Source organism: Limanda limanda, chromosome 14 (genome assembly GCF_963576545.1).
Source record: "Limanda limanda chromosome 14, fLimLim1.1, whole genome shotgun sequence".
Taxonomy (NCBI): domain Eukaryota; kingdom Metazoa; phylum Chordata; class Actinopteri; order Pleuronectiformes; family Pleuronectidae; genus Limanda; species Limanda limanda.
The window spans coordinates 25,803,127-25,865,325 of record NC_083649.1 but is presented as its reverse complement, the minus strand read 5'-3'; the positions used below and the strand labels follow the sequence as shown (position 1 = coordinate 25,865,325).

The window sequence follows — 62,199 nt, the reverse complement described above, 5'->3', positions numbered from 1 at the left end:
CGTCTCAAGTCTTTTGCAGACTGCATCAGATTTTCTTCAAGGATTGCCCTGTATTGAGCTCCATTCTTCTTTCCCTCAATTCTAACCAGTTTCCCTGTACCTGCTGAAGAGAAGCATCTTCAAAGGATGATGCTACCACCACCATGTTTCACTTTTTGGATGGTGTGATCAGGGTGATGTGCAGTGTTGGGTTTCCGCCACAAATAGCGTTTTACGTTGAAGCCAAAAAGTTCAATTTTGGTCTCATCTGACAAGAGCACCCTCTTCCACATGTTTGCTGTGTCTCCCACATGGCTTGTGGCAAACTCCAAATGGGATTTCTCATGGTTTCCTTTCAACAACGGCTTTCTTCTTGCCACTCCTCCATAAAGACCAGATTTGTGGAGTACACGACTCATAGTGAGAGAGGGATCCCTCACATGTGGCTCTCTCTGAGGTTTCTACATATTTTTACCTGTGAAAAGGGTTTTTAGTAGTTTTTCCTTACTCTTGTTGAGGGTTAAGGACAGAGGATGTCACACAATGTTAAAGCCCCATGAGACGAATTGTTATTTGTGAATGTGGGCTATACAAATAAAACTTGATTGATTGATTGATAGTTGTCCTGTGGGCAAATTCTCCCACATCAGCTGGGGATCTTTGCAGCTCCTCCAGAGTTACCATGGGCCTCTTGGTGGCTCCTCTAATAAATGTTCCCCTTTGTCCGGCCTGTCTGTTTGGATGGACAGCCTTGTCTTGGTAGGTTTGCAGCTGTGCCATATTCTTCCCATTTTCTGATGATGGATTTTATGTTGCTCCGTGAGATGTTCAAAGCTTGGGATATTTAAAAAAAAACTGACCCTGCTTCATACTTCTCCACAACTTTATCCCTGACCTGTTTGGCGATCTCCTTGGTATTCATGATGCTGTTTGTTCAGTAATGATCTCTAACAAACTCTGAGGCCTTCACAGAACAGGTGTATCTATACTGAGATTAAATTGTAGAAAAAATAATAATTATTTCTGGTAGTCAAAAAACAAGATATTTAATGAATACCTACAAAATGAAATGATAAAATAAATGTTTCTCAAAGATATAGCAAAGAAATACTCATTGTACATTCGAAGAGGTTGGCATAACGTGTGGATCAAAGGGTTAAGGCCTCTTCCTATAGTCTATCTGGTTCAACCGAGACATTTCCCCCGCTTGTGTGTATGAAAGTTTATGGTTAAAATACGCTGTTCAGATTAGATTAGTTTGAAGAATCTAATAAACGTGATCTAATCAGCATAAAGCGCAAAGAAGCATGAAGATCAGATTCAGATTCAATCTGTATATCTGCTCCTGAGTCTCTAGTGAACCACACACTATAGCACATTGTTGCATCATGTCTCCATGGTTACACCCAGTGTTGTGTAGACTACTGACAAGAGAGACAGCAAGCTCAAATCGTGGCAGCGGCAGCTCACAAAGGCACTTACCGTGGCAACAGAAACTGCCTCTGATTTGTAAAGGCAAATGCCGCGATTTTAGGCAGCTGTCAGTTGCCACAGCTGTTTGAGGGCAACTACTGCTGTTTGTGCCTTATGCCCCTAAGATTTAGATGTAGTCTATGCATGTTTATCAGTGTGTTACTGTTCGGAGCACCACTTGTATTGTGAAACATGCTCGTTTAGTTGGCTCATTTCTTTGTCGTATTTGTACCGATTCTCCTTAAATGCTGTTAATGCTTTGCCTGTGTTTTGTGGCATTGAACTGAAGCTTGAAATCCTACTGCTGCGAGGCTGCATTAAGTGAAATTACTGTTGAATACGTATAGGCTATATTCTGCTGTCAAAAACTTTTGAGAACATTATTACTTTGCACTGTAACAATGTGCAACAAATGACAAGACTACACTTCACGGCATTACCATCTGTACATTCCTGTATTTCCATATGTATGTATTAATGTATTGTTAGTTTTCATTTATCTGCTAAATTAGTAGAACATGTCTTCCTTCACTTGTCTTTATTCAAGCAGCTTTAGGTATTGTATTGCGGTAGAGACAATTTCAAGGTGTGGTAGCTTATAGTGTTTTATATACATAGTTCAAAAGTGACAGTGAGTAAAGACCTGACTGATGAATCCAACAGGAAACTGCAGGTGACAGCTGTTAATCAGAGGCGAGGGATCACTCTGGAAAGTATAAGGGGAGTTCCAACAGAGAAGTGGAAACAGCGGCGGGCAGGCAGAGCTATTGTGTGAATTGGCCAGAGTGCGGAGAGTCAAACAGATAATCAATCAATCAATCAAATCATTTGTATAGCCCATAATCACAAATCACAGTTTGTCTCATAGGACTTTAACAAGGTGTGACATCCTCTGCACTTGACCCTCAACAAGAGTAAGGAAAACTAAAAAAACAACTTTTAACAGGGTAAAAAGCACGTAGAAACCTCAGAGAGAGCCAAATGTGAGGAGTACCTCTCCCAGGATAGACAGAAGTGCAATAGATGTCAAGTGTAAAGGAGAACATCAGCAAGATAAAGGTTTAAGAAGCATTGATAAGGGTAAACATTTTGAAGCATAACTGAAAGTCAAGGAATTGAAATACTATCAAGCAGTCCTGCTGCAATCATAGTCTATGGTCAGGAGACAGCAAGATCATGATCCACCATCAAGATCGGATGCCATAATAGTCCACAGTCATTGTCCACTGCCGCCAATTAGGAACCATCATCAGCTGCCACTTTGGTCGTGGTTCACCACAATGGCAGCTGCCTCCAAACAGTGTGGCATTGCAACCTTTATATACAGTCTATGATTGCAACAAGGGCAGCTGCCAAACAGTGTAACATGGAAACAAGGGCAGCTGGCTCTAAACAATGTTGCATGGCAACAAGGGCAGCTGCCAAACAGTGTGACATGGCACAAAGGCAGCTGCCTATAAACAGTGTGGCATCAAAGGTAGCTGCCTGTACATAGTGGCAGTTTCTGTTGACACCGGAAGTGCCTCTACGAGCTGCCGCTGGTGAGTACCGGGTATTTAAACTTACTTTACTTCATGAAAGCACCGTTAACACGATCGTTTAGCGCGGTCTTAAAAGACATAATAAACACAAACACCGTAGTATGCAGCACCTAAGCCTGGAACCAGGTCGGGTGTACGGTTCGTTTGGTGAAACAGGATGCTAAGCTAACTCACGGGTACCTACAGGTTATCTTCCAATGTTCGGCAAAGCAACAGGTGACAACGTAACTAAGCCCTACGTCTGGTGTTACACACGTAGTTGTGGTTTCTGTTGTTGATTGTTATCTCTGACAGGAGTCGTTGAGGTTCCCAGCACGCGTACACCGATTTTAATTGAACTCAGTTCATATTCAGTGTGAATATTATATTACATTCCTGATCAGTTTTGCTCACAGTATTCTACCTACAAACAACACATATAAAGATACTTCAATATTGCACGAAATGTAATACAAGTGTATTACTTTCATTCTCAACCCTATATGAGCCTGTTTAATATCAGAAGTTTTGACCTGTCGAATCCAGGTATACACTGTGTGCACAATTATTAGGCAAGTGGTAATTTTGATGATTCCTTTTATTATTGAACAACTACAGTGCTCTCGGGCCAATCCAAAATGTTAATAAAACTCAAACCTGAAAATTTAAAATTTAAAAGTGAGGTTTGAGCTTTCTTAGTAGAATATATGTGTGTGCACTGCACACACATATATTCTATATATATGCACACTGTGCAGAATTATTGGGCAACTATTAGTGTGCAGAATTATTATGCAACTAAATGAAAAACGAAAATCTTCCCATCTCACATGATTATATTCATCTGTTCAAGTGAGAATAATAAACAAACAAATCAAAATGTACAAATAAACATTTCAGTCATTTAAAAAAATCAGTGACCAATATAGCCACCCTTCTTTTCAATAACAGTAATAAGCCTTCCATTCATGGATTCTGTCAGTTTCTTGATCTGTTAACGATCGACTTTTTGTGCAGCAGCAACTACAGCCTCCCAGACACTGTTCAGAGAGGTGTACTGTTTTCCTTCACCGTAAATCTCTTGTTTAAGAAGGGACCACAAGGTGATTTTAGCAAGGGCCCATGTCATTATTCTTTTATCTTTAAGGCCTTTACTGGCTAGCCACGCAGTGGAGTACTTTGATGCATGCGATGGAGCATTGTCCTGCATAAAAATATTGGTCTTCTTGAATGATGCAGACTTTTTCCTGTACCACTGCTTGAAGAAACTGTCTTCTAAAAACTGTCAGTAGGGTTTGGAATTGATTTATAGTCCACCTTCAACTTGAAAAGGTCCAACTAGCTCATCTTTAATAATACCAGCCCATTAGTACCCCACCCCCACCTTGCTGGCGTCTGAGTCGAAGTGGAGCTCTGTGCCCGTTACTGATCCAGCCACAGGCCCATCCATTTGGTCCGTCAAGAGTCACTCTCATCTCATCAGTCCATAAAACCTTTAAAAATCTGTCTTCAGATATTTCTTGGCCCAGTCTTGACGTTTCAACTTATGTTTCTTGTTCAGTGGTGGTCGGGTTTCAGCCTTCCTTACCTTGGCCATGTCTCTGAGCACTGAACACCTTGTACTTCTGGGCACTCCAGGTAGGTTGCAGTTCTGGAATATGAAAGTTCTGGAGGATAATGGGTTCCTGGTAGCTTGATGTTGGATTCTTCTCAATTTTTTGGCAATTCATTTGCATAACATGTTTCTTGCAACCAGGGGTGTTTCTAGGATTGAAAGAAAGGGGGGGCTTAGCCCCTAAGGAAGCTGAATGTTTGCGCGCGCGGCAATTTTTTTTGGGCTTATTTGGGGCTGAGGATATCCATTGTTTCAGACAGTTCATAGATTGGTTCAATCAGAAAGAGTGTGTATTTCTGTGTATCTTTGCTTGCATTCATTCAGTATAAGTTAACAGAAGAGACAGAATTTCAGGGTCATTGTGAAATTTGACAACACAAATATGAACTTTTCTCAAATAGAGAGAAATATTTTTCCTGCTTGTAAAGGAAAGACGAATATACTTGTTTTGACTAGGGCGGAGCTGTCACCTCTGCTAAAGTATCTTCTTATATACATCTGGTCAATGAATTGGATGATATACCGGTACAATAGCGTTATGAGGGACACTATGACATTTAGTTTCCACTAGCATTAACTGATTATAAACAACAACATTCTAAAGGCACTGATATTATTGTTTTAAAATACTAGAGATAGATATTAATGCAAAGAATAGAAAGCTGTTGATAGTTATTTCTTACATTTCAAATTTGCTCGTTCACACTCTTGCTCACTGGAGACCTTTTCTAACAAAATAGCTAGCTAGCTAGCTTAGTGTTAACATAGCTCATTACAATATTCCCTTTCATTTGCCTCAAGTAAACCTAAATTTAAGCAGGTAACAATTGTTAACAACTACAGATAGCCACATTCTGTAACTACCTGTACTTACAATTTCACTTTGTGCATCATTTACTATGAGCTAAACTCCTTGGCTGTAATCCTGCTGTCTTGATGAGAGACGTTACTTGGCAGAGTGAGAAAGCCAGCGCAGCAGCGATGCAGAGTCCCAAAGGTCCTAGTGCCCGGTCTTTTTTTGTTAAGTATTATGAGAGGCTATTGGATTGTAATTTGAAGGGGGAGAAAACATACAAACCAGAAACGCACTCACATATGTAGAATGTTAGAGTTATAAATAACTTGTCCATGTGTAAAACAATAGTTTAATTTAAAAAAAAAAATTAAAAAAAAAAAAAAAAAAAATCCCAATAATTATTTGGGGGGGATGAAAAACATTTTAGGGGGGCTTCAGCCCCCCTAAAACAGGCCTAACGACGCCCCTGCTTGCAACCCTGTTGACTATTTGCAACAAAACGTTTGATGGTTCTGTGATCACGTCCCAATATCTCAGCAATTTCAAGAGTGCTACATCCCTCTGAAATACTTTTTACAATTTTTGACTTTTCAGAGTCCATTAAATCTTGGAGTTGAATAAATATGCATAAAACTGATGATATGGTCAAAATACTCACTTGCCTAATAATTGTGCACACAGTGTAATTCATATCATTGAATGATGGGATGTGTATATTCCAAAGCCCCAGCTATCAAACTCTTGTTGGCCCTGCTCTTGATATTTTCTTTACTGCTGCGAGCCTGCGACACACAACACATTGGTCTCATTAAGCTCATAATCCAGTTATGGCCCTGTCAGACCAACATTTGCTTCCCCTCATGTCTCTGTAGAAAGTTGCAAAGATATGTATTCCCAGCAGAACTCAGAGGGTGAAAATAAGGAGTTGACATTTTAGCAGGTCCTATGGGATACGAACCTGCCTCGCTTCACAATTTATCATTAGTCATACATTTCAATGCCTCAGCCAGACTACTTAGATAAGATTTCTGTTTGGATCACATGGCCATTGTTAAACAACCTTCTTGCATGCTTGAGCATGACTTAAGTTCTCAAGGGGCATGTCTTCTATTGAAGGGGTTATTGAAAAGATGGCAGGTATCACAGACGCTTCCTTCACTATAAACACAGTGTGTGTTTAAACTGAGGAGGAAAGGTAGTGACATTAGTAATGGAGCCAACAGAGAAGCTGCAATAGAAAACAACGAGGAGACCAACACAAAGCAGACAAAACATAAAACGACTTTCTGAATGAAGTGTGCAAGGAAAATGCAGGTACAAGAAGACAATGCAAATACAAGAGAGATCATGAACAAAGTTGAGTCCAAACTATGAAACACTTGACACAGTTAATCACAAGATTTGCAAGAGTTTAAAGGACCTGTCATTTGAGGAGAACATGGTTGTTATTGTGCATTCTAATTTCTGATATCTTTAAAATATTGTTAAATGTACAGCTGTTTTTTGACTATACAACTCTTTATCGTATGTACTCAGTACATGTTTTACTTGATTGCGTCATCCTCAATTTTAAGGAACTGATATTTCAAGTAAGGATTTATTATCAGTCAAATCGTGTTGGATCATATGTTTTTGAAAGACAAAGCAATAATCACAAAAGCCTCTATTTTCTCCAAGGCATTAGGTTCAAGTTTTTTTGCGATTTTGACATTTCAAGTTTAATTTTAAGTTGTCAGAATGTCATTAACAAATACTGCAATATTGGAAGGTAGATGTTGTTCCATAATTTTACATGTGGCTCCACCTTGTGGAACAATGGAACAACTACAATAAATAATTAAACCTTACAGGAAACCTTATTTACAAATTGTCTTGATTACTATATTGACACATTGCTAACCCTAACCCTAACCCCAACCCCTCATCATCTTCATCCCCTTCTAAATACAGAAGGTGACATACTAAAACAAATTAATCATGATAATAATAATAATAATAATAATGAAGTAAAAATAAGTGTAATCTGTTCGGGTTCGTGGGGCTCTTTACAGGATAGGTGCGGTATTTTGTTCTGTTCATTCAAGAATACACAGTAAGAGTCTTACTTTGACGTTTTTGGTGTCCTAGATCAGTGATTTATTTCGAGCCCATAATGAACTTGAAGTTACATACAGCAAAATGACCTGCTATACAGTGAGGATTTAGATGTTACCCATCTCAGACCTGCATGGTCACACTTTTAGGCATGTGTAGCTCAATTCCATGAGATGAATACATAAAGGCTCAATATACTAAGGATGCTCACGCAGTGGCCTGTTGCTGATCTTGTATTTTTTTCACAACCACATAGATAATCAGATCTTCATGAAGCAGACTCTCCATCTGCAACGTACACATGGACAAAGGACTGTTACAGGGAAGGATGTGTGCAGAGACAAAGACTGAGCAGAGGGGGCAAGCTGCTCCTGCCAACCAGTGGGAATCTGGGGAGTCCAACACAGAGCGCCTGGCCCAGGAGAGAGCCTACCAACAGCAGCTACAAATGCACATTGGCCACCATGATCAAAACAAGTACGCTCTGCCTGAAAAGGAGAATGCTGAGAGCTTACTGCATGGAGAGGAGGAGGATGAGGATGACACTGAAGATCCTCATGTTTATGATAGCCTAGACGTAGCATCCAACCTCCATACCAAGAGGAGCCCAGCTCTCCAACAGACTGAATATTTGGATACCCAGATGGATGAAAAAGGAGGAAGGTGAGTTCACTCTCTCTGGTTTGTCCAGCAAATAGAAACTCATGAGGTGTTGTAACATCTGTACACACTCAACATCAGTTAATTATGGTCGGACGTGTGTTCTGTTATTTTGTAACAGTCTGCCAGACAGTCTGCCTTACTGCCCTGTCTGTGGCTCTCAGCTCTAAATCTATTTGCTCCTACTGAGGAGGTTAATCTAAAACAACAAACAATGGAGCTCTTTGTCACGAGGGATTAACACATATTGTTGAGTTTATTTGACTTGTGATAGAAATGTGTGATAATATGGTATATAAATAGACCTGTCTTTTAAGTGTCACTGTAATACAGATGACTTAATCTCATATGTGGTCCTGCACTTTGCCCAGTAGGTGGCAGTAACTCAGTTGTTAAAGCCTGCCTGTTGATATAGAACCTGCACTCTTTAATTCTTGGTTTTGTCTAGAATCATAATTAAAATGTAATTTCACTTTACACAGTTGACACAGTTTTACACATCATTGGCTTTGTAGAGGATAATTCTGCAAATGTATATAACACAATTAAAGCTATTAACTATGTTGAGATCTGTGCCCGGCCTTGTTCGGTTTGCCTATTGAACTGGACTGTCACTTTCACTGTCTGTGACAAATTAATTAAAATTAAGCAGATAATAGTGCTGCTTAGATGGAATACTAAAAGGAGTGTATGGCAGCAATCAAGCCCTTTACTTTTACACAGCACATGGATGATGAAAGAGGAATAGCCTTCATTCATCTCATAACAATGTAACCTTGTCGGCCATTTAATGAGATGCAGGCACTGATCGTACGTTGTGGTGAGAATGGCCTAATTCAGCTGTTTTGAGAATAACAGCTTTCATTTGAGGGAAATTAGATTTTTGTTTTGTTTGGGTGGATCACAATAAGTGGTCACTCGTGGTCCATTACCAGGGATCATTGTTGCAGTAAAGGAGATCTCTCTTTCACTCTTTTGAGGGAGCAGAGGGAGGCCTCTGTGGTGAGGACAACACCTCATCTGTTTTGCCAATCTCGTCGACTCGTACTGTGTCTCCTCTTCTCTTTCCTTCACACCCCGGCTGATAGTCCTCTCGCTGCAAAACTGAAAAGGGGAACTCTCCATTTTCCCGTCATTAACCTGTGCGGATTGATGCCCACCAAGTGTGGGTCTGCATCCCAAAGTACATTGTTTCAGAGGAAAATGAACATGGCATATTCTCACAAAGGGCTCCATTTCATAGGACTGAGGAAGTGGACACAGTCCCATTCCCATTATCATGATCTCATGGTCCTCTCTGCTCCCTCCTCAAAGTGTGTAAGCCTTTTCACACAATGCATAGTTTACAAATCCAATGGACATTCCTCATTCAAGCAAAAGATTCCTATTAAAGCAAGTCTATTCATCCCTCCTCGCTATGTTTTACACCTATCTCTCTCCGAAGGATATTTGAATATGGTCTGTATGATGAATTTCTGTATTTTCCCATTCAGTGATTGTCACTATATTTCACTGGCTTTTGTATTTATGTATCTGTATCTTGCGCTAGAAATAATGGTCTGTGGGGTTCTGCCAGTGTTGGAGGCATCACGCCTAGCTGCATGTTGTCTATAATGCATTCTCCAACTTGTTTGAGTCTCAGTCATTAGAGAGACATCCCTTACCCTTTTGGCCTCATCGAAGTGAAGGGCCCTACACCTAGACACCCCCCAACGCCGCCCCCACATGCACAACATCACAGCAGGAGAATTAGGCTCCCCTCGTCCTCCCAGTAAGCACAACAAAGAGGCTCTCTGCTATTTATTTTAATGAGATCTTTTCATCACCATCAGAAAGAGCATTTTAGCCTGCAATTTTCAACCCATTTCATAAGCTGAAAATTGCCGTTTGTGAACCATTCCCCCGCTAGTAGCTCTCAAATACACTCTCATTAGTGAGCCTGGAGGTGAAAATACGAAAATTATCTGTAAATACAGGCTCATAGCCCCCTCATCTGTTTCAATTTCAGAAGTCTGTGATAAGGCCTAATACTTTGTTTGAGGACATCATCATTCTAATAATGGTCTAATGCCTCTTGTTCATTTGACCCCTCACCACAGGACTATGTGGCATTCAGGTGTCTGTAAACCTTCAATATGAAAATCTCATTAATAAAGCTGCTAACCAAAAATGCATTCAATTAAATTACTAATAATATCATTAACACTATACTATACATACTGTATGTGAACATGTTCTTGTATAATTATATCCAGATACATAGAGCTATGACACACGTTCAGTCTAAGGCTTGTTCTGGACAAATTATGTTTATTCTGTTTATCTTTAACCTAACAGTCGGCTGCTGCCTGATGACACCTATTCTGACCTGCGATATGACCCCAGCTGGAGGACCAACTTGAAGGGAAATGGGCTATTCATTGAGAGTCCACAGAATTCTGTTGAGGGATACCCCCAAGTCCCTGAAGAGAAACCTGCTAATTCATACGATGACGCACAAGCACTGGGGAAAAAAGGAGGATACAGATGCATTGTTGACACAAGTCCACCTGTTGTGACTCCACATAAAGCTGGCAATAAGTCAGACCAGCCGTATCGCCTACACCCAGAAGATGGTTTTACAAGCACTGCAGCATCTCACCAAGGTCATCAGCACGCTTGTCAGAGTAGGTCACCAGAAGCTCACCTTTCCGAAGCTTCCACTAAAAAGGAAAATGTCAGCAGTTTGCAGAGAGGAATCAGAGAGAACTATGAGAGAAGCTTTGACAGTGAACATTTTATTGGGTCTCCTAATATGAGCGAGGACCTACATGGAACAGAATTTAGGATGCATTACCAACAATCGAGATTTACACAAGAAGGACCCATCCAGAAAATGAGCACCTCTGCATTGCCAAACCCAAATGTTTCATCAAACAACAAGCTACAAAGCCTGGTGGAGGACAAAGTGAAACTTAACAAAATAACCCTTGGGTGCAGCAGATATAAAAATGGCTCTTATGTGAGGGTGCATGCACGCAAACAGATGCCCAATGTGAATGATGTGAGTACAGAATCTATTTTTTTTCAGCAAGTAGCATTTACGCATTGTTAAAATGACATAATGAGAATTAGATGTTTGAAACATCAAAACAAACTCGCGTAGAAAACTGTAATGATCACCCTCAGGCAGACATTCTCATGAAAACAGGTTGCAATTACAGAAACAGACACCAGGAGCTGCACTAGTATAGATAATGAATCTTGGATGGCAGAGCTATTGTTGCACATGATTATAGGATGAAGTTTGACTGGAGGCAGACAATGGGGAAAAAATAGGTCGAAGTGATTTGACTTCCCCTTCCAGTTTGAAATGCAGTTTATGTTTGTGATCTGCTTGGTAGTATCGTGTGACTCTACACCTTCCTAATGGATAGATGAACTTTATCTATTGAATTTATTGTAAGTTGTTTGTTTTGAAAATTTATGGAAACACACAATATTCAAATTTTTTGTCCCAAACAGCTACTGGTAAGTTTGTCTTATTGTGGGTTAAAGGCAGTGACTACAGTGCTTGTAGTGTCAGTGAATGATAGTGAGATTATAGAAGTGGGGTATGTTTAACAGTCTCACGAGAATTAAATCGAACAAGCTTCCTGTTTCCCTGCCCCACCACAGCATCTACTAATATAAATGGTATCTGTATGCCATATATAGTCATCTCGGACAACCATTAGAAAATATCCTATGAGGTTTCCTCTGACCCAGTCTGGGAAATTAATTTGGCAAAGGAGCATATCTGTTTTCATCTGCCTTCTCCTCCACCATATGAAAGGAGCCATGTCTGGCTATGCAGTGCTTATTATGAGTTGATGTGTACAACAAGAACATCAGAGACGCATGGTTACCAATAGGCTCTTAGATATCCCTGCACCTGGCACAGTGGCATAATTGGTCGGGATGGCCCGCATTCCCCATTTGTTGGGCCACAAGACTGTTTGCTGGCTATAATACCCCCAACCTTGTTCACCCATCTGAGCCCCAGCCCTCTACAATGTCTTGTATCATTACCATTTACATAGTCAAGAGCCGTTAGCTTTGTGCAATAGTAAACAGAGCCGGAGCCTTTGCCTCTCCTGAGCCCTTGTGTTTTGTCATTTTCCCTCTGAATTCGCTTGTTAGTTTTCCATTGCTCTGTCTCCCCAAAGACGTGTCTTACTTAATGAGAGACACAGGGCATAAAAGAAGGGGGCACCAATTTGCATGTAGTCTGTGTTTTTTTTGTTTCATTACAGGATTAATCTATGAATTGGATGTGCTAAGGCAACAGTGTTACATATCAACAAAGCTTTACAGAAACAGGCAGAAACCAGAGTAATTTTGAAATGATATTTTAGAATCAAATATAATCGTTGTAATAACGGTGGCTCTGTGGTAAGTCTAGAGGTCAAACTTGAATGAAATAGGATAATTTTATTTTCACACAAACATGATATTGACATTTTATGATCTCCTACATATTTTTTGAAAAAATCTAGTACTGAAGGTTAGACACACACAAAGACACAAATATAGTGCAAAGTGTAGTAATCTCACAATCAGGGCCCTCAAATTGTGAGATGATTAAAATCCTCTACTGCAAAGCTCACTCTTCTTCCTACTCTACTTTCTATTCTGTTGCTCATTGCAAAAGATAGCAACACTCTATGTACAAATATCCTCAGTTTCCAAAAATCAATATGAGCGCAAACAAGCCAGTTGTGAGCAGACCCATTTAAAATAACCCATTTGGTCTTTTGATGGGAGTGGCCATCTGAAGGCAGCTTGTTATAATTAGACGTGTCATTAAATGTACACAATTTCCTAATGCAGCAAATGTTTAGCCCGGCCAAGTGGCAGAGAGGCTGCAGGCAGTGATTGGCTTCATCGGGGCTCGGGCCTCCTTTGATAAAGACAGAAGTAGCAGATCAATCTTCTGCTATTGCACTCAGCCCTCAGAGTCCCTTCTCCTCTCGCAGGCCCTCACTTCAAAGCCATGGGAACATAATGTACAATCTTTTAATAGCTTTAGACCAAAGCTCTGGGGAGCTCTCTGCCACTGTATACCCTGCCCCAGTCTAAACACCTAATCAAGATTACCTGGGCCGGCCACAATAGCAGCTAAATGCAATTCAAGATCCACAGCCCCTTTGAAGTCCTTATTGCGAAAAGCAGATGTTTCCCGGGTACAGGAGGTAATACAGCTAGCTGCAATTGCCCGACTTTGTTGTGACATCGTCTCGCAGAGAAGCAATTGCAGGCCCAATTTAGTAGAAAAGATATTACACAGCTTACCATGCTCAAAATGCAATACAGGCTTGATCATTTGCTCCAACTGATTGGGATTTTTATAATGGGTCACAAAAGGCAATAGCAGGGGGAATGGGTAAAGGTGAGAGGTGCAAAGTGTTTGTGTGTGAGTGTGTACATTGCCGGACACACAGGATTCACTGACGCCTGCTAATGATCTTCAAACAACTTCTCTGCCCTCGTTCATCTGTAACACCACCCAAATGTCTCAAAGTCTCTGCCATTTGAAAATACATGCGCCTGCTTGGTTAGTGAGATAATGTGAGGTTGAGTTAATCACCAAAATGATCAAACTCAGCTTGAAAGACAAAGACAGAGGAGCGTATACAGGGTTTCCCCCAGTGCTGTATAGGCCTGCAGGCCGCCAGGCTTTACTCCCCCCCCCGCCAGGCTAAGCGTTGAATGTTTTTTTTATTTAAAAAAAATAAATAAATCCGTCACTCGCGCACATCAACAACACTTCACTTCCTCATTGAGCCCCGATCCCCAAGCAACCATCCTATTGGTCCAAACAGTCACATGTCCCACCCAGACGCCTTCACTGACCCTCGGACATCAGAACGCTCCTTCAACACAGTGTTTTACTGAACATACGTCGCCTTCACTGACCCTCAGACATCAGAACGCTCCTTCAACACAGTGTTTTACTGAACATAAGTCAAAACCGAACATAAACATAAACCTAGTCCGTTACACGATTAGGCTGCAGCTATTTGGTTTTATTTATTTAAAAATAGGGTACTTCTTATTTCATACATTTTCCACAAATATGAGGAGGACTCAAATAGCCCTACAAAGTTCTGTGTTTAATTTATTTCAAAGTAGGCCGACACTTGCCTGTGTATTTTGTTTGTTTGTTATTTTGTTGCTTGTCTGTTTGAGTAGCTGGCTGAAAGCAAAGAAGTAGTATGCTTATCTTTTATTGGTAACCAAACTGTTACGGTTCATTGTTTCTGAAATAAGAGGACTGACTGCTATGTTCACAGCAAACTTGAATTTTTTTTTAATATTAAGTAGGGCTGCCACTAACGACTATTTTTCTATCGATTAATCTGACGACTATTTTATCGATTAGTCGATTAATCTAAACGATTAATTTTCCTCCAAAAAAATCAAATTGACCATTTCAATTCAGTTAATTTTATTTTGATAACAACAAACTGTATGTCACCATATAATGCAGCACAAAACAAAATGTAAACAAAGGCTCAAATATTAAAGTGCAAAACTGTAGGTTTAAACTAGCAACTCCAACGTGATATTGTATTGTATTTTATTGTATTCAATTATACCGGCTGCTATGACAACTTAATTTCCCTTCGGGGATGAATAAAGTACTCTATCTATCTATCTATCTAAAAATAAATAAAAAAGAGGGCTTATAAGTTAAGTCAGCAGTGCAACTCAAAAAGATATCAAAGTATCTATTTAACCCCTTATCAAAATAAAAAAGTTAGGTGTGCATATTAAACAAAGTGCAACATGTTTAGAGTATAAGAAACAATGGTGTCCAGCTCAAAATCCGACTCAACACCCCCCCCCCCCGCGGGTGCCTTCTAGCAGCCCTACCACCAGGCTTAGCAAGTTTTCTGGGGGAAACCCTGGTATAGCTTACATGCTGGTTTGCCCAACAGTACCCTGAAATTGTCTGGGTTCTCTCAGCATAACTGTAGCATTTCATGCTATTAGATGCAATGACAAACACACTAATCGATAGATATGTTACACCTGGATCCGCATTCGCTGTGACCTTCTCCAACTCAACCTCTCAGAATTACTGGTGTTCCATGAAAAAGTCTTCTGCCTGTCAATACCATCGATTCACTCAGGTGGTCCTCTGCCACTGGGGGAGTCCTGAAGTTTAATTATTTTCATTACAGCATTAATAGGACACATTTCCACACTGCATTAGGACCTGAAATAGTAAATTGATGTAATATGATACCTGATAATAATGGATGATATAATAGCCTTATATTTGTGTGTAGTTTTTAATGGTCAGGCACTGGTCTCAATGAGAGTGTGCTCCAGTTTTACTGTATCGACAGAAAATATATTAAATACTTTTTTGTATCAGTGTAATGCTTTTCTCTGCTATTTCTGTTTAAAGGTGCAGGAAACTCTTAAGAAGCTAGCTCCAGCAGAGAATCAGCAGGACAGCTCGGACCCTGAGTTGAGGTTGCTCCAAAAAACACAACAGTTGCGGGTAGGACCCCCCCCCCCCCCGCAGTATTTGTCTTTGTTTTGCACTATTGGGGCTGTGGAAACTGGATCAGGGCTATTTATCTTCTACACCATGGGGTCAGTATCACCCTGGCTGTTTGTTTCATTTTGGGAGCATGGTCACTAATGATGTTGTTTCACTGGGGCTTACTAGATACGATTAATGCCGTAATGAAAAACATAAAACCGAGGAGTATAAATATTTTCCCACTGGAATGGTAAAAGCTGGTGTTTTGCCAAATCAACGACATTAGATGCATGAGACACACGCTCACAGGCCTCTTGCTAAATAATTTGGTCCGATCATGTTAAGAGGTGTACCAGCCCTTATTCTTGAGAAAGAATTGTCCCTCTTACTCAGAGCTAATGTTTGTCTGGTACTTTGTGCTTCACACTGCATTTATATACAGTTAGTATATCTCACAGAAATGCAGAAGAGTTTAAGCTACAAACATCCACAGCCTTTCAATATGATGGTGAAATGAGACCCATATTTAAAGGTTGTTTGCTGGCATTAAAACACATTATTTCAGGTGGATATGGACATACAGATCATACATCAATGATAATATTCTTATCCTTGCTGTTAATCCTTCTCCAATCTCAGGTCACCCAGATCAGCAAGGGGAAGAAAGGCCAGTGTAAAGAGTACCCCAACCCCTCTCGACGGCAGCCCCCAGCTGTGGCGGTCAAAGCTGAGCCGGGAGATTGTTTGAGTGTCCCATTAGCTCAAGCAGCTGCTGTAACTCAGCCTGAACCTCAGAAGACGACTTCCTCACAGCCTTTGCCCCAGACCATCCACCTCAACATCAAGCTCAACACGTCATCCCATCTTCTTTCATTACTTCAGCAGAGGGATGGCCAGGATGATATCATCAACCTAGCTTCTCTGCATGGTCATCCTCACTGGAGCTCCAAGTCTGAACTTCAACTTGCCTTGTCCACAGGATACCAACAAAAAAACTTCTATTCTAGAAAGTCCTTTTTGTCTCGGGAAGTGCTGAATACACAACTTCTCCACCGTAACCTGGAGAGTAGTCCTGAACAATGGCAAAGGTAAAGCATTTATATTGTCTTTTATTTAATCAACATGAGAAAGAAATTACACATGTGTATGGCATCAAATAATGGAACATAGAAAAAATATAGAATATCTTTAACACGTCACAACAATCACAACACAGCTGATGACAAATGATAGTATGCAGCATTATGAAAATGAATGAAAGATATAGACATATACATTTTTACAATACAATAATGATAATAATAATAATTATGATAATATAACACATGTCACATTTGTTTGTGCCTCGTCGAAATTATGGCCTCACTGTAGTATTTCTGTAATGACCATAATAATAATAATAAAACATTAAGATGTAAATCGGATGTACTAATCTAATATTATTGGACCATTCAATATCCACTAATAATTTTGTGTTTCAGGACAAGGGCATCACAGTTGCCGTTATCCTGTGAAAAAGAGGAGCAGACTCGAAGCCCCCTCAGGACTCCTACTACTGCCTCGTCACAGGGCACTGGCTCTTACACAGTTCTTCCAGCTATAGGAAAGCCCCTGACAGCAGAAGAGCTGAGCCCTTGTCAGAGTGAGAACACAGCCTTCCACATCCATAGCAGTAACTCTGACAGCTACCTGGTTCAGATGGAGAAACAGAAGCAGCTGAGAGCGAGAGTTAATTGCAAGGTCAGTGTTATTTGTGAGCTTCATGAGTGTCTTGCAGTGGTAACACTTTTCATCTTTTACTGCAGAGGAATTATTGGAGTCTCATCAATGTAATTTGTCTGTCACACAGCTTAAAAGCAAAAATACCTCTACTGAGTATTCTGAGATCATACCTGCTCACAAATGCACTACTAGATATGCTCACAGTTATCATAGGCTTTGTATACATTGTCTATAGAATCAGAATTAGTTTCATCATGAAGCCCTTCTTCGTGGGTAGAGGCTTCTGTCTGTCTGTCCCCATAGGTTTTTAAACTGTTCTGCACTCAAGAATCACTAAACTCACTCAACATATACAGGAAAAACATATACAAGTTCGAAAAATTAGAACAAATTATGCAGTTTCACCTAACAAAAGTGACACATTAGTTCTTTAGTTGAATGCCTCTCCCCTTTAATCCCCACATACATGAGGAGTTACACAAATAAATGCCTCTTTGAAGTCCCAAATAATCCCCTCAGCTGTCTTCATGCTGGGACTGCTTAATCCAGCATGAGTGTTCCAATGACAGTGGGAATAAAACGTCAGGTTAATTGTCTAGCTCCACTAAGATACACTTAATTGCTATAAGATGATGACTGCATAAAGCAGGCTCTGAAAAGCCATTTGAAGATGTGTTAGAGGCTAAGGTGATTAGAAGGGGGAGAGTCTGTGAGGCGCAGGGCCACTAAACACGGCCATTTGCATTTAATTATTTGGCTGTAGTTGTTTTACGCTCACCTTTTCTTTTTTCAGTCTACATCCATACTAACACATTTTAGAGTTTTAAAACACATCACCTCCACTCCATATACAACTGGCATCCAGGAGTTTTTGAGCCCCTAAAGTTTTTGAGCCCCTAAAGTGTAGACTTTTGGAAATGTTGCTGGTTGTAAAGTGAAATGTGGAGGTTGTGTTATAGTGTGGATGTGCAGAAACAGACTCAAAAACAATCCTGCATATTCCCTTATTGTTCTTACTAGGCAAGGATATTTGGTGAGGGTACTAACACTTACTTCCAGTAACACCTCCACGTTGTTGTCCTTCCAAAAAAACAAATCCCTTCTCTTACTTTTCAACATTGTTGTTCAAATTCTAGTAGACAATCTACTTCCTGTTCACCCCTTCACGCACATGACCATTGTTCATGAATTTTCATGTGATGCATGTTGATGTGGGTTTGTATGTATGGATGGAGATTTTTTCCTGGTATGACGCTGTAACTCGTCTTGACAGAGATTGTTTTTTAATTTAAGAATATCGTGTGGATGTAGTCTGAGCTGTTAGATTCTGAGTGGAAAGGAACTCAGCACTACTGTGTAGATGTGTAGACTAGTTCAAAGCTTAGTCGTTTAAGGATTCATGCCATGGCTTTGGAAATATTTTTTTGACAAGACACAAATTGTTTTGACTGACAGTTATTAAATCAAGTTAACTCTAGTTGATGAAACCATTAACTGAAACAAACATTGCAATATTGATATTTTAAACCAACTTATTCTACAACCACGCTATAATTGCATAAAAAACCCGGATTCTATGATCTTTGTTTGCTTAATGTTTAGACTAATACTTTTCATACCACCCAACAACTAACAGTTGAGTGATGGACACAAGACAGGCTAGAAGGTATGATTACATGCTTTGGGTTGTATTCACTCTGGAGCCTTCACATAGTCCACCTGCGGTGCCCACCCCTTGACCTCCCATCGTTCCCACCATGTTAGCCATCATGTCTGACAAGATTACAGGCTCAATTTGTAAAGCAGTCTGGCTGCAGTGCCGCGGCATGAAAGCAGATGAGCGCGACTTAGGAGTTTGGGGGGAGAGGGGAGAATTCTTAGAAAGAAAGGTGCCCTGTTGTGTCCATGGCTAAAGCAAACTGAAATCCTCCTCCCAAAAAGGAGCCAGTGCAATCTGGAATGATTGGCTCCCTTTTGTCTGCGGCAGCTTAAGGATTGTATGCACCCTTATACACACGGTCACACACACAAATTGCCACCAGCAACTGAGAAGAGACAGTATCTACATATTTTTCTGTCTTTTCCCGTATTACTTGTATCACTCAGTTCAGCTCACCAACAATGTCCCTGAAAAACACCTCAGTATCATATCAGAGCCTGATAAGGAAACACAGTAAGATATTGTGTGAACTGTTTGCACTCTGTTTACTGTCTGTGCCATGTTATTATTGAATTTTGGTCTTCCCTTGAAAGAAAAACAAAAAAAAATAATGTAAATCAGTAAAAGGTTTTAGCTTTGAAGTACATTGGGCATTTAGCATGACATAGACAGGTTGTGTAGAAGGGGAGAAAAAGCGCCACACGGATTCAGATACCATCCAAATCTCCAGAAAAGGTTGTCACTATAGGAAACATGCTGTTTGATTGAGAGGAGCTCTAAATGAACAACAGTGCACAAGCCTGGACCATGAGCATTATTAAATATACAAGCTTTGTCCCAATTCAGGGGCCACCTCCTTATAAGAGGACACTGTCTTTGTGGGCAGAGTAGACCACAAAGGCTGAACCGAAATTAAATGGACTGGTCTACAGAGGATTTCCGTGATCTACGTCAGATCCTTCGTTTTTTTAAACGTGTACTAGCTGTATGGTTGAGTTGACGCCTGGTACTCAAGCAACCGACATCTCGTTACTTGCCAGTGGTAAGCTCAATGAATCCTAGGATAGACTGGCCAGTAAAGGATCCACCCATATGAGCCTTCATTTCTTGGGATGAAAAGAGACATTCGTTTGGACGCATTTGTTGTTCCGCCCCTGTGGCTTAGGAGTAGAGAACTGAACTGTGGTCCAATGGATGAGTGATAACTAAAAAACGTTGACCTGATGGTGGCACTATATATGTAGATCCCTGTTCAGTAGTCATTGCGATATTTCAGAGTGGACCAACACTGCTCTCCCTCGAGCTACGTCACTAGCAGTGTTGCCACAGTTACTTTGAAAAAGTAACTTAGTTACTTTACAGACTACTTGATTTTAAAAGTAGTTTAGTTACTTTACAGACTACTTGATTTTAAAAGTAACTAAGTTAGATTACTAGTTACTTTCTTAGTTACATTCCGCAGCTGCCGACAACACCCCCGCCGGCTCAACATAAAAATGACAACCGGTTTTGCCAACAGTCACTTTATTAGTGGATTTTTAACAGTAATGTACACAACAACAATGTACAATGTAACTTAAAAACTAATTCTTGAAAAAATACATGTTTTTATAAAAACAAAAGTCTTCCTTGAATTAACTTAACTTAAATACTTCTTTTTTTTATAAAACAATAAAAAATTTAATAAAGACAGTCTTTCTTGACTTCACTTGACATAAATACTTGTTTTTCTAAAATAAAATTAAGACAGTCTTTCTTGACCTGACATATTTAACTGTTAACACTGTAATGGCAAAACTTACTATTTATACATTGGTTATAAATGTAACTATTAAATTCTTTTCAACATGTTTATGAACATTGTACCTGTTGTTCACAGCATTAGAGAAGCAAGGAGTGGTTTTACAAAACAAGAGTATAAAACCACCTGTAGGCTGATATCATGTATAAATGTGTAACTTTGGACTAATCTTATGTTGTTATCGCATGTAATGAGTGAAACAGTGGAGTGGGCAGTGTTGCCAACTTGGCGACTTTGTCGCTAAATCTGGCGACTTTCCAAAGCCTCATGGCGACTTTTTTTGTCAAAAGCTACTAGCGACAAATCTAGCGACTTTTTCTGGTGTTATTGGAGACTTTCTGGAGTTTTGGAGACTGACGTGAAAGCACGTATCGTTCTGCAGTTACTGTCCTCAACGAGCAGCGGGTGCTGCCGTAAGCCCCTCCACCGTCCCAGAGCACTCACAGGCGGTCAGTCTCCCAGTAGCCTTGCAGGCAGACAGAGAGAGAGAGAGGAGAGCCAAGCTCTGCGTCCTCCAGACTAAAAATGTTGCCGGTCCCAAGCCCGGATAAAGGAGGAGGGTTGGACGTAGAGCCAGCAATTCCACCCCACTTAACAACCTTTTGATTAAATTTGATATTTTAACATTTAACAATATAGTACAAAATTGATTTTGTATGTGTGTCTAGGACACAGCATTAAGTCATGAAGTTATTTTGAGATGTGATGGCCTATTTCAATGGCAAGATAACAAATAAAAAACATAATCAACAGAAGAATACGGAAGCGTATTGCATTCACTTGAAAAACAAAAGTTGTTTTTTATTTTATTTTATTGAAAACCTATAATTATCTCAAAAAAACATAATTTAGTTTTTTAAGTTAATGCAATACGCTTCCGTAGAAGAAGGCTCATTTGTAGTTCTAAACATATTTAGGATATTTTTTTCTCACTTTTTGTACGTCCTACAGCGACCATTACAATTATGCAAATTAGGCGATGACGTCAGTTAGCGACTTCTAGCGACTTTTCGATCAGCCAATAGCTACTTTCCTTACTGAGGAGTTGGCAACACTGGGAGTGGGGCGAGTGGTCCGCACCAGGGGCCTCATTTATAAAAGAGTGCGTAGGATTCATACTAAAAGTGTACGTACGTACAAAATCCGGAAATGGCGTACGCAAAAGATAATTCCGATTTATAAAACCGTGCGCACGTACAACTGAACGCAATGTTCGCTTTAAAAATCACAGTCCACTTGGAAACGTTCGTACGTGGATCTGCCTCCAAATTCGCCCTCCACACGCCCACTTTCCACCATAAATGATAAACGCAAAGCACGGCGTGAATATTAAATGATGCTGCTGACCAATGGGTTTCCACCGTGAGTCCTGACGGAGTCACGGCATCAAGCGATGTGAAGAGGAAGTGAAACTTTCTGACAGTGACAGCGAGGTGTTTGTTAGTGAGGTGGAGGTGAAGAGCGACTTTATGGGACAGCACCGATGTCACTAATAAAGAAAATACACTGATACTCTGCCGCTGCTGCGGTGGATAACACACTGTGTGAGATCAGAGATCGCTGAACCCTCGCTTACTCCTCGTTCTTCCAGTCACATGCACACATCGAGCAGAACCCCGCACCGGTGTCACGGCAGTATTTATTTATTTAAAGCATCGGATCGATTCCCTCACATCAGTGGATCCTCACCTCCTCTGGGATATTATTTGGAAAGTTTCTTCATTTCTTATAAGTAATCTCCAGTGCGCTCTGTGCTCTGTGCGCTCTGTGGCTCAGTCCTGTTCACTGCAGCGATCTGATGATACACGCACAGTGTTAGAAGATATTATTAAAACCTATTAATGACTCGGCTCTGTAACTCTGCCGTTAAATCGAATCTGAACCTTATTTGCTTAAAGTTGTTTTATATTTTTTTAATTAAAAGGCTCATGTGGAGCAGATACGTCGCGCGAGAAAAACTGTTGGTTTTAATGTAAATGATGAATTGGATCAATAATCTGCTGCAGTTCACCACCTCACGTCTGTGTCGCCGTTTTCTCGTCTCCCCAAAACGCTCGTACGGGAGGGTCTAAGTTTGCGTAGAAATACGCACATTTTCCCGTCAAGTTTGTTTTTATAATTCCCAACGTTGACGTGAGAAGTGGCGTACGCACGTTTCAGGCCCGTTTTGTGCGTACGCAACGGTTATAAATGAGGCCCCAGGTCTCAGTCAGCTGCTAGGCGCCGGCCGAGGTGCATCGGCGGGTGTGGGGGAGGGGGGGGGCGAACGGAGCGGGCGACGTAGCTGAGGTGATCCGCGAGAAGGGCCCGGCACGCGGCCAGAGTCACCGGTCCCCTCCGACGGCCCGCCTTCCGCACCGGCGACGGACACAACCCCTCGGTCCAAGAGACAGGAAGCCACTGCACCAGAGACGCCGTGAGGCGCGGCGGAAGAGGACCCCCCCCCCAAAATACGTTGCGGCGGGCTGCACACCGAGCCTGCGTGGAGCGGAGGGCGGCTGCTCCCCCATCCGCGGCACGAAATCAAATATATATTTTACTATTAATGACAAAATAGTAACGCACAGTGACTTGGACAAGTAACTTTAATCTGATTACTGGTTTGGAAATAGTAACGCGTTAGATTACTCGTTACTGAAAAAAGTAGTCAGATTAGAGTAACGCGTTACTAAGTAGCGCGTTACCGGCATCACTGGTCACTAGCATAGCAAAAGGCATAAAACCAGTCATTGTGTGTGACTGAGAATGAAAGAGAATCAGGCTTTATCATATCTAGGTACACCCCAGATATTCGCACATAAGGTCACTGTGCCCCATTCAATCAGACTTTGTCTCAAGGAATGCCATTTGTGAGTTTTATTTCTTCGTACACAGTTACATACACACTTCTCATATGTATGCTGTTCACAGCATCAGCAATGGTGAAAATCTTCCTCAAATACGTGAGCACTTTCACCCTCTTTAAGTGTAGAGGCGTCAATTTATTGCAGGCTAGTGAGATGGACAAACAAGCAGGAGGGAGTGTTTTTTCTCAATTTGAACTCTATGAATTGCATGAAAATTGATCAAAATTGCTGTCTGAGGTTTACTGTTTGTGCCATGTTTCCATTAAGATAGCCGTCAAAGCAAATGAAGTTCAATCTCACAAAGGTGTGCTTCAAATTAAGTAATCTGTCTGTCTATCTATCTGCCTGTCTATCCATCTATCCATCTATCCATCTATCCATCTATCCATCTATCCATCTATCCATCTATCCATCTATCCATCTATCCATCAATCCGTCAATCCATCTATCCATCTATCCATCTAGGCATACAAGCAGATGAGGACAGACATAAATCATCGAGGCCTGTGTCCTGATTACGCTGCCATTGAAAAGACAGTAAGTACTGACCTGCAGCGTCACAATCTTCTCACCATGAATTGTTACCCTTTGAGCCACACTACCACTTTGTGTTCAGTGGCTTAATTTGTCCATGAACTGCACACATAGATACAAATGTTGTCACATAATGCACAAACAGGTAATTTCCCCCTTTAATGGACCAACAAGGCTGTAAATTGGTGTTCAGAGGGTGGTCATCCTATGGATAGAAGCTGTGTAAAATGAAGTGTGTAAAATATGATCAGAAAACAATATTGGAACAATTCAAACCAGCTTACACAGACATCATGTGTATAATTGATTGCCTTCAGTAAATATAGATCCAATCAAACTGCAGTATCTTGAAGATGGAGGACACTGAGGGGCTGATTTACCATTAAGTATGTGGTCAATATATAGGTAGTAAGACAAAAAAGCACATAATAAGAAATGTGTAAACATCCCTTATGATAAATTGATCCGGACAATTTGGTAAAACTAAGCTACCACAGACAGACCCAACAGAAACAGGCACATTCACACACAGCCTAGGAAAGCTGTTATTCTGTTACAATTATCCTCATCACATATGGGATAGTGTTGGGTAATTTTACGTTTTCAGTTATGAAAAGGACCTCAGTCGGACCTTTGCATTCTCACATACAGCCCCTCTAGAGAATATCTGGAGATTCTCTGGAGTTAAATGCATGTCTGAAAGCAGCATTATAATGTAATAGAACATTAAAACAAAGTGTAGTGTTGATTAAAAGAGAGAAAGTACAAACCAGAGTCACTCATGGCAGAGAGAAACCAATCAGCCATCAGGTCTGGATATTGTTAGTTGCCTTTTCACACATGCAGCGCAGGAGATGTTCAGTGTCAGACATTTTACTGGAAATACTCTTTTGGGGTTAGCACAAGGTTTTGGGGGTTTTGAGTGCACAGTAAAAATGATAGAAACGTCAACAAGTCAAATGGCTCACTGTGAATTCTCACTGACGGACACTTTTCACACATCAACTCAGTCAGACGTTAAACAGACTTTATAGAAAGGCAGCTGACAGCTTAAAGTCAGTTTGATGTCCATTAATACACACAGAGATCTTTCGGGTGATGTCTAGAAAGGTTCAGGGTTGCAGTGCATGCTGTTAAATAAGCTATAATGTTTCCACTGATCCTCCTCCAGGTGTCCCAAGTTCATCATTTAAAGGCCCCATGTTCTTCCACAAATAGAATTTCATATACAAAGCAAATAAAGAGTACCCCTGAGGAGTTAAGTGGTCTTTGTGCTTTGATATATCTCTTGTTAATCCCCAGCAGTAAAAAGTGAGGCTGTTTGGCCAATTTACACTAGATCGAGTCCTGTGCATCTCCAGGGCCAAGCCTATTAGTGAACGATATGTGTAAATGTTGATAGGCCTGCTGAATGGCTAGCTGTGTTTGGTTTTGTAGGGCTGCGTGGAGAGGCTCTGCCAAGGGGACACACAAAGAGAAGGGCCTTAAGGGAGAAATGGCTCAGTTAATTAAACCCCCATTTATAATCTGCTTCTGTCTCTCTCTCCCCCTCTCCTCTTTTACTCCCTCTCTCACTCTTTCACCATCATCGTAAAGAAAATGAAACGGCAGAAGCTGTATTCAAATGTGATCCGCGAACAGAACAAAAAAATTAGCAGGATTCCCTTTCTACCAGCCAAGGACCCGGAAGGCAGCGACAACAAAGTTCCCAGGATAAAGGTGTGTGTGTGTGTGTGTGTGTGTGTGTGTGTGTGTGTGTGTGTGTGTGTGTGTGTGTGTGTGTGTGTGTGTGTGTGTGTGTGTGTGTGTGTGTGTGTGTGTGTGTGTGTGTGTGTGTGTGTGTGTGTGTGTGTGTGTGTGTGTGTGTGTGTGTGTGTGTGTGTGTGTGTGTGTGTGTGTGTGTGTGAGCTTTTTCAGTGTGTATGGACATTTGTGAACCCTGACAAGATGACAAAGAAATATTGCAAATGGAAAGAAAGTCACTGCGTGGTTCCTGACACATAAATATATACAAAGAATGATCACATATTGCCTAGATAAACAAAAATTGGTTGGCCTTTTGGACCCTCACCCTTTTTGGAGATTTACAGCTGTTGTACGTTAACAAATTCTTGCTACAGAATGAATTATTAAGAACAACTTCAAACTGGGTGTGTACAACCTGTGATGAAAAGCTATGAAAAGATTGCATATTCCTTGGTGTGTCTGTGGTGTGGCCTAGAATTTTGATGTTTCGCCATTAAACAGGAAGCTGTACTTTGAGTGTACATAGATCATAACTTAAATCCCACAACCATGTGTGTGGTACACGTGTGTCTAGTACTGTTTATCGAAAAAGTGCATCCATGAGGTTTTGGAAAGACCATGGTGGAATAATGATTTCAGTACAACAAAAGTGATGCTATTAGATGCACTGTATGAATGTGTGTGTGAATGGGTGAATGTAAAACTGTACTGTAAATAGCTTTGACTGGTCATCAAGACTAGAAAAGCGCTATATAAATACAAAACCATTTACCAATTTACCATTTACTTTTTTTTTACTCCAACTGGTAATTCCATTCATACATTAACATACATGTCGCTCTCTTTCTCTCTGTCTCTCTTAGGCCTTAGAATATGCCAAGACAATAGCCAAACCCCCTGTAAAGTCTCAACCAAAACAGAGACAGAAGTTCAAGACTGAAGACTTCACAGAGCTCGCTCCTCAATGGCAAGGCTCAGATGTATCCCTGCTGACCAAACTGGACCTCCTAAGAAAACGGCATGAGGAAGAAAAGCTGGCTGTGGCACCCTTCAGAAAAGGGCATGCTGTCTGAGGCAATTGCAGTTGAAAAAATGAGTGAAACTGAAGTCGGGGACAGCGAAAATAATGCCGAATGTGAGAGCGACATCACTACATCACCCGGAACCGAAGACATTGTCGGAAAAAAGCGTAACGCGACGTCAGTTGTGTGGACGTGGTTTGGATACGGCTAAAAGGACGAGGAGCAGACGAAGCCGGTCTGCAAAATATGCCGGCGGTCGGTACCAGCCAGGACGGGAAACACCACAAACCTTTTCAATCACCTGAGACGGCACCATCCCAGTGATTACAAAGAGAGTTTGACTCTGCGGGCTCAAGTTTGCACGACACCAAACAAAGAGACAGGCAAGACCACTACGTCTCCCGTTAGCATCGCTAACGTTAGCGATGCTATGTTAGCAAAACAACAGTCCATCCAGTCGTGTTTTGCAGCCATTGCCCCATATGAAAACAATCGAAGCGGGGAAAAAATATAACGAGCGCTATTACTTATTGCTTAGCTACAGATATGATGCCCCTGAGCACAGTGGAGAGGGACGGTTTCAGGAAACTGATCAAAAACTACATATCGTGTTAAGAATCGAGATCGATCAATATGGAAAAACATATCGTGATAACATTTTTTCCCATATCGCCCAGCCCTAGCGCACAGTATGAACCGACTTTAAGTTCTCTAGTCCTGGTGTCGCATCAACAAATCACTGTTTCGTAAATAAACCACTGTGTTGTGTTAGTTAAAGGTCACACAATCTTATCACATTTTAAAGTTGCAGTGTGTAGAATTTAGTGACAAAGTGGTGATGTTGCAAGCTGAATACCTCTCCCCTCATCCTCCCCTTCCAAACATGAAGGAGAACCTATGGTAACCTTCAGTTGTCATAAAAATTCAAAGGGTCTTTAGTTTGTACAGTCTTGGCTTCTACAAGAAACATGGCGGCCTCCACAGAGAGGACCCCCCCGATGTAAATGTCAATTTAAAGGGCTCATTCTAGGGTAAATAAAACAATTTGTAAAATTTAGACGAAACACACGTGAAAAATCACTAGGATTATTTTATATTAAATTTATGTCAATAGATCCCTTTCACCTCAACCTTTCACACGGCACCTTTTAAAGGGTATGTATTTATATAGAGCTTTTTATAGTCTTGATGACCACTCAAAGCACTTTACAGAACAGTAGTTTTACATTCACACAGTGCATCTATTAGCAACACTTTTCTCTATAGGCAACTTGGGGTTCAGTATCTTGCCCAAGGACACTTCGACATTCTGAATGGGGAAGATTGGGATCGAACTGCCGACCTGCTGGTCAGAGGACGACCACTCCAACCCCTTAGCCACAGCCGCCCTGTTTATTACCACTGTGCCCTGTGTGCTGTTCTCACATCACAAATACACCTGAAGCTCTCAATAATTATGGTCATAATAAACGGTGAAATGAGTGAAAGCCTGATAATAGAAACACTAACAACATGCGTTTCTAATTCATAAACTAAGAGACCCTTAGTTTTTCTGTTTTGTTTAAAGAAGAGGAAAGGAGCAAGTTTCAGTTGACTGACCAAGCGCCAGCAGCTGAAGGCACTTTGACGCTGGATCACTGCTCAGCTGTAGCTATCAGCCTGAATTACAGTTGTCCTTTGCAGTGTTTCTGTCACCGCTTGGCTTTTCATTGATAATTGTTTAGAGCTCCATTCACCCGACTGAGTTATGTAGCTTTATCCGAGTTGATGCTTTCTGCTTTTACTCCTTCAGTAATTTTGTTCAGGTCGATTTTCTAATTAACTGTGATGCACTGTCTTGATGAAAACTACTGCAATTTTAAAAAGCCATGATACACAATGCTAAAAGATAAAAATAATAATAATATATTAATGTTTTTCTTGTTCATATGAAAATACCAAAACAAAAATTGAAATATATTAAGCAGCCCAAACAAATGCGTCCTACGCTTCAATGCAGCTACTCTACTCTACCCTTATCTACGGTACTTGGCATCTATAGGAATGAAATTATACGAAAGAATATGGACATTCATTTTGATGGCAGTCATCCCTACCTCATCTATTAGATCAAACGTGTAAAGGCCAGAGTTTTTGGAATAAAGGTTAGGTACATTTGATTAATTTCAAAAGTTGCATTTGAAAACAATGTTATTGAGTTTATGATGTGATATAACCATTCTCCTGACTCACACTACTGTCAGCAGTGTCCTAGACGTTGTCACTGACAACCTTTTGGATTTAATGACACTCAATCATCTAGTATGTTAACAGTGACAATGAACAATCAATCACCAACAGCACTTATGCTTTTTATTATCATCATACAGGATAGTCAATAATGCCCACACTCATATAAAAGTGACCGTTTTCATATAGGCCTTGTGACAGGTGATTCCCATGTTCCATGTTATTTCAGTCCCCTTAACTAGCAAATAACTGTTCAACCTGCAATAATCTGAGTTCTCTATGTTCTGGTCAGTTTTCAGTGTCTTTGCTGCTACAGTCGTGTAGCAATGTTCCAAGCAGCTCCTCCCGACACAAGCACTCTAGAGCAACTAATTTTACTAATTGAACCCTCAGATCATTATCAAAGCACTATTTACCTCTGTGCAATATTTTAATTAGATTATAGTCTCTATTTAACCCATCATGGACTCTTTGAAGCTCTGTGTTTTTAGTGTTAAGTCCTCAGATGCGTGGTTGGAAACAAATGACGAAGCCCTTTTTTAATTTAATGAGAACCGCTGCCTATCCACTCTGAGTCTCTTTGCATCTTTTTTTATTTTGGTCCCACCTACTCGTTTTTTGCCATTGAAATCCAGTTAATTGAAGGAGTCTTTCACTGCTATACATGAAGGGGGGCAAATTAGCATCCCTTTCTGTCCATTGGGAAGCTACGGCAGACGTGGATGCTTTGATGTGAGAAGTGCGCTTTCAGTAGACGGCATGCTTCCTGAAAATGAGCTGATGGCCCTGCTATTAGGCTCAAATGCAGATGCGTCCATGTGTTGCAAAACACTTAATCTTTTAATTGATCACCTTCTTCATGGCCTATTCTCTACATTGGGTTTTCACTGCTACCTTATCAGAATCGCAGACAACATGAATTGCTTCTCAAAAGGAAGCAAGGGAGAGTAAATCCAGTGCGAAGGTGAAAAGAAGACAGCAGGTTATTGTGCAAATCTCCAGTGATTCATGCAGCTTGTGGGAAAAAAATATATAATCTATGTAATAAAGCTATCAATATTATGAAATGAGTGTGTCTGTTTCTGTTTGCACATTCTATTATGAAATCTATTTTTCACAATGAATACGTCCTATCCCTTCACCCCTCCATACTTTCATATTACTGTTATGACAACATTACAATGCTCAGAGAACGTTGTATGACATTGTGCTTCTGCAGACTTACGGCAGCTTGAAGTGTGTTGGTGTGGATGTGGTGTATTTGATTTATTAGACATCTGTTGATTTAGATTGTCTTGAATCACTTGAATGAGATTCGTGCTAAATTACTTTATTAGTGGTGAATAAAAATAAGACTGAAATAGCACAAATATATTTTAATGTTTATTTTTTGCATTTACTTTATCAGGACACAGGAAATACTGCAGCACTGCTGTAAATTCCAGCTCCAGATGATGAACTTATAAATGTACACAGCAGAACCAACCCTTACAGAAGAAATGGGCAACAGTTTTCAGAATGTCCACAATCAAAAGACAAAATGTCCTAAAATGACCATTTTAGGACGTTTATTAATTTATTTTTTAATTAAATGGATGAAACGAATTTTAATTTATTCTGTAATGAATATGGTGAAATCCTGTCAAATTAAATTTAACTAAACAAAACTTCGCTTCAAATCGCGATATGAAATATTTTATAATTAGTAAAATGTGAAATATTCTATATGTAATGTTTTAATATTAGCAAATGTAACTTTCTCATCGCTGGGCGTTATGAACGACCATTTTCCTGGGTGTCTGCTGAACGAAAGAGACGGAACGACCCTCAACATTGTGAAGCAGTATATGACATGATGACAGGAGCAGGGGTAGTGTGTGTGTGTGTGTGTGTGTGTGTGTGTGTGTGGGGGGGGGGGGGGGGGGGGGTCCTGTCCTCCTGCCGCGGAGCGCCGGGTCTCTGCTGCGGCCTCCAGGACCTCGCGCCGGGCGGAGACCACAGGCTCCTGGTGCAGGTGGTGACAGAAGCTCACAGGATCACATGTGGCTGAATCATAACACATTAATGCCATGTGATTACATGTGTTCTCCTCCAAATCATCCCCGCTCAGCTGAAGTCCCAACACGTAAACAGCAACGGAAATTGAACCGGGCGTTCCGGTAGTAAAAAAATATAAAAGGTGTGACTGAATAAACAAAGCCGAGTAGCGATTCATTATTTATATAGGCTACTATGAAGTATATACAAATATTTACACACTCTTATAAACTGCGGGTGACTGAGGCACGGAGCCTTCGACCAAAACTTCATTAACGAAACTGAAAATAAAATACCAAACAATAAAAACAAATATATATATATAAAGAAAATACACAACGATTAAATGTAGTACTAAGTGATTATGGAACTGTTCCTATAGGACATAAGTGCAAAAAGGCGGTTGAGCATGATGCGTCAAAGAGCGATTCAATTGTTTTGTTCCTCATGTGAAAATAAAAATGTGTAAATGTACAAATGTCAAGACTTTTTAGTGATAAAAATAATAACAATAATAACAATAAGCCTGAATTTCCTCAGACATAACAACACGACAATTCCCATATAGCCTGTACAAAGAGGTAAATGGGCAGTTCTTAGAAAATAAAAAAAGGAAAGGCTCACTTTGCATGATTGAATAAATATTAACATTGTTATAGACTGACCCCCTGCACACACACACACACACACACACACACACACACACACACACACACACACACACACACACACACACACACACACACACACACACACACACACACACACACACACACACACACACACACACACACACACACACACACACACACACAACGCTCCATGTTAAAACAGCAACATGTGTGTTATGTACAGTAAATGTACAGAGTTAGTCGCTGCCTGTCGAACAAACTGCAGTCTACTATAGTATATGATCCGGGGAGCAAACGTCGTCCTCGATGTCCACGTCGTCTTCGTCGTCGTGCGCCAGCACGTAGTCCGCCTCCAGTCCATGTTTGCGCTCCTCTGCGCTCTTGTCGTTCACGTCGCTCTCGCTCGAGTTCTCCGCGGAGCGCTCCCTCTCCCCGGGAGGCTTCCGCTCGTCCTGTGACTTCCTCAGCTGCTTCTTGTGCTTCATGCGCCGATTCTGGAACCAAGTTTTCACCTGCACCATGATGGGAACATGTGAATTTAAAAAAGTGTCCTAAATATAGTTATAGCCAGTAAGTGTCATTACAAATTCTATGAAGCCAAAATTATATAAGTCAATTCATATGATTGAAAAGGGATGTGTACTTTATGTTTATTAGGGAAATGAACTATAAATATATACTATTTCCTGAATGCACGAGGCCCCTTTATTATCTATGGAATTATAATGCCTAAAATGCAACCTAGCCTATAAAATTAAAGTAGTTCATTTTATTTATCGCTTCTCTCAAACATCACACCACCCTCACCCCTTCAATCTAAAAGTGTTGGGCATTAACTGACGGCATAAAAATAAATATGCATAGTACACAGATGCATGCTACCATTATGTCGTATGTTAAGATCGTATGTTAGTGAGTACACTTGCAAACCTACTGGTGTCCACCACATGCAGACACATCACACGATACACACTGGTTGAAGTATCCTTGAGCAAACTCCCCGTGTGTGTTTGTGTGTGTGTGTGTGTGTCTGTGTGTGTGTGTGTGTGTGTGTGTACCTGTGTCTCGGACAGGCTGAGCGCAGTGGCCAGCTCCACTCTCTCTGGTGTGGACAGGTAGCGCTGGATTTCAAACCTCTTCTCCAGGCCGGACAGCTGTGAGTCGGAAAAAACCGTCCTGGCCTTCCTGCGCCTGCAGTGCTTCCCTGGTAGCTCTGCGTGATGCTGGAACAAGGCCGGCATCTGCATCCCTACAGGTGCAGTGAACCGCTCATGTCAAATAATCAACTGCAGAACCCTACCAAACCGAAAGTTGTAATATTCCAGGTCATATGAGATCACTGGAATTACAGTTTTTTGCACGTAGCCTTTACTTTGGTTTTGACGTGTTTTTTTGTGCTTGATGAAACCGTAAATAATTTGAGGCTCAGTGGAGCAATCAGAAAAGCAATGATTGACTTTTTAAAAGTTGTATCTAAACAAGACAAATTTAAGAGGAATAAAAGTGTATATTTATGTCAATTTTAATATTCGATTAAAGTGCTGTAACGTAAAACACAGATGGTGCAATATGTTTCACTGGTTATTGTCATTTTCTGAACAATTGGACATCAATTCTTTTTTGCTATTTGTCATATTCCAAAACTCATCTTAGTTATGCCACATCACGTAAATCCACATATTGAAAATTATTAATAATTATCAATACATATTTTCATTTGAATCAGAAAATATGTATTTTGATTTGTTTAGATTTTCTATGTCTCATATATAAATCAAAGCTCTGGGTGATCGGGCCAGCAGAAACCCAACCTTCTGTACATCACAGTGTCAGTCTCTGTGTCAGTCTCTTACCAGAAGTGAAGAAGTACTGGTGCTCCGGCTTGTGCAGGGGATGGTGCGGATGGGGCGCCAGGATCGGGGTGGGCATCAGCGGATATCCATACTCCAGGAGGGGCATCCGGGAGGCCAGGGAGCCGCAGAACGGCGAGGGGATGACCTCTCTGAGCGGCTTGGGCTTGTGCAGTAAGATGTCCTCTATGAAGAACGATGTGGACCTCTGCGTGGGCAACGCAGACGCGTAGTTCAAATTCATGGTGTTAGCTTGAGGTGTGTTGTGGATGTTCGGTTCTGACCAGACGTGCATCAGCATCTGTGAGTCCCAGGTTTAAACGCAGCCTGTGTGATCGCTGACACAGAACCAGTGGGAGGGCACATGTCCAACAAGTAGCCCATTTATTCACAGACAGATGCGGATTGGGGAAATTGATTTGGGTTTTGGCCAATTAGAGTAGAGTATGGGCGGTGGGAGGCAGCGAGGGACTTGTTCTTCCCTCTTATTGGCTGACACGCGTTAGACGTTACGTGGGAAACCGGACAGATAAATAAACAGTGCACCTGTGACCGCAGCTCATCTGAGCAGCCACTCAAACCCCCGCTCTGTACGGTGTCCTAGCAACAACGCTGTTGTTTACTCCCCACCAAGATTCTTTATTCAAATATTATCCAAACAAAATAATGTTTAAGGCTTGAATTCGTTAATGAGATGCAGAAAAGCTTTCTTAAATTAATCCAAACAAATGTATCTAATATATATATTTAAGGTCTGTTTGTCTGTTTTTCGTGCAGTGAACATTAGGCTGCATTCCTACAGAAGCCAGTTGATGGCAGACCTGTTAAATGGTGACATAAAAGCGGCTTAAATAATAATATAATAATATAAATAAAAATACTACTAGTACTAATGATAATCCAATAATAAAAACCACAAGAATAAGAATAAGAATAAGAATACAATAACACGAATAATAATACCCTAACTATCAAAGTACTTTTCTCTCTTTTTTCATGCCTTTCATAAGTTATTAAATCCGATGATTGCCTTCGACACCAAACTTTAAATGAACGGACTTGTTTCGTGGACATGCGTCCTCATGCCGGGTTTCATCTCTTTCTTCGTGTTGGCAGTTTTTCAGTCAGGTGCTGTGGCCTGTGCCACAGGAGGACTGGGCTGCTACAGGTCTGACTAGTGGGCTAATTCCTCCCAAATTGACTGTAATTGTCGGTATTAAAATCTGGGAGAGTACAAGAGCCGCTCCTGTGTCCATTTGCGCCAGAAAGCGGTGCGCTGTAATTTGTTGATACGGTGTTGTCATCACATTTCCAATCAGTACCGTTAATGTGAAAGTGTCTTAATGTAGGCAGAATTCACGCTGCAATGCTATTAGGCAATTAGACCGAGGGAGGTGTTTGAGCGGAAGTTGTAATCCTCGGGCTGAAGGACAGGATTTCCATTTGACCAGACCCAGCGAGGACAAATTCATTAGTGGTAGTCAGTTAGGCTGGAAAAGCTCTGTTGCATTAGTTTGCATTTAGGTTTGTATAACACGGGCGTGTGTGCTGAAACTGTAAATGAGCCCAGTCTTGCTGGAGAAGACTGTCCACTATATGACGGATGCTTCCAAGTGCGCACGCTCTTCTGAAAAGTCATTATAGTGGAGTACTAAAAATATGATTCAGAAAAAACAATATCATTAAATTCCTCTGACAGATTTTTCAAAATTAGAAATAAGATTCAAATTAATCTCAGTGCATTTTTTCTAAGGTTGAAGTTAGAGAAAAGAAGAGCTCTCCGCAGCAGATGGAGGAAACCCTGCCGCACATGGCTCTGAGTCAATCCCCTTTATGAAGCGCACCAGGATAACAAGTTGCTTTTAGGGGGAAATTAGAAAGTAAATGAAACAAATGGTGATGAAATCATCTTAAGGAGCTGTTCTTAAGGCGCGGCTAAGCTGCTTTTTGTGGCCATTTCATTAAGTAAAAAATTTGAGCCGGTCAGGCAGTGCGTCACTTCGTTAAGTGGCGCGTTTGGATAAGAGGTTTGCAGCCGTGCACGGGTTTATACCTGGTTTACTCTTTACACAGCAGCCATCCTGCAGCTGGTGGAATAAAATCGATGCGGTGTAGAGGAGCTCAACCACAATGTATTTGCGGTTGAAAATAAATATCAGCATTGTGTGTCTTACATAAATAATTTAAACAACACAAAACCTGTATGGAGCTTTATACTCCTATAATATTTCTGTAAAATAGAAACGGATTAAAACCGATACAATTTGTTTGATTTAAAACTTACTTAAACTTGAATAAATTACTTTTATTTGTGGTATTTTATATGTTCAGTATAATTTTTCATTAATAATCCATTGTAGCCACGTGTTTATATAGGCCCAATATAAAGTTACATCTAAAATGTTTACATCATGACGAGTGAGCGTCTCCTTCACACTCGGGAATATGTATCTACGTGTGTGTGCGTACGTGTGTGTCTCAGCCAGTTTTTAAAAATCTGAATATCAGGATGTTTTCATCAATGCAGACTGATCTGAACTTAATTTTGTCTGACCAATTGTGTCTCTGGTGGACACAGTCGGAGCAGGGCCAAAAACGTAATCAGAAAATGCTGAAAACTCACTGGGCACGAAAAGCAAATAAATCATGAACTCACAAAATAAACAAGAAAAATATACAGTGTCTATAGTGATGAAAACGAAGAGTCACACTTCCCCCAAATGTTTTTATTTCAATCCATGTTAATGATGAGGATCTACACACAGCCTTGATGCAACTCTTAACATCCTAATCCTTTGCTGGTTTCTAGTTTCAGTCTCTAGTGAGAGTTGACGCTCCTGGGGCATTCATGCATCCGATAGGCACACATATAGAATACACCTGAAAAGAAGGAGAAGTCAGGTCTTTATTTTCCACCATGTTAAGATTAATTTTTGAAATGTCTATCAGCTAAAACCATTGTGTGTAATTTAATTAATGTGTGATTATGTGTGACTTGTGTCACTTTTAATTGAACAACAATACCCCCCCACCCCCAAATTCCAAATTGCTCTTTTTGGATCATGTACAGTAAAGTCATTGAACATTCTTACTTTACAAACGTAAATTCAAACCAACCTTACATGTAATTCTGGGACATTGACACAGGAACTGAAATGAGTTATATCCTGTGTGAGTATATGAGCACTCACCAGTCTAACTAATGACTCCTCTGCTGTGTCGCAGAAATGCTTGCAGGGAAAACAACAGCCAAGCAGCAGCACATTATTGTATTGTGTGCTTGGCATCTAGTGAGGGGAATGCCATCGAAATAAATGCACATCATGTTCCCATCTTCCATTATTTCATGTTGCTCATTTTAGGCCAACTAGTTAATTTTTCATTTATTTCTGATCTCAGCAAAACAGTTTAACATCATGATATTATGAGGAAGCTGTTCTTCTCTAACCTATTACCACAGTCAGTGCAGTGGAACACATGTGATCAGTAGAAACTGCACAGCACCGCCGATGATTCACAGAGGAGCACTTAGTGAAAGAATTGCTTATAATATCACACCACTGATAGACAGACAGATAGATAGATAGATAGATAGATAGATAGATAGATAGATAGATAGATAGATAGATAGATAGATAGATAGATAGATAGATAGATAGATAGATAGATAGATAGATAGATAGATAGATAGATAGATAGATAGATAGATAGATAGATAGATAGATAGATAGATAGATAGATAGATAGATAGATAGATAGATAGAGACAGACAGACAGACAGACAGATAGATAGATAGATAGATAGATAGATAGATAGATAGATAGATAGATAGATAGATAGATAGATAGATAGATAGATAGATCGATAGATAGATAGATAGATAGATAGATAGATAGATAGATAGATAGATAGATAGATAGATAGATAGATAGATAGATAGATAGATAGATAGATAGATAGATAGATAGATAGAAAGAATGATAGATAGATAGATGGTTTGATGCAAAGATGGATAGATGGATAGATAGATAGATAGATAGATAGATAGATAGATAGATAGATAGATAGATAGATAGATAGATAGATAGATAGATAGATAGATAGATAGATAGATAGACAGATAGACAGACAGACAGACAGACAGATAGATAGATAGATAGATAGATAGATAGATAGATAGATAGATAGATAGATAGATAGATAGATAGATAGATAGACAGACAGACAGACAGACAGACAGACAGACAGACAGATAGATAGATAGATAGATAGATAGATAGATAGATAGATAGATAGATAGATAGATAGATAGATAGATAGATAGATAGATAGATAGATAGATAGATAGATAGATAGATAGATAGATAGATAGATAGATAGATAGATAGATAGATAGATAGATAGATAGATAGATAGATAGATAGATAGATAGATAGATAGATAGATAGATAGATAGATAGATAGATAGATAGATAGATAGATAGATAGATAGATAGATAGATAGATAGATAGATAGATAGATAAATAGATAGATAGATAGATTTGCTGTGGTATTGGTTTAGGCCTTGACATGCCAAATCTGTAAAACCTTAATAATCTAATCGTAAGCCTGATGCTAAATATGACACCATAAAATACATCCTCACAGGATAAATCAACATTGACATTTCAAACTGAAAACACCATGGGTGGAACACTGACAAACTAAAGGAATCCGATGGCACCTTTGCGAACAAGAGGAACCTTTTTGCATCATTGTTGGTTTTCATGTTTACCTGAAAAGAACGTGAGCACCACTGACACCCAGCCGATGATATAGGACCAGGAGAACCTCCAGTTTCCATAGCGTTTCCCGTAGTAGTTAATAGTCACACCAGTGTACACGGCCATAGCTAGAAACACTAAAAAGCCTGGAAAGGAATAAATGAAGAAAAAAGTGTGAAGAAAATGTTTCAGGACAACAATTACCACTGATGCCTATTAGAGCTGTCATTACAGACCAACACCAGATCATCTCACTCACACTGGATGAAGGAACCAACAAATAATCAAAATAAAGAATTTAAAACAGGAGCTTAATACAAAATCTTTCATGAATGAGGTATTAAAAAATGTAGAGTCAGTGGAATCACCAAAAAGCCAAATGAACTGCAAATTACAGATGAAACCAAAAGTGCAACGGGGAAAAACAGAGGAGTTGAACTTACATGCAATGAAAAACAATATGCCTGCAGCAAAGGTTTTGTCAAACCTGTCGAAGGAGGAGTAATGGATGAAGGCCATAATGCCGATGATGATTCCAATGAAACAGGCCAAAAGAGAGAGGATCATGAGGGCGCGGGTGGCGTCTAAGTGGGCTGTGGACAAGGTCAAAGGTCAGTCACTGGTGAGGTCAGTGCAAGTCAACAGAGGTGAATGATCAGAGACATAGCTCTGCTCATGCCACATTAACAAAGCAATGTGAAGAACAGCTCTGAAAAGAAAAGATGAAAAAGGTCAGATGAAAATCGTAAATGAAAAACCACATGTTTAACAGAAGCGATCAACGTTTTGTAGAAGTAACCCTCGGGTAACCATCATGAATTTCTGCAAGTAACATTACACTGAAATCCAATGAAAAAGGAGAGATGTTATCTACCATTATGTTGTGCAGTATTGTACCACTGCTCACTCGGCTCCCATTTCAGCCTAAATGTGTGTGGGTTAACCATTCAGCCAGTTAAGGTTTGAATTAGCCATAGAACCATATAGATGTTCAGACAGAGGACTGGTTTGTTAGCAAGCTGAACTTTTACTGCACAGTGCAAAGAATTAACCCACATAACTGTTGAATCTCTGGCTCCACCCCCAGAGCTTTATCTCATTCTCATCAGTGAAATAACGGTTTGTGCCTCTGGAACAGCTCCACCTTCCAAATTTTTTTTTATAGTTAGTAACCTCCCAATCACCGATGACTCCGCTACACTTACCAATGCTGTCGCTGTGTGGGAAGCATTTGCCTGGCATACAGTAGCGCCACAGGCCCTGGTGCATGTAGTTGCTGGACTGCCGATACTGAATCCAGTAATCGGTTGCTGTGGAAACAATCAGGAGGATGTTCCCCACTCCTGCACAGAACAGCCCTCCACCCATAAAGCTGTACATCCTGCACCTGCAGACACACACACACAGAGAGAGGAACATAAGGTCGCTTAGAATCAGCGGTCAGTGGAAGGGCCCCCCTCCTCTCTACCTAACAGACACACACACTTCAGGGAGAGAGGGTGTAAGTGTCAGTAATTGCTTTGTAATGAACATATTATTTCCACTGGATTGAGCTGCGGGGTCGCCTGTGTATGTGTATGCTCCACTTTGTTCTCTGGGACATCAGTCCCTGAAGAAGGCTTTACAAACACACCCCACTCACAATGCGTGCACACACACACAAGGTCCAACCACTATCAAATCCAGCGATGCTTTGATACTTGATACATCTATTGCTCATTGTTCCACCTGGGTGCAATATCCTGCAGCCATCCTCTCGTTCTCATGGAGAGTTGTCATGGAGGATTTTTTTGGGAAAAGATGATAGAAAGATATATCTTGTTATGTCTGAAACCTGAACTCAAGAGCTCTATAGTTCCGCATATCCCCCTGAGCATCCTCTCTGGCAAGTTCCAGCAGCTGTCTCAATCTAAACCAAAGCACTTTTAAATCAATTTGACAAAACAAAACAAATGACAATAGTCTCAGAATGTCAATGCTACGTGACGTATGATAAATCCTAATTATTTTATTTCATCAACATCAGTCAGCTAGTTAGATGAAATATTTTTCACCAAAATGAAGGCCCCTGAAATAAAAGTATTTTTTGCTCAGACAGAGGCCTTGGTTGGGGTTGGCACTGACCTCGTAGGTGACGGTTTCCTCTCAATCACATCATTCAATCTTTCAATTGAAATCCCTCAACCCTCACTTCACATGTCCTACACTACTGTAAAAATACCTGAGAAAGCTGACCCATCTTTTGTCTATACATTTTCTATCAAGGGGGTCAAACCTCAAGAAGAAACTTGGTTTTAATGTCTTTTCATTCACCCCCACTGTAGTCACATTGATAAATAAGCTGTTCTGTACATGTAGATGTAATATGCAGCAGAGTGAGACTGTTTATCTCCCTGGAAAGTAAAAGACATTGTGAACATTTTAAGACAATAAAATGGGACAGATGAAGGTGCACATTTTTGTAGTCCGGCTGTAGCAGTGGCTTACATGCTTTACCTATGGAACTGTAAGAGCTGGAGCTATCTCTTTACATGTAAAATAAAAAAAGAAGCACAAAATATAGCAACAAATTAAAAGACAAATAACTGAATAAACAACATCAGTTATTGGACAGAAATCCGTATTATCTTACCTTAATCAACCCCTTTTATGAAGATGTGTGAAGACAGGGCTGCCTGACAAAATACAACAAGATCCTATAATGCCAACACAGGCAGATTCCCAGCGAGCTAATAGCTCTAGCAATTGACGGGTTGAACAGGGGGGAACTGTGGCCACAACAAACACGGCGCTGAGACAATAGGCCAGGCCGACCACTGGCCAATCAGCACCTGCCAGTTTTGTGGTTTGGGAATCTGCTGAAAAAACAGAAATGACCAAAGCTTGGCAAGCTAAAGTAATACTGATGACTGCATGGTTTTGATTGAAAGTGGAGGGCTGAACAGGCTTTACTGGGGGGAAGGGCAGGCGTGGCATGGACTGCTGCTGCTGATATTGGTCTCATTTAAAAGCAAACCTTGTCACAAAAGTATAAAAAATAAGGGATCTAACTATCACATTTAAGTTTTAATAATTTATTGGTTTGTTATGGTGAATTTCTTTTTATGGACTTTGAACATTTGCAGTAAATTACAACCAGTATTAAAGTTAAAGTGTATTTCGATCTCTACAACACAAAGAGGATGCACAAGTATGACCACAGAGGGAGTTGGATATCAGGTCATTTAAAGGACCATTTTAATTAGTTTTTGCTACAGCTGTATAGCCAGTATGAGCTGTTTACAAGACCATTATAAGTTCAGCATTAATCCTTTACTCACCATGTTCTGTCTCCAGTGGTGTTGTTTTTCTTTTATTTCTTTCACTTATTTCATTCTGTTGAAGTTTAATGTGGAGAACTAATTCGAAATAAATCTTTTTGTTTGCATTTGCGAGTGCAAAGCTGAAATGTCAAGCTACTTATAAAGTCTGCATGGTTTTCCATTTCTGAACACACAGTTTTGGTCAAAAACTCATCAAAGTCCAAATACTTTGACCACACTGTGATTATGTACAAAAAGAGAAAGAAGGTCACCAGTTCATCTATATATTTTTCAAAGTTTGACTTTAAGCTTGAATTTATTCGCAGCGTTTAGCTTGATTCTTGGGAAAAGTTTAACATTCAGAATTATTTCAATATTATTCTTTTCATTATAACTTTATTCTAGTTATGTGAACCTGTAATGCACTGTAAAGCAGCAAATGGTTCAACAATAGTTTTTCAACTATGTCCTCCATTTCACACGTTAATCATTCACAGTACAGCTATAAGGACAGAACTCACTCCAGCACTACTGAGCTCTGATAAGCCAAATGTACTCTGGTAAACCGGCCCTGCATTAAACAGCACACAGACACAGTAAGAGACATGCTGGCGAGCAAAGTTGAGCATTTAGCAACTAAAGACATATTTCCTATGAGTTGGTTATAGAGCTAGAGAAAGAGTAAATTTGGGACCTTCAACCATTGAGGTTGCCTCAACTCTTTGTGCTGCTTATGTTACGAAGAAGCCTTTTTAGATGTTATTAATCACTCCATATCGAAATATATGTGTCTTTGGATACCAATCTTTTTTTTCTTGTTATGCCAATCTTTTATTTAAAAAAAATACACACTGCTCAAGCCAATCTGAATCATGCAGCCGCTGCACCAGAAAGTTGCTGTGTGGATGAAAAATAGCTAGCTACCTCCTGCTAAAGGCAAAAAATTGACACATTTTTTAAAAGAAAAAGATTTGACAACCAGACTGAAGATGACTTAGCTGCAAAACTGCCACAACCACGGAATACCACCATCTAAAACTCGGAGGTATGAGGGACCAGGTATAGAAACAGAGAATAACATACTTAAATGACAAGCAGTGTTGACAACGGAACACAGACGCTGAATGTAATGAATAAATAACTAAATAGAAAAACTAGATTTTATATATATATGTTTAAGGATAATGTTACTGTACAGAAATGACAAGTAATGTTTCTAACAAAAAGAAGACAGATTATTAGTTATTAATACAAATAAGGGAAATATATTAAGAAGCTGTATGTTTGATTTGCCATCATATTAATAAGTAAGCAATTTTAAAAAGGTTTCAACTGGGGGGTCCCTGCCAGAGGCTTATGCTTTATGGGGGTCCTAGGCATGGAAAAGTTGGAGAGCCCCTAGATTAAGGCACTGGTCGTTTTTCAGTGATTTTGTCGAAATCAAGACCATTCACCCTCGTTCAATTGTTACAGTGCTGTACTATATTACAACATTTACTTGCTGAAATACTGAAAATATATAGAAATTCCACTTTCAAAATTGGTAGCAATGAAGGTAAATGGAGGCTGCAGGTGTTTGAAGGAGCATTTCACACCAGAGCAGATCCCTTCACCATGCTCTGACTTGATGTTTCCTTCATTCTCACCATCATCTGCCTGTATTCCCCCTGTTGTGGCTCTTTGCCATATCCAGCCAGGCCTTTCTTTGCTTTGACACACACAGACACAAACCCTGAAGATGAAAGGAGAAGAGTAGCTCCATTAACTGCATTACAGCAAGTTGCTCAGACCAATTGACAACAAAATGCCCCAGAAAAAGCATTTTTCTGCCCGAGATTTGAGTGCTGTACTTACATCTAACTTCATTTTTATAGACTACAGCCTATTTTCTTCCATCTGGAGTGTGGCAGCCAGGAGGGCATTTGATATCCTCCCATGCACCATCAAAGTGGACAATATGCCTCTGTGACAGAAGAGCAAATCCACGTTTCCTTGTATCCATCCAGCTTTTGAGAGATTAATTTTGTTATGGAAAGTCTACATTTATGTGGTATCATTGGTGAGTAAGGAGATCATGCAGCACTCGGGAAGGTAATGCGACAAGAGTAATTACAAGGAGTGCGCGTCTGTCGTGTCGGCATTGTTGTGGCGAAGTCACAAAGCTTAGGCACGTCTGAAATCCTCCTGCTTGTTGTGCACCTGCTGTCTGTCCGAAATAATCCACACAATCCCATGACTCTCTGTTTTAGAGCTCTGCCTCACTGAGTAACTGTTCACTCAATTTTATAGTTACAGGATTACAGGCTTTACTGGTTACTTAAAAGATGTTGTGTTGGTTGAGTAAAATTATCCTTTTGTTTTTGAAAAAGTGACAATGTTACCCTGCGTGTTCCCTGATTTGTTGTTAAGTAACTAACGTGGTGGAAAGTAAGTAAATATATAATATATAATCAATTAAAATGTTGAGGTACTTCATGGTACTTCATGTAATTTTTCAGGTAATTTTGTACTTTTTATTCCACCTTAATTATTTAATAGCTGGTTGCATTGACTAAACAAAATAAATATATGATCTTCCTACAAAATTCAAGATTGAATTATGATGTGTTGATAGAAAAAAGGCCCTTTGCACCACTCATTATGACTCATTATAGCTGTTGTGGCTGGAGTGGAGCAAGGATTTTGACATTACTTGATAAAGCTGTTGCTTTATCCATAATAAAAATGTCAGTGCTACAGTCCTTAGGAAAGGTCTAATCGGGAGAAAGAGGTTTAAATCCCTGTTGGGATGGAACACATGTGTTCACAGTCAAATTAGCTCCACCTCAACACTTCATGTGTTCTATCGTTAACTCATTAACAAGACAGCTATGTATCACCATCATTGCCAGGTCCTTCAGGGTAAAGCCGTCACCACGGACTTGGGTCAACTATTGATAATATTTTTTGAATCAAAAGCATAACAAAGGCCACTATAAATTCATAACTGTAAGGTTTTGTTGATAAGTTATATCATAAAGGATTATTTTAAATCCCTGTTTTCACACATCATATAACCCGGCACTGAGAGCTCTTCATCAGATGCATGTTTAATTATTGTAGATCATCATTCTTCCAATCTATTTTTCTCCGAGTTCTGTTGGTTTTGTTTCTGTTTCTGTTTCTCTGTCTATATTACATCATTATTACTACATGCCACAGTCCATTTCTCTCCATATGCAGATCCTATCAATGAGAAGCTTCGATCCATCATTGTGCAAATGGTACAAGTGACTGAGCATCAGATGACCTTTCACTATGGACAAAATGTCCAAATTATAACGGCTACATTGCCGTTCAGCAGGAAAACAACCTTTTGTATAAATACAGTAAGAGCAGAGATGTGAGGGTGACGTAAATCAGTCAAAAATGAGAAACGCTGGTATTATCCAGCTGTGCTGTTCACAAGACACAAGGTCAAAAAAACCTATAATGGTCTCTGAGAGTTATCGACATTAGTGGGCAAAATGCTTCTAAATCTTTATGTTCCAGCCACGCTTTGCCTAAATGCTTGAATCAACTCTTCGGAATTGAATTTTCAAGCCTCCAAATGGTTAATTTGTGCAAAAGTGCTTTCAGTGTTCTCTCAGCAAATGAACGGCAGCTCTAATCATAAGAGCATGTGGATGGCTCTGCCTCTCTGCAGCCACCCAGGAGACAGCCGCGTGGACGGGGAGAAAAACCTTTCCACTTAACCACTTAAATGAATATATCAAGAAACTAATTTGCCATTTTAATTGCGTGATTTAGGAAGACGCTACTTCACTTGCCCCTCTTCCATCTTGGTTGATTTCCAATGTGAGCGCACATTAGATTGATCTATGAAAGACTGCAGAAATCACAACACTTAAGTCTTTTCATTTTCCCTCTCTAATTAAATAATTGAAATTCCTGTCAGTGTCTGCACTTAAGCCACACACAAACATTGCAGGCATGCCGTGTAGCTGAGTGAATCGTGAAAGGCTTGTTTTTTTTCATCTCTGGTATTCTTCACCTTCTTCCTTTTCCTTTTTGTCTTTTAGGAGCCACAGATTCATTCCATCTGTCAAGCCCAGAAATAGATCAGTACATCAATTTTGTTGAGATTTGCCCATCCCATTAAGTGATTGCTTGCAGAAATGGCAGGGGACATTTCTTCTGATATGTTCCCTGAAACAGCGCTGGCAGACATTAAGGACACATTATTGAGTCCCATTTTCTCCCAGCCACAAGGATATCCATTAGAGTAGCACACAGCCCTAAATTTTTCCATTTTCTCCCTCACCAAACTTGACTTTACACATTATTTCTGCCTCTGTTTTGTAATTTGCAGCCACAAATTATATCAGGGAAAAGCCATTTCGTAGCATGTGGCTCCTCTTCCCAGGGCTATTTGCCAAGACTTGATTCTGAAGTGTCAAAATGGGCCCATCGTTAGGGCTAATCATGACTGACAGCAGGGTGCTTTAAAGTCCATACAAGTTGGCCCACACTGGAAACTTTTTGTAAGTGTGTGTGTGTGTGTGTGTGCGCGTGTGTGTGTGTGTGTGTGTGTGTGTGTGTGTGTGTGTGTGTGTATGTGCTGTTTTATACAGACTGATGATTTACTGACAGAGTACCTTTGTGAATTTCCTGAAGCAATATTCTCTTATGAGAAACGTAGGTCCAAATATAACCCAAGCAGAGGATCAGATTTAACTATTTTGCTTCTTAACCTGAATGTAAAAATGTAAAAAAAAAAAAAAAGTAGGAGAAAAGTATCAAGGTCACAGTCCGCGGATATAAATCAATCACATTTTATTTGTATAACCCATAATCACAAATCACAATTTGTCTCATAGGGTTTAACAAGATACGACAACAACAAGGGTAAAGAAAAACTACATTATAAACCTTTATCAATCAATCAATCAATCAAGTTTTATTTGTATAGCCCACATTCACAAATAACAATTCGTCTCATGGGGCTTTATCAGGGGAAACAAAATGTAGCAACCTCAGAGAGAGCCACAAGTGAGGGATCTCTCTCCCAGGATGGACAGAAGTACAAAAGATGCCACATGTAACTGAGACCATCAACAAAATAACAATATTAACAACATTGATTGGAAGAAACTGTTTGTAACATAATGGAAAGGAAATGAATTGAGCAGTTATTGTCAGTAATAGTACTGTATGTGAGTAGGCAAATTGTATATCAAGCAGTCTTGTTTTAATCATAGTCCACGATCAGGATCCACCACCGCAATCAGAAGCCACCATAATCCTAAACCGCCATCAGGATCCACTATCAGCTGCCACCTCGATCAAAATCCACCACCACTATCCATAAGTGAATGTATAACATGATCTAATCATTTGAAATAACTGGGAGCAAACCAGTAACTGAGGCAGTATCTCTGCTACAAATAGGGCTATGCTACAGTTTGTCACACACATCATACACATGTTGAGGCTTCAGATTGAAGATTACATTATTGGTATTTTTCACCTATCATTAGCTTAAAAGTATGACCTTCTGAGCTGAAACCTTGGTCACAAATCACCACCAATTTCTTTAGTGTCATTACAGCGATTATTGCTGTTTTCAGAGTGAATCATAAGCACATGGGCTGTATTGTGGGGCTCAAAGTAAATGCATATCACGTACACACAAAGGCCATGGTTTGATTCCCTCCTGTCAATCCCCAAACCATAACTGAAATTGTGGTTCCTAGACCTTTTATAGTGTTTGTTCACGTCTGCTTGAGTTTCACTGAAGTCTAACAGTTGTTTATGATTCATCAGAGCATTTAATTTGATGAAAAGCCTATTTTTGTTCCACCATGCACAGGTAGGACTTGATTCATCATACCACCTCCTTTTCTATTACTCCAAACTCATTTGATTTCACCACTCTTACTTTCAAGAGCATATGATTACAACTGGATATGTGTCAGCAAAATTGCGGATTAGAAGACAAAAATAACCGGAACCCATGAAAGAATTTACAACAGTAGGACAAATTTAGATTTTGATAATCCCCAACACTAAAACTGTGATGCTGTTGGAAAACCTCAGTATCAACCCACGATCATAATGGGTAAAATGTAATACTAAAATAACAACAACAATAACAACAACAATAATAATAATAATAATAATAATAATAATAATAATGATGATGATAATAATAATAATAATGATAGTAATAATAATAATGTGTGTATCAGCATATTTTAACTAACAAATGATAAAACTGATGGTGCACAAATTTTGTTGTCACTATCGCCATTTTATTTCTTATTATAATAATGTCCAGTTGATCATGACCTCTGTATTTCTCACTCATTCACAGACAACTCCAGGTTATTGTGCTATTACAAACACAATAGCTTATTAAAAAAATGCATTCAAGACTAGATCCACCCAACAAACAGGTCAAGCCTTTCACAGTGTTGTGGAGAGCACGATCACAGAGGCGTCAGAAGGCAGCTCAAAGGCCACAGGACCCCCCTGCTGAGCTGACATTCTCATCGTGCCTTGCCCATTAATTCTGTCATTGTTGCTGCCCTGGCCGCCTGGAGTCCTATCAAAGACTCAATAACCACTGCTTAACCAAAGTCCATTGCCAATTCTCCCAGCTCTCTCTCCCCGCTCTTGCTCTGTCGCTCACTCTCTCCTATAAACCATCCAACAGCATGCGGGTGCGCGGAGCAACTGCCTTTCACTTCAACGCAGCCTGGTTGAAAAGACCATTATTACCCTGTAATTGTGGGAGTCAAACCCAATTAAGCAAATCTGTATGGGGGCAGATGCCGCCTACCTCCCCCCAACACTTCGTTTACCCTTTTCTCTCGCTTGCTGTCACTTCACTTAGGCCGGCTTGATCTCTGATGCAGGCTGAACAAGCGGTGGCTTGGACCCCCGGCTAGGAGGGACATGTTGCAAATTGAGTTCTTGCTGGTTTTTTGCTACTTCTAAATGAGCAAGAAGAAAAACTGCAGCTTCATCTGCTGAGGCCATGGGAAGAAGACGTGAAAAGCAACTCCTGTTGGCAGCAAGCGGAGGAAAAAGAGGCGAACGAAAGCCATTTAATCCACAGGGAAGGCAGTGAGAAAAGAGGGGCTTAAGCCTGCTCGGCTGCTCCAGCAGGGATCCACGCAGCGGCAAGGGACTCCGGCTCCAAGAGCAAGCGCTCCAATTCAGGCAACACACCACCCCCTGAGTCCAACGCTTCCTGTCTGAGCAGGCTGGCTCTGAAGTTAGGAGAGTAGAACTAAGGCAATGTTCACGCTTACATGGATACATCTGAAACACATTTTGTTCTCTGTGCCTGTCTGACTTCAAGCAGGTGTTTCATGACAAACGAAAATAATTTAACTTCAAGTGAGATAATCAGCCTAAATTATAATTTATTTTCTCCCTATCAATTAATATGTCATTAATTTAAATATTGTCAATATTTAGAAGTGAATATATATTCAAATTAATACTAGACAGCCTTATCTGCCTTTTTCTCAATCATCAAGTCAAACAAATTATTCTGTAGAAATGGTTGAAGTATATGAGCTAATCATGCAACATTTGTTTTGCCAGCTGAGCGGCTATGAGCATTTTTCCGTCTTAGTCTGGAGGGTGCTACTCTTAACAATACTTTTACTTTTTTTTTTTTTTATTGTGTAGCCACACAATTGTGTGCTGAGATAACCTGATCAATAAGAATGCTGACATATACTGATAATATTCTTAAACTATATATTCTGATTCTGATATATCTGACTGTCTTGTTAAAAAATTGTCACATTAAGTAATTTCACAAAATTGATAACTTTAATTTGAAACAAAACATTGTGTCAGCAACTATTTATTTTTTCACTTTATGATTATGGATATGATCATATTTGAGAAAAATGTTAATCAAATCAAATAACTTAAAAACAGGTTTTGCTTACGTCCCACAAATGTCAGTGTTTTTCCCACTGAAATACGAGAAAGTCAGTCAAATACAAACCCCAAGTATTTAATATTTAATGAATAAACAATTAAAGAATCAGGAAATTGTGGCGGTTCTGAAAATAAAACAGTGTCACCACAGTCATTTGATGTGGCTTCATATGTTGGGATTTTAAATTTTAGCTTCTCTGTGTGTGTGTGTCCGTGAAGATGTTTATGGAACTGAACTACAAACAAATGAAGGAGGGTCAGGGCAGGAGCAGTTTGGGCCAGATATATGGCCTTCACAAAAATGACTTATAATAACCGTTGCTGCTTGGTGTTAATCTTGAAGTTAGTTAGAATGAATGTGTGTGCTTCACATCGCTGGTCAGTCTCACACCTGTCTCGATTAAAGGTCTGATAAGAGCCGCTGCCTGTCATACTATACATCGTACTTTAACTTGTTCTCATTTCTAACTTTTTATATTACAGCATAACTCCGATAGATTTATTCAACATCACACAGAGTTCAACCAGCTGCCCCAGGTTCAGGAGGGAAGCTAGAGTTGCGTTGTTTTGGTTTGGAGGATGCAAATGTTTACACAAACAGAACATACAGCCGATAGAGCAGGAACACAATATTCTTTACTCAAATGAACAACAACACCGACCCACAAGGCGTCAGCCGAGTCAAGGCTTGTTTATGAAACACAAAACTAAAACTGCCACGAACTGATGATTAGTCCAGCAACCATCAGAGGAGGAGCGAGAAGGAGCGGCTCCTCATCACTTCCTTATTCCAATTCCAAGAGACTCAACTGCGCACCATCGAGGAAGAACCAAGTCTCGACTCTCCTTCATTATTGACCAATCAAATTATACCTACTGCTATAAAATATTACAAACGCCTTCTGTTCGGCACGACTCTTGACTGCTAGAGGGGCGAGACTCGTGCTTTGGGTGCCCTTTGCTTTGCTGTACTTTTCATACCTTTTCAATTCTTCTTAATAAATACTTCATTGAACCAAACCAAACCGGCTCTTCTCATATTTAGGATAAACAAACACGCAACGACACATACAACAGTTGCAGCGCTTGCTTTCCAGCAGCAGGGTGAAGTTGTAGAGTTGCGAACTTCATGGCTGGAGATCTAATGTCTGTGAGCCAATAGAAGACCAGATCCAAACATGAGGTTGGTAACTTCTATTAACTGTGTATAAAAAACACTACAGATTTAGAAACAATCATTTTTCTCTGACTTTAAGACTGAAGACTAAACAGTGCTAATGTACAGTTGTGCTAAGCTATCTGAATTTTATTTGTTGTGGGTGTGGAAGAATTTTAGTTTTTATCTTGATGTTATAGTGCAGGGAATACTGGCCTGTACTGTAAAAAGACTAAAGACAAAAGTATTTATATTATTTATATCTTGGGGTGAGTTCAGGCCTGTCTGTAATAACAGCCGTACAGAGGCAACTGCACAAATTACAAGATCCAAGTATAAATTATTTGCTTTTTTAAAGGGAGTCTGTGAGTTTTAAGGGTGTGAATATGGCTGTGGCTAAGGGGGCAGTGTGGTCATCCTCCAACCAGAATCCCAGTCTTCCCTATCTTCACTCTATGAATGTGTGTGAATGGTTGAATGGCAGTCAAACTGTACTGTAAAGCACTTTCAGTGGTCATCAAGACTAGAAAAGTGCAATATAAATACAGTTAATTTACATATATATTTTTCTATTCAGAAAAAAACTTAAATCAAAGAGAGATTCACTGAAGCTAGAGGAACAGAGCTGAGCCCACACTTTGGCTTTCAGTTCCGGAACATTTCTCTCTTTATGGCTTTCTTGGATTTATATTTCAATTACAGCTGATTTATAGAAGACACAACTACACCACTTCTCTGAGCAAGTGTAAAATAACATTTACATTGTAGCAGGCAGTTTTTTGGTAGAAAAGGAAGTGACATATTTTTGGGAAATTACTGATGAAGTAACATTTAATTATACTGAGTTGAGTTTTAATCGTTTTCTCCCTTCTTTAACAAACTGCCGCTTTTCATACAGTTTATCAATCAATCCATAATTTATTATTCTGTGGTTTTAAATATCCCCACAAACCTTTATCGTTTGATTCCTTAGATTAACACGCTGTTTTTTGGTATAACAGGCTACAGGAATGAGAGTCGTGAACGACATCTGGAAATAGCTTACTGGCTCAGTTATGAAAGAAAAATACTTTAATATTTTTAAATATGTATTGTAATTTAAATTTACAAACAAAAGACACAAAGAAAAGAAGGCATGCTCTGGAAGCAAAACAGACAGAAATCTCAAAATTTACCATTATATGTTTAAGTTATGCATTTTGTAAGGTCTTACCTTTTTTTGTAAAGTGCCTTGAGATAATGTATGTTGTGATATGGAGCTATACAAATAAAAATTGAATTGAATTAAAGCAATGGCAACACCAATTCTCAACCTACTTTATTGTTGCAGATTGATTTAAATGGACTGTCCCATTTCTACCTTAATATAAGACTGTAAATGCTGACTGATGTCCTGTAATTCAATTTTGGATAAGTGGACGATCACGATCACATAGACTGGAAATCAATCAGCCAATTTTTTCAGTCTACATTACAGGTATTGAACTAATTACACATTGGGAATGGCCACAGTGTAAAAACAATGGGTTAATCTATTTAGCAGTGTGGCAGTTACTTCAGCCACTTAAGCCTGTCCTGAACTAATATGAAGACTGTGAACAAGCAGCACATTGTCAGCGATGGCCCCAGTGGGTATCACACCAATAAGAGCACTCACCCAGTTGATTTGAATGTGTGTGATGTCACGCCTCTTTCACTTCCAGCTTTGTTGTCTTCAGAAAGAACAGGTCATCACGGGTCAGCAGACACACACACACCCCCTAACAGGCTGCGTATGTGCGGGTTTCTGTGTGTTGTGTGCTGGATGTGGGTGGGTGGGCAGGAGGTTGCTGTTTTTGAGTTCCATTCGGATTTATACATACATTTCAGCCAAGATATACAAACCCAGTTCTGGGCACAAGAGAGGGAGGTCCTCATGTGATTTTGACTACCGATTCAAAGTACACTCAAAAAGCCTCCCTGATAATAATAATAATAATAATAATAATAATAATAATAATAATAATAATAATAATAATAATAATAATAATAATAATAATAATAATAATAATAACAATAATAATAATAATAACCATTTCCTGTTCTATGATCGTGAAAAAACTAAAAAATCCTGAAAGCTGTTTTCCATGTTATCTCTTCAAAATTCTCTCAATATAGTAAATTTAGTATATATTGCTTAGATTTTTGTACATAGCCTATGTAAGGATAATATATTATAATATAATTCTGCAATTTGCTATTGTCTAAAGCTTTGCAATATTTTAATTTACATAATGACAATATATTCCATTATTTTTGAATCCCTCATCTGCCTGTGTTATGTGAATTTTCTTTGTCTTTTCTTTAATTACTTTTATCTTACTAGGACAATACAAATGAAGAGTTTATTCAGACTGGAGGCCAATCAGATTTGACTTAAATCAGATCTTTAGGACAGACTGTCCACACTGTAATATGATAGTGATCATATTGGATTTGTTCGTCCGAACATCTTCAGTCTTTCTCCATGCGTTGCTGCAGTAATGACGCAGGAGTCAGTTAAGGCGTAGCTATGGTCACTCAGGATTTTACATTGCTTCTGTTTTGTGTCGTGAGTGACACAAGAAACGTTGAAATCAGATTTGAGCAGAGCTGTATTGATCTAATCCACTTTGAACCCCCTCCAAATGTGGTTTGGATCTAAATTGCAAAATTTACATTTAATGTGGCGAATAAGGAGTCAGCATTTTGCAAAATATTTCCAGATACAATTTGCTTATGCCAAAAGAGACGAATGGCGTTTGGCAGGCTGAACAAGTTCTAAATGACTGTACTTTAGCAGATGCATACTTGCAGTGATATCACACAAAAATATCTCCTATGTTTAAACACAAGCAAACATTTTGGCATAAGCTCATATCGTAATGTGGATGCAGATTAAAGAAAGACCTCCTGTACTTCATGTTTATGCTACAAGGCTTATTCACTGCAGCGCTCACCTCTTCACATTAATCACTCCTCTTAGTAGTTGTGGTCCTGGTTTCCATGTGTAGTCTATTAGAAATCTCTCAGATGTCTTGATTCCCTCCCATGGTTGCCACCTCTGTCAGGCAAGGCTTAATGGCAACAAGGGAACAAATGCAGCACTTGGAGGGACAATTGAGGAGGCCAACAGTCAGTAATTAAGCAGTTCATAAGGCAATCTCATTAATTATCCCCTTCGCTGCTTGCTGCATTCTCTGGACATCCTGATTACATGCTTATTGTCTGTGAATCCTATGACAAAATGTTTCTGGCCGCACTTCCTAATGGAGTCAAAAAGAGGAATCATTTACAAATGGCTTTATTAGACAGAGTGCCCACATGGACCTTTAAAATGTTACTTGAAAATGCAATTTCACCTGTCGTTTAGAGAAGGCTTTCATGCACTTAAGATGAGGTCATACAAACAGCAATATAATTAGCATTCTCCCTTTTACAGACTCTGCTTGATTTGAAAAGCGTTACACACCTTTTCTCCTCCATTCAGCATTAATCATTCATTTTCAGGGGGAAATTTCCAGGCTGGTGAAAGACAAAATGTCATTGTGGCTGGCCGCTGCATGAGGCTCCTTCTCTGAGTGGATTTGTTAGAAATACATATGGAGAGAGTTGAAAAGCTTTGTGTCATGAGTGAACCTACTGTAGGCGAGAGCAGACTTTAGATTTTCTGTGCTGGGGAGAGCTGTGGGGGTCAAGGAGTTCTTTAAAAATCACAGGTGTCACTTATTCATTCACTTATGTCACAATTTATAGATAAACTCACTTGCCATTAAGGTCATTCTGAGGTTGAAAAGCATATGCAGAGAGAAAGTGAGTGAAAGAGGTTGCAGAACATTGAGACCCAAACACCTATTCTCCACTTCTGTGTGGTTAAAACAATGAAATACTGCGTGACCAACAAGCCTGCCACAAAGCAAACACAAACTGTTAGCAAATTTCGAGTGCTATCGAAGAACCTCTTAAATGCAGAAATTTGCCAAACCTCCTCAAAGCCCATCCCAGCTCACGTCGAGCCTGCCAGCATGACTCCAAATGCAGATAACGAAGAAATGGAACATGGAGGCCAAATTGACCCTCTCACAGCGTGTTAAGTCAGTTTGTATGGGCACCTGGAGTGGCTTTCCCCCTCCCATCAATAAAATAATTTAAGAACACATTATACTCCTTTAAAAGGGCCCATTTGTCAGACCAGGTGACTCTTAAAAGACCCTGCGGATTAGAGACGCCCTGCCTCAGGTACTTTTAATTCAGCCCCAATCGATATGACGTAGGCTACTGTTGTGTTGGGAGTGAATATTAAAAAAGGGTATTTCAGTTAAAATGTCTCTTGTGCGTAAAGTCAATAAAAAGGGTTGAGGGGGGGGGGGTAGACAGAGGTGGAAGCCAAACATACACGGCCGTCCTACATGTAATTTAAAGAATCTGCATAGTTGGAGAGTGGTAATAAACATCATAATGTGCTAGGAATCAATAGTTGTAGAACAAAATACATCGAGCTTCAATGATTTACTGTCATTATGCTTGAACGTGATGACAGTAAATTGTACAATATGTATATCATAAGTGATGTAGTAAAAAAAAACAATCTGTGATTATTTTGTAATCAAGAGGGTCCAGCCATCTTACCAAATTGTATTGGAAACTGTTGCCCACTTGCAGTTTGACTGACACGACCTTTAGCACAGGGACAAATAAGAATGGCACACAATAGGGCACATATTTTTGCAAAAGTCCTGTTCAGCGGTACATTGGTACAGCGTTTCAATCCAAGCCGAAGTATCCCGTGGCAAGATAATGAACCCAAAGATTTCCTCTGATGGATGTGCAGTTCTCATATAAAATGCTGCACATATATGTGCTGTATGAATGTGTGTCTTGTTGATTGCAAGAAAATTGGTAAGTTGTTTTTGCATAATGCTACTAAAAGTCAAACATACAAACAACAATGAAAACATAACTTCCATGGTGGTGGTAATACATCCTGTTAGGTGGAGAGACAGGAGTATAAACTTAATTCAGGTTTTCTGGAAGCTGATGATATCTCTTAATTATACTAATTCAAAGAGAGATTTTTTCATACATCACGATTTTTTTCATATATTGCAAATTTTTCAAATGTTGAGTTAAAAATAAATATACATGAAAAATATACATAACCCTGAGATTTAAATATACAGCTGTTCAATCTCTACGAGTGTCTTAATATGCTGTTTACTTTCAAATTATCTTCATGAATACACTGAAATTTAGAACCAGAACATGTCTGTTTTTGTTGTGGCTTGGAAAACAACAACTTCATTTTGCTGCCTGCATATAAGTAACCACATTTGTTATCCACACTGCCACCTATTTGGCTTGGAGTTGCCGTTTTCTTCATGTGCCTGTCAGCGAGTGGAGGCTCATGGCGGCCGGGCGAAGCAGTGATTTGGCATGTTAGTGAGTGTGTTGGGGCTAATCAGACAGAGGGGCCGCTGTAATGGACAGAATCTGGGCAGAATCACAGCTAGACCCGCCGCGGTAGGGAGCGGGTAATACAACTAATTTCTCCACTGTCTCAGCCACCGCACAGACGGAAATGGGGTCAACAAAGGTGCAGGCGGCATCAAATGAACAGCTGTTGCCTTTCTTGGTGTAGAGCTGCCGAAGAGTGAGAATGTGAGCAAAGCCCAGCGCGTGCCCCCCACCTGCTTTTTTGTGTAAATGCAGAAGAATGTATGTACAAATTAAGGCCAGGACCTGTGCATATTACTTTCATTCTTCATCTCTGAAGCCTGCCTATCAGTAATTGTATACTGTGGGAACACTCAGTGCGGGTGTGTGATGAGATGTGCATAGGGTTACTCATAGATTCCTTTATTGGCTGCGGTTTGTGCGTTTGTTGTGATGGAGAAACAATTGGCTATTATAAGGATGCCTCTCATAGGGAAACGAAGTGAGAGCGTGTACATTGGACAGGCTGGAGGTAGCTGGATGAAGTGTGGGTCTTCGTGATAAGAAGCTGTGTATGCATTAATGCAGATATTAAGTCCAATTGTTGGTGGCTGTGAGAGATTGTTGTCTCTTTTCGCTGTGATTGGACCTGTCCAGTTCTCATCACAAAGAACAGATGTATGATACATACTGCATTTCATCTGGATGCCGTCAGCTATGTGTATTATCTTGGACCAGGAGAGCTGAGAAGTATGGACCTCAATGCTCAGTAGACTCTGAAAATAAGTCAGCTCCACATAACTTTATTCATTAATAATTATATTTCAAGATGTACCCAGTGAATTGATTTTTTTGGCTTTTGTTGTCAGTTTGTGTCGAGCTGCTGTGACAAATCAGTCATTCTTTTGTTAGGTGTTCACCTCACTTTGTAAAGTGCATTGAGATAATGTATGTTGTGATTTGGTGATATAGAAATACAATGAAATTGAAATTGAATTGAATAAATACGTTTCAATTTTAAATTAATTATAACATACAGGTCTCTTATGGGAAGACTTCCCTGACTTTTTATCTGTTCATAACAAATATATTTACAATGAGATGCAGCATTCTGCGTTCAAGTTCTGTATTCACAGTGAGTACAAGTTATAGTAAAAGCACAGAATGCTCCATATGTGGTAAGTTACTGATACATTAGTATCAGTTAATAACTGATAATACGGACAATACTATTATCAGTTAATAGTATCAGTTAATTAGTATCAGTTAATAGAAAATGTTAATAGAAAACCTGCATTAACATTTGACAGTGTATTTCTCTGATAAGATGTGTATTGGGAAACCTTTAAAATAGAGTAAAGAACATACACACACACACATTTTTTCAAGTATCACAAAAGAAATACAGAATATATACAGTACAACAGGCTGAATATATAAGTACATCTCATACTTTATAAAAATATTCACACTTCAAAACAGCTTTCAGATAAATGTAAAGTACTAAAGGCATAAAGACTCACAAAATGGAAATGCCAGTTCATTTAAACCATGCTGAAGTAAATATATTTGTTTCTTTTTTAACCATTTCAACAACTCTTTTAAATGTAATTTTTGGGGTGTCACTGGTGAAAGCATTTGCTTACACTGGTTTCTTTAAAGAAACCTGTGGGTCTTTTTAATGTTTTTCTTCATGTCACCTATACTTCCTTGTCTGCAGCCCTCAGCCACAAGCCAAGTTGTTTTTTCCTGAAGAGGTAAATCTTAAAAATGACTCATAAATACTATTATAGCCAGGAAACATTTTTTAATAAATTCCCTAAAAAGCTAATAACTATGGTTTTTAATCAAATTTTACTCTTACAAAAGGTACTGGTGTATTTGTCTGAGTTTGTTTTCAGCCTTGGATTATATCACAATAAAGTAGCGAGCCTCAGCAGCTTTAACCTGAAAGAGTAAAAATACCACACTGACATAATTCATCATAGGAAGAAAACCTACATTAACATTTGAGCAGCGGATGGATGTGAAACTACTATGCAGCCAGGTATTTGTATTTTTTACTTTATATTTTAAAAGCAAGTGGTGTGTTTTGTATATATCATATTTACTTGGAAAGTAGCTGGCTGGCAAATATGTGCAGTCAACTAAAGGGGGAATATTAAGTCAAAGTATAAAGTAGATGAAATGGATATAAACAGGTACATGAGAGCAGACAGAGGATTCATGGAGATTAAATTTGGGTAAAACTTACAATAAATAAATAAAAATAAAACCCTTAATATGGTTAATATATATTCATTTGAGAAAATTGTTGCTTATTTTCTAAAATGAAACAGTTGACAATTACTTTATTATTGTCAAGTTAAGCACTTGTGTGACTGTACTTGGTTACTGTCCATCACATTATCATTATCAGTTAAATCAATGGCATGAGCAGTAAATCAGACCGGTAATCATCGCGGAAACAAGATGTTATAGTTATATCTGTTCGGTCCAGTAGGGAACTATAACATTCACTCAAGACAGGGACAATATTTTGTGCGTCTTACTGTGTGTGAGTTTTTGTGTGTGTGTGCGTGTGTGTGTGTGTCTGTGTGTGTGTATTGGTGTGTAAGTGTCCACAGTGAGCAGACAGATGGCAGCTGCTCTAGCTGTTACGATAAAAACACCATTGAGGGTGTTTGGGTGGCCAGCAGATAAGGAGCCGCTGGAGAGGTTTGAATCACTTAAAAATGTTATGGTGCCCACAACAAAACACAGCCACCTCAAGCATAGTGCAACCTGGACACGGGCAGATCCTGGCCTCAGGTATTCTCTGTAAAACACAAGAAATCTCCTTTCATAGATCACTAGTGGGCCATCGTTTACACAGTAAAAACTGGAGCAAGTGATGAACACTGACATGGAAGAGCAAAACAATGTGCAAATCAAAGCATTGGCTCTGTGGACCATCCACTTCCTCTAATGTGCACATGTGCCTGGGTGGTACTCTTGAGTGACAATCTTTAAGTAAAATATAAATATATAATATAAATTTGTGGGATATTTTGATTTGCTTTGCCACCTCAACCACACTGAGGGTGTACACTTTTCCCCCAAATGAGTATATTACAGCTGCAAGCTTAAAAGTAATAAACATCAATTTATTTTATTTGTCAATAACAAAATTCACAACAACATTAAATTATCAGTGTTTAGTGAGCGGAAGCTCTTGGGTTAAATTCAATTAGCTTCTTTTTCTGTTCTACATTTGAAGCTTTTTCAAGTCATTTTTTGCTCCTTTACCGGATTTATCATACACTGCTGTCCTTGGAATTTCCATTCTTCCTAAAACTCATGAAGAAGGAGTCGGCCATTACAAACTGTTTCTTTGTGTACTCTTGGAGATTTGTATCTCTTTAAAAGTAATTTTTTATTCCATTGTTCTTGAATCAACTGTGTAGATCTGAACTGTCAGAAATGATTTGGAGATTGAAGATAGAACTGCTTTCCAATACACTGCATCCTTAACAGGCTACTTCGGACCTGTGATTCTGACGTTGTGGAACGTTTCCACTTATGAACAGAACATGAATGAATTAGAGCATTTAACATGGATACCGCACATCAAGCCCCACAGCTCAGCCAGAGGGAGGGAGGGAGGGAGGGAGGGAGGGGGGGAGGGAGGGAGGGAGAGAGGAGAAAAAAAGATAGGGACTGAAATGCACATGCCATCTACGGCTGAGATGCATTAAACCTTCTCCATCAGGAGGAGTAATGGATTAAAGGCCGCTGTGGCTCTGCAGTTTGCCAGTCAATGTTCTTTCGCTCTCCTCCATCCCAGGCACCCCTCCCTCCTCATTTCCCTCCCCGCTGGAAGAAGTTGATTTGCCATCAATTGCCATCTTGGCTGGTGCCATTAATGCACGCCCACAAAAGGATGACACATCACATTATCACCTCACTCCCTTTCAAATTAATGCTGAGCGATGCCTTGGCGCAGCTTGTGACTGGTTAACACTATCAGCTATTTGTGGGGATTATTCCCTAATACACAGCGCCTAAAGATTTCATCAGACGGAAATAAACCACTGCCCACAGGGAAATTGGACTGATTAATGGAATTATGCGTTGGAGGGGAGTCGATACAGGCAGCAGACTCTCACATGGGGATGAGCCGAGCTGTCTGTTATGGGCCAGACTGGAGTGGCTTGGCCAAGGAGCCTCGGCCAGAAACTCACTCACCTCGAGCAGGGCCAGGGTTATGTGTGTTCATTGGAAAAGCCAGAGGCCTGAGGCGTGTGCTGCTAACGGCCTCCAGTCTAAATGCCCATGACCATATGGATAAAGATCATTTTATGCCATCTGTCTCACAGAAAAAGCACTATGTAGGGTGGAAACAGCACTGAAAGGCCACTTCTTCTGCTTTTGTGCTCTTATTCCAAGACAGTTTTGTGCCCTCAATCAGAGCGGCCCCCCTCAGCATTGTTAAGTGCTCTCTTATTCTGCCCTAATGCACCTCTACCCTGCAACTGAAACTGTGGACAACCCCTCCACCACCAGAGCCCAGTTTGCTTCTGCTTCACATCACAAGCCTTTTTTGAATGAATTGTTTTCGGGCTCTAAATGAGGATAGAGATAGGTATATATGGCCCATCAGCCATATTGTTGGAAGGGAAGCACTTGTCTATTATAGCTATTCACCCACTCTCCTGCCTAAAATATGTACAAACTACTTGAGTGAAAAGATATTTACATTTTCCATAAACAGTCTGCTTAGGGGTTTATATGAGAACAATAATGAAGCTGTATTTGACTGCTACAAGCAGGGGTTAGATCTGAGCTTTCTCCTCCAACATCACCATTATAACAATTGTATTTTTTTAATCGAATTAATTGAATGTAATGGGTCCGACTGAATATTTAAGACACACACTAGAACTCTCTCCTACATCCAAACAAATGTTAACAACAAGCTTTGTAGGTTTTGGAACATCAGATGTCATCAGATGCCTCAAGTATGTCCAGTTAAATAAAAAACATATCCCTTTAGATCTTTTATTAAGATAATTAAGAGTCAGTATATATATATATATATATATGTAACATAGACAACTCTGTCACACACACAGTCTCTTGGTCAGACTTCATTGGAAGATGACAAACATTAAAATAGTGAACTAACAGTAATATACATTTACAGAGCTAATAATAGGAGACTAGAGGAGGTAAAGCTTCCCCAAAGGATAATGGATCAATAGTATGCTGAAACCTCGAGTGAGTTACTTGTTGATTGCTATATTATTATATTTTAAATATTATATATTAAATAACAAATACTAACGGGCTGTAGTAATGCACGTGACAGGGTGTGTTAATACCTGCACCCACTTAGCTGCATGAGAGTCACCAGCAGACCCACAAAAATATGTGTTACTATAATCAACCTCTGGAACCGACCATGCAGTGCATCCTTCATATTCAAACCCCAACAATATATCAGCCTACATGTGTAGGTATATACTGCTTTTTCAATCTGGCCTAATGCTTTAGAACTGATATTCTGGGTGCTGACAGATGTGTGACAGATGTTGATTATAGTTCAGTAATAACCTGAAGCTCAGTTTCATAAAAAACAGCCTCATCAAAGTATTTGGGATTAATTGTGTAAAAGATCAACATGTTTGTTGACATTGTGAATCCGGCACCCGCCCTTTTTGGTAGAGTAACAATTACATAGGTGTGTTTCAAGTAACTCACAGTGTTGTAAATATCCTGTAATTTCAGTGCACAGAACTGACTGAGGCAATAGCTGCGGTTGTGAATGAACATTTAGTCGTTTTAACTCATCTCATCTTTGTGTC

The 62,199-nt window shown here is 39.7% G+C and overlaps 3 protein-coding genes across 3 annotated transcripts; 1 reads left to right on the top strand and 2 right to left on the bottom strand.

Moving 5' to 3' along the window:
* Positions 1 to 7,778: 7,778 nt before the first annotated feature.
* jhy (junctional cadherin complex regulator) lies at positions 7,779 to 27,038 on the top strand. Its single transcript, XM_061085362.1, has 8 exons — positions 7,779 to 8,140; positions 10,475 to 11,180; positions 15,576 to 15,671; positions 16,296 to 16,744; positions 17,138 to 17,396; positions 24,151 to 24,222; positions 25,816 to 25,938; positions 26,829 to 27,038. The coding sequence occupies exons 1-8, from the start codon at positions 7,779 to 7,781 to the stop codon at positions 27,036 to 27,038; spliced, it is 2,277 nt and encodes a 758-aa protein (XP_060941345.1).
* A 5,116-nt stretch (positions 27,039 to 32,154) lies between these two features.
* On the bottom strand, positions 32,155 to 33,979 carry bsx (brain-specific homeobox). Its single transcript, XM_061086641.1, has 3 exons — positions 33,739 to 33,979; positions 32,944 to 33,134; positions 32,155 to 32,397 (listed from the first exon to the last, which is right to left on the bottom strand). The coding sequence occupies exons 1-3, from the start codon at positions 33,977 to 33,979 to the stop codon at positions 32,155 to 32,157; spliced, it is 675 nt and encodes a 224-aa protein (XP_060942624.1).
* A 2,574-nt stretch (positions 33,980 to 36,553) lies between these two features.
* lim2.1 (lens intrinsic membrane protein 2.1) lies at positions 36,554 to 39,880 on the bottom strand. Its single transcript, XM_061086493.1, has 4 exons — positions 39,706 to 39,880; positions 38,944 to 39,093; positions 38,512 to 38,646; positions 36,554 to 36,615 (listed from the first exon to the last, which is right to left on the bottom strand). Exons 1-4 carry the CDS (start codon positions 39,878 to 39,880, stop codon positions 36,554 to 36,556), a joined length of 522 nt encoding a protein of 173 aa, XP_060942476.1.
* Between the last annotated feature and the right edge of the window lie 22,319 nt (positions 39,881 to 62,199).

Coding starts and splice junctions, on each gene's coding strand:
- jhy (XM_061085362.1), top strand. CDS start 7,779: ATGGACAAAGGACTGTTACAGGGAAGGATGTGTGCAGAGACAAAGACT. Junction 16,745..17,137: donor AGTCCTGAACAATGGCAAAG/GTAAAGCATTTA, acceptor TTTGTGTTTCAG/GACAAGGGCATCACAGTTGC. Junction 25,939..26,828: donor ACAAAGTTCCCAGGATAAAG/GTGTGTGTGTGT, acceptor TGTCTCTCTTAG/GCCTTAGAATATGCCAAGAC.
- lim2.1 (XM_061086493.1), bottom strand. CDS start 39,880: ATGTACAGCTTTATGGGTGGAGGGCTGTTCTGTGCAGGAGTGGGGAAC. Junction 38,647..38,943: donor CATATTGTTTTTCATTGCAT/GTAAGTTCAACT, acceptor ATTCCTTTCCAG/GCTTTTTAGTGTTTCTAGCT. Junction 36,616..38,511: donor GGTGCTCACGTTCTTTTCAG/GTAAACATGAAA, acceptor CCTTCTTTTCAG/GTGTATTCTATATGTGTGCC.
- bsx (XM_061086641.1), bottom strand. CDS start 33,979: ATGAATTTGAACTACGCGTCTGCGTTGCCCACGCAGAGGTCCACATCG. Junction 33,135..33,738: donor CCAGTACTTCTTCACTTCTG/GTAAGAGACTGA, acceptor CTGCACCTGTAG/GGATGCAGATGCCGGCCTTG. Junction 32,398..32,943: donor TCAGCCTGTCCGAGACACAG/GTACACACACAC, acceptor ATCATGGTGCAG/GTGAAAACTTGGTTCCAGAA.